This window comes from Rutidosis leptorrhynchoides, chromosome 9, assembly GCF_046630445.1.
Source record: "Rutidosis leptorrhynchoides isolate AG116_Rl617_1_P2 chromosome 9, CSIRO_AGI_Rlap_v1, whole genome shotgun sequence".
Taxonomy (NCBI): Eukaryota; Viridiplantae; Streptophyta; class Magnoliopsida; order Asterales; family Asteraceae; genus Rutidosis; species Rutidosis leptorrhynchoides.
This window is the reverse complement of record NC_092341.1, coordinates 160440215-160512303: the sequence shown is the minus strand read 5'-3', so window position 1 is coordinate 160512303 and position 72089 is coordinate 160440215. Positions and strand designations below refer to the sequence as shown.

At 31.9% G+C, this 72089-nt stretch overlaps 2 protein-coding genes across 2 annotated transcripts; both read left to right on the top strand.

Moving 5' to 3' along the window:
- The first annotated feature begins 34928 nt into the window (after positions 1 to 34928).
- On the top strand, positions 34929 to 57868 carry LOC139868438 (uncharacterized). Its single transcript, XM_071856770.1, has 2 exons — positions 34929 to 34989; positions 57315 to 57868. Exons 1-2 carry the CDS (start codon positions 34929 to 34931, stop codon positions 57866 to 57868), a joined length of 615 nt encoding a protein of 204 aa, XP_071712871.1.
- Positions 57869 to 58005: 137 nt separating this feature from the next.
- On the top strand, positions 58006 to 59397 carry LOC139868437 (uncharacterized). The gene is made up of 2 exons (XM_071856769.1): positions 58006 to 58514; positions 58896 to 59397. The coding sequence occupies exons 1-2, from the start codon at positions 58006 to 58008 to the stop codon at positions 59395 to 59397; spliced, it is 1011 nt and encodes a 336-aa protein (XP_071712870.1).
- Positions 59398 to 72089: the final 12692 nt, after the last annotated feature.

Here is a 72089-nt window from a genome sequence, read left to right as displayed (position 1 = left end):
GTGAAATGGGTTGTTGGTTGTTTATGGTCTAGAGAAAAACATAAAAATTGATGAGAGTGATGTGGTGGTCGAACATTGTGATTGTAGGGTGACTAACGTGATGGGTTTGTTCATAACATGAACCAAAAGTAAAGGTCAAAGGTGGTGGTTATAAGATGGTGAAGGAAGTGATAGAAAAACAGAAACTTTGTAGGAGGTTTATGATGATGCAGTGGCGGTTTATGATGGAGTGGAGGCTGTAACAGCAGGTGATTAGGTTTGGTGTTCGAAGAAAATAGAAACGAGTATGAGCAGCAGTAGCTATAACCGATTATGATAGTGGTTTGTGGTTCTAACTTGTATATTTTGTTCAATATTAATGTATAAAGTGGTCGTGGATGAATGATGACTTGATCAAAAGCAACACATAAAAATTAAATATTTTGTTATATAGTGAATGTAGGTTAAAAGGATGGTCAGTAAATGGAAATGGAACAGAAATAGATGTGATTGTTTTGTTTTCATATAATACACACATATACTTATATTAGAATCTACAAGTGTAAGTGGGAATGGAAAAGACACGCACAGTAAAAACAAGTTTCAATTAGGCACAGTTATATTAATCAATCTGAAATGGACATGAAACAGAAATGAAATAGTTAGCAACCGGAGGTTTGGTTTATTACCAAATCACGGAGTGTTATATCGTTGTTCATTGCTAAACAGTCAACATCTAAAGTCTTCCAACAAATCCCAAATTTTTAGATTAAATTCATTTAATTATTTAACTCAATAACTGTTTGAAATCTGATCAAAAAGGTTCGTCAATTATTTACATAATTAATTTTAATAACAACAACATATAATATTTCAAGTTATTTTTCCAATTACCATTTACATCACACATATCTATTTACAATTAATTGTTCGTGAATCGTCGGAACTAGTCGATGGTCAAATGTATACATGAACACAGTTCAAAGTTTTTGAGACTTCAACATTACAGACTTTGCTTATCGTGTCGATTTCATATAAAGATTATGAAACACCCCGTCCTAATCCATCCGGACGAAGTCCATATTGATTATAAACGATTCATAATAGTTGATTACATCGCGAGGTACTTGACCTCTAAATGATACATTTTACAAACATTGCATTCGTTTTTAAAAGACAAACTTTCATTACATCGAAAGTTGACAGGTATGCATACCATTTCATAATATCCAACTATAAATGACCTAATCCGTCATTTACTTAATAATCTCTAATTAGCTTCAACGACTCGAATGCAACGTCTTTTGAAATATGTCAAGAATGACTCAATTAATATCCTTAAGATGAGCTAATGCACAGCGGAAGATTTCTTTCAACCTGAGAATAAACATGCTTTCAAGTGTCAACCAAAAGGTTGGTGAGTTCATTAGTTTATAGTAATCATTTCATTTTCTTCATTTTAATAGACCACAAGATTTTAAATATTATAAAACGTGCATAAGTCCCATTCCAACTGCACAAAAAAAATATCTTTCATATGAAGAACACCTGGTGAGGATTCAAAATATAATAGTAACCATCTGTGCCGGTCTTTCACCCCACGGCTGAATACATGTGCCTTCAAAATATAGAACCTCTGTGCCGGTCTTTACACCCCACGGCTGAACACATGTTTATAAAATATAGGACATCCGGTGCCAAAATGTCGTAACTAATAAACCATCCACCCGACTCGGGAGCTCATACGCTCTAACGAAACCGGGGCTAATGCGTGTCATAATAATCAACCCCAATCCCAGATAATTCTATCTTAGAATGCAGTTAAGGTACTTGTGTCTATTGCATCAAACATTTATAAAAGCATTTCATGTATTCGCAGTTCTAAATATATTTCAAAAGCATTTAATACAGTTGTAAAAACAGCGCATGTATTCTCAGTCCCAAAAATGTAAAGAGTAAAAGGGAGCAAATGAACTCACCTAATGTATTTTGTAGTAAAAATACATATGACTATATTGAACAACTGAACAATGCAGGGTTGACCTCGAATTCACGAACCTATTATTCAATCATGTATATTAATGCATGTAATGGTAATAGAACAAATATATATTTTATTAGTGTTTTTATTTATTATTTTATATAATGTGTTTTATTACTAACTTAATTTGATATATTTATCTTTATATAGATAATTAATATTTATTACAAAAGTATTATTATGACTAGGTTTTATGTCATAATTATATTTTATATAGAAAATCTTCATTTAATATATTAATAGTAATAATCATATTGATAAAAAATAATACTAATTATGATAAAATTTATGATAATTCTAATAATAATAATAATAATGATAATTTTAATATTAATGATAAAGATGGTACTATTAATAAAAATTGTTTGTAATGATAATACTAATATAGTTTAATGATAATACTAAATATTATGATATAATTTTTATTAATAATAGTAAATAATCTAACAATAATAATTATAATAATAATAATAATAATAATAATAATAATAATAATAATAATAATAATAATAATAATAATAATAATAATAATAATAATAATAATAATAATAATAATAATAATAATAATAATAAAACTACCTTTAAAGCTTTCCTAAAAATAAAATGCCTTGAGCAAGGCTATAACCCATGACCTCCTGTTTAACAGGAAACCACTAACCAACTGCTATGCTTATCTTTTACTTATGTAACACGGATTTAAATTCTTATAACTAGTATATGTTGTCTTCCATTTACTCTCAGCCCAACAGGGTATATTACGGCCCATATACAGAATTTCGGCCCAATCAAAACACTGAATCGTAGCAGCCCAATACACTTTTAATTAATCTGGTATGATTGGTTTTTGGTGATGTATTTTTTCCTGGAACAACAGCAACGTATCATCATCCTTTTACTTAGACATCATTATCGATATTAATATCATAACCATCATCATCATCAATTTGTCCACTTGCAACTTAGTTGGCCGTTTGACCCTACTTGCGTCACCATAGCCAAATAAAAAAATTTCAAGTAGGCAATTGTAGCAACAAGATATCATTCTATCCATTTGCATTATCTTATACCAACTTCAATCATAATTTGGCAAGTGGGTCATGATCCTAGTTATAATAATCTAATCCCTGTCATCCTCAATTCATTAAACCCAAACGATTCGTATCAGTTTCAAAGTACCCGTTAACATCATGATCATTCTTATGTAGATATCCATATCTATAATCTTAGATTAATTATATTAATATACTTTAACTTTTAACAAACCAAGTTGAGTGGATGCTTATGTGTTTCAACCCACTAATCAATTAAAGTTCACGGCCCACTATCAATATATTCTATCAGCCAAAACTAAATTAACGTCTAAACTTTGATTTAGAATCCGTGTCTCCATCATGACATCATCACCTTCATCATCGATGTTTATCATAATCATCATCTTTAGCATTTACATCAAATAAAAGAATACTAATTTCTATGTTATATTGCAAAACGTGAATACCTTTTCCCTACCACTTGGAATTGTCAACTATCCCACCAAAAGAGACCATGAAATACGGAGCAAAATATCAAGATGTCCCCCATATTTATATCTCCCCTTTTATCGCTATCATGCACTTCTTTATACCTCAACATTCCATATCACCACCTTTTTGAACAACATCAAAATGATAAAAGGGGTTTGATTGTGTACCAATTGCAGAAAGGAAAAACCGAAGGTAACAGGTGGTTTTGAAACAGAAACTAGCGAGCTATCTAGATGTAGTAGTGATGGATCGGTTGTGGTGGTTCCTTTAGTTATTTGAATGAAACTAAAAACAAAAACAAATGAGTTGCAGGTGTAGCAGCCTTTAAAAGGTAAATTTTGGTTGATCAAGATTAGAAAGAAACAGAAGAAGTAAGCGAACGGCTGGTAAGGTGATCGTGTGGTTTGGTTATGAAGTTGGGCAGCTTTAGATCAAAATGGTGGTTGATGAAGAACGTAACCGAATTAGTAAACTTGATCGAGTAATAGAAAAGTGGTGATTCAAGGTGTCGGGTTTATGGGATGATTGAAGGTGGTGATGATTGTTTGAATAAGAAAGGTGTTCATGGTGGTGGTGTTTTCGTATGATGGAATATGATGGTGATAGTTTGATCTCTGGAGAAGAAGAACAAAAGAAGAAGTGAGAGTGTTGGAGAAGAAAGAAATAGAAAGGAAGATGATTATCCAAATCATTGAGCAATTCGTTTAATATCTAATCAATTTGGTCTACAGGTTCAATATCAGGAACAGAAGGATAATAAAAGAATTAAAAGACGTACTATCTCCTTAACTGAATTTGTTATCTTGTGATTATCTTGGAATCAAATTGTACTGGATTCACTCAGAAGAATAGTTTACCTTTAGTGTTGAAAACGATATGCAACAGAATACAGATTTACTGTATTTGTGTACGGAGTAAATATATATTTGTATACACATTTATATATATGTAAATCTATTATTTTGTATATGTATATGTATTTACATGTATCTGTGTTTATATAACTTTTTATATATTTATATATATCAATTTCTTAAATTTTGATATTTACAAATTATAATTATATTAAGGTTATTAATAAAACTAATAATAATATCATTAATAATATTATTAATAAAGAGCCTATTGATAATAGATGACAACTAATAATATTATTATTAACAATATGATAATTTTAATAAATTTAATTACTAATAATGATAATAATAAAATGATAATAAAAATCTTATAAATTTTATTAATGAAACTAGTACTATTCATAATAGTATAATAATTTATACATATCAAATTATATATATATATATATATATATATATATATATATATATATATATATATATATATATATATATATATATATATTATATTAAAAATAATATTAATATTACAATTATCGATATTAACAATAATAAAAGTAATGATAGTAGTATTATTGTAACAATTATATTCAACCGTACAATTAAATTTGTTATGATACCATTTATTATTTATGTAATATTTTATGATGACATTTACTGAATAGTTAATAGTTATATGTTTTATAAATATTACCATATAATAATTGTTAATAGGATTCATATATAAATTCATATATATATATATATATATATATATATATATATATATATATATATATATATATATATATATATATATATATATATATATATATATATATATATATATATATATATATATATATATATATATATATATATATAGTTATAGTTACATATTTATTTACACATAATTGTTCGTAAATCGTCAGATGCGGTCGAGGTCAAATGATTATATGAACACAGTTCAAAATGTTTGAGATTTAATTTAACAGACTTTGCTTATCTTGTCGGGATCATATAAAGATTAAAGTTTAAATTTGATCGGAAATTTCCGGGTCATCACAGTACCTACCCGTTAAAAGAAATTTCGTCCCGAAATTTGATCGAGGTCGTCATGGCTAACTGTAAAAATGTTTTCATGACGAATATGAGTTGGTGAATAAAGTTTTATCATCATGGAGTATTATAGATAAAACAATTTGATTACGCGAAGAGTACAATTGAAGCTATCGTGAGAGAGTGAAATGAGTAAGTGTATCTTCGTTTTAACCGATGACGTAGTTACAATTGATTTCCGGAATTTAAGGGATTTAAAGAAAATCTTCGTAATAAAATTTGGTGTTTCGGCGATTTAGGAAATCAGGATCTTCTTTGGTTAAATGCGATAATCTGTCTCGATTTCTCTGTCAGCTATTTCACTATAAATCCACCCCCTTCATTTCCTTATTTCCATATCTCACATCTTCTATTCTTTCTCCTCAATTGAGTATTCGTTAATATGCTCCATCCCATTTTGATCCTTGATATACTTCTAATCTTTATATCTGTCATTCTTCTCTTTCATCTACCGCCGGAGGAAGTTACTTTCTTTTACCATTACCTTGGGGTTATAGTGTTTTTCATTCTCCCGTGTCTTTATATCACTATACGCATTGATATACACGGTTTGTAGTTTTGGGGTTGTTATCGGGCTTTATATTTTCCATTATATTTCGAAGCTTCTTGCTTTCGTTTTCTCTTCTTGTCCGCGAGTCAAGCGAATAATGGTGGAGAATTCATAGGTATAAAGTTTTGGATGCACATGACTAATGTTCTAAGATAGAAATTGTAATAGCACGATCTTGATTGGTTAAATTACCAGAATTCAAGGGAAAAGATTGAATTATCAGGAAGATACATTCTTGATATGTTTAGAGATTGGGTAGAATGTAAGAGTCGTGTAAATGGCACATGATGACGGTATGTTCTGTGAATCATCACGTTCCATTAGAAACTCAGCATAAATTACTGTAATATAATCACGTTGATCAAGTGTCATTATATTATACTAACTCATGCTTCAGTTCCCAACACTACTTCAAAAACATTCATATTCAAATTTTTCAGAATTTAGAAACTAACACAGTTTCTTTTATGTTGCAGATATTACGGCAAGATAAATGATTTCAGATAAGAATAGCTATGAAAATATCTTCAGAAATATCGAAGATATTTATGATGATATTTTGGAATTTCTAAGTTTGAAGGTTGATGAAGAAAAATTTTCCACAAGATTTTAACATGACCTCGGAGCAAGATATTCTCTAAAGATTTCATCGGATCCAGAATTACCTGGATTCTTTGAATATAGGGTTTGGTCCTTGTATTTGTCCTTGGTCTCCTTCACGGTTAGCTCAATCTGTTTGCCAATACCAAATTTTCTATCGAGCGTTCCCAACACTCCATTCTTTATCATCAAACTCTTGGCCATTTAGGCCATCTACAATTTTACTATTTCCTCTGCATCTAATGCAGCCATATTTGAATCGTCGATTATCAATCCGAGGTGGTTTCAGGAGAATGGTGTTTTTAGATGATTAAACGCTGATGGTAATATGGTAACAATAAAGGAGCACGCAGTTATAACAAGATTATAATAAGGTTGTTTCGAATGAAAAGTCGAAGTTGACTTGCTGGAGCTGTGACAAAATTGGCTAATTTGGAGAGGGATTGTAAAGTTATTTTCGGTAATAATGACGTCAAAGGAATTAGCACAGCTACATGTTAAACGTTTACTCAGTTTTCGAGAGTTTTCAAGTGCATAACTATATGCATAAATCTTTCCTTCCGTTGATGAAGTGCGGTTGCTTCATCTTCTCGATTGAGGTATTTTCAAGAATCATGAAAGGTTTGAACGCAGATTGTAATGGTCAAGATACAAATGAGGTTTAAGATGAAATCAAGTGGCAACTTGAAGAATTGTTTAGTTTCATATGTTATAATCAATATTTTAATTCATTTTAATTGTCTACTGTTGGTAGTCCTTAGTTGATTAGTCCACAGTTAGCTAGGAACAGTTAGCTAGGATTTTGTTAGCGTGGATTCTTAACAGAATTTCTCATAGTTAATTTGTTTGTTTCTAGCAAATTTTATTTTGTACAATGTTTTCTTCATTATACCACTTGTTGGATTCTGATAGGTCAAAATCCAAATATGAAATTTGAATGGAAATGGTTATTCTGTAGTGAACGGATTCATATATCTGTGGATGTAAGTAGGATAAGAAATGACTGTTGAATCAGATTTGAAGAATGTACAGTGTAAATTATTAATGTGAAATCTAAATATTCCTCGGGTATTACCTACCCATTAAAATATTTTCACCATTAACAGTTTGTACGAAAGAATTTTTAATTACAATCTTTATGAAAATATACTTACATATATATTTTCTTCAGATGTAATCATGGATTTAATGAGTCAATATAATATTAGACTCATTTGATTTTTGATTTGAGCTAGAATAAGTAATCTCTAAAACTATTAGGATCCACATATTCTTTGCAGCATATTAATGAAGTTATGGTTCAATACTTCATTGTTAATCACTGTTGGTACTCCTTGGTATCCATGGTGCGTATAATGTTGATGTTCGTGGGACAGATTGTGAAATTTAGGCTTTGGATGCGGATGTTGTTGTTGGTGGTACTGTTGATGCCGGTAATGTTGCTGAAACTGGTACATTTTGCACCATATTTTTCCAAGCTACAACTCGGGTGCGAAGCTCGTTGACTTCTTCTATTATTCCGGGATGATTGTCTGTCGGAAAGAGCGGATGAATAAGGTTTAGAATTATAGATAGAATATAATCATGCCGAGATATTCGGGTAATGAGAGTGAAAATGGTGTTTCGGATTGGTTCGCCGGTGAGTGCTTCAGGTTCATCACAAAGAGGGAAATTCGGTGGGTGGAAAGGATCTCCTTCTTCTTGTCTCCATTGATTTTGTCGACTACGAACCCATCAGATGAATTGGGGATGGCTGATTGATTGGTTCATTCTGGTGATGCTGCTTTCGGAGCTGGAGTGGGACTTCATATCGGAATCCGAGGGACTTGAACTAGTTGTGAGTTCCATTGCGTACGATTGAATAAAGGATTTTTCGATATGAAATGATTTTTGGATATCGGATGATATTCTAATTACATCGGATATCTATATATATAGAACAAAAGATTTCGTAGATTACGGAGGAATTTACGAAATATATCAGGCAAAGTTTATAGTGACAGATACACTAAGATATGAATTAGCAGATACGCTAAGATACGAATTTTGTCTATACACTATTCATGCGATCAATGCAGTAAGATGTGTCTAGAGTAAGAATGATAAGCAGATGATTTCCGACTAGAAATGATAAGTAAAACTTTTGACATGCAGACCAGGTTCAAGTCCAGACTTACTAATATAACCTAACAACTACTAGGTCGAAGTCCAGACTTCACTAATGCATCCTAACAACTACCGGTTAGACACACTAATGTTGACCTGGTTCGTTAAGACCACCGCTCTGATACCAACTGAAACGCCCCGTCCTAATCCATCCAGACGAAGTCCATTTTGATTATAAATGATTCATAATAGTTGATTACATCGCGAGGTACTTGACCTCTAAATGATACATTTTACAAACATTGCATTCATTTTTAAAAGACAAACTTTCATTACATCGAAAGTTGACAGGTATGCATACCATTTCATAATATCCAACTATAAATGACCTAATCCGTCATTTACTTAATAATCTTTAATTAGCTTCAACGACTCGAATGCAACGTCTTTTGAAATATGTCAAGAATGACTCCAATTAATATCCTTAAGATGAGCTAATGCACAGCGGAAGATTTCTTTCAACCTGAGAATAAACATGCTTTCAAGTGTCAACCAAAAGGTTGGTGAGTTTATTAGTTTATAGTAATCATTTCATTTTCTTCGTTTTAATAGACCACAAGATTTTAAATATTATAAAACGTGCAGAAGTCCCATTCCAACTGCACAAAAAAATATCTTTCATATGAAGAACACCTGGTGAGGATTCAAAATATAATAGTAACCATCTGTGCCGGTCTTTCACCCCACGGCTGAATACATGTGCCTTCAAAATATAGAACCTCTGTGCCGGTCTTTACACCCCACGGCTGAACACATGTTTATAAAATATAGGACAACCGGTGCCAAAATGTCGTAACTAATAAACCATCTACCCGACTCGGGAGCTCATATGCTCTAACGAAACCGGGGCTAATGCGTGTCATAATAATCAACCACAATCCCAGATAATTCTATCATAGAATGCAGTTAAGGTACTTGTGTCTATTGCGTTAAACATTTATAAAAGCATTTCATGTATTCGTAGTTCTAAATATATTTCAAAAGAATTTAATAAAGCAGTTGTAAAAACAGCGCATGTATTCTCAGTCCTAAAAATGTAAAGAGTAAAAGGGAGCAAATGAACTCACCTAATGTATTTTGTAGTAAAAATACATATGACTATATTGAACAACTGAACAATGCAGGGTTGACCTCGGTTTCATGAACCTATTATTCAATCATGTATATTAATACATGTAATGGTAATCGAACAAATATATATTTTATTAGTGTTTTTATTTATTATTTTATATAATGTGTTTTATTACTAACTTAATTAGATATATTTATCTTTATATAGATAATTAATATTTATTACAAAAGTATTTTTATGACTAGGTTTTATGTCATAATTATATTTTATATAGAAAATCTTCATTTAATATATTAATAGTAATAATCATATTGATAAAAAAAATAATACTAATTATGATAAAATTTATGATAATTCTAATAATAATAATAATAATAATGATAATTTTAATATTAATGATAAAGATGGTACTATTAATAAAAATTGTTTGTAATGATAATACTAATATAGTTTAATGATAATACTAAATATTATGATATAATTTTTATTAATAATAATAAATAATCTAACAATAATAATAATAATAATAATAATAATAATAATAATAATAATAATAATAATAATAATAATAATAATAATAATAATAATAATAATAATAATAATAATAATAATAATAATAATAATAATAATAATAATAATAATAATAATAATAATAATAAAACTACCTTTAAAGCTTTCCTAAAAATAAAATGCCTTGAGCAAGGCTCGAACCCATGACCTCCTGTTTAACAGGAAACCACTAACCAACTGCTCTGCTTATCTTTTACTTATGTAACACGGATTTAAATTCTTATAACTAGTATATGTTGTTTTCCATTTACTCTCAGCCCAACAGGGTATATTACGGCCCATATACAGAATTTCGGCCCAATCAAAACACTGAATCATAGCAGCCCAATACACTTTTAATTAATCTGGTATGATTGGTTTTTGGTGATGTATTTTCGCCTGGAACAACAGCAACGTATCATCATCCTTTTACTTAGACATCATTATCGATATTAATATCATAACCATCATCATCATCAATTTGTCCACTTGCAACTTAGTTGGCCGTTTGACCCTACTTGTGAAATGTCCCGTTCTTATTGATTAAAAACGTTCCATATTAATTGATTTCGTTGCGAGGTTTTGACCTCTATATGAGACGTTTTTCAAAGACTGCATTCATTTTTAAAACAAACCATAACCTTTATTTCATAAATAAAGGTTTAAAAAGCTTTACGTAGATTATCAAATAATGATAATCTAAAATATCCTGTTTACACACGACCATTACATAATGGTTTACAATACAAATATGTTACATCGAAATCAGTTTCTTGAATGCAGTTTTTACACAATATCATACAAACATGGACTCCAAATCTTGTCCTTATTTTAGTATGCAACAGCGGAAGCTCTTAATATTCACCTGAGAATAAACATGCTTTAAACGTCAACAAAAATGTTGGTGAGTTATAGGTTTAACCTATATATATCAAATTGTAACAATAGACCACAAGATTTCATATTTCAATACACATCCCATACATAGAGATAAAAATCATTCATATGGTGAACACCTGGTAACCGACAATAACAAGATGCATATATAAGAATATCCCCATCATTCCGGGACACCCTTCGGATATGATATAAATTTCGAAGTACTAAAGCATCCGGTACTTTGGATGGGGTTTGTTAGGCCCAATAGATCTATCTTTAGGATTCGCGTCAATTAGGGTGTCTGTTCCCTAATTCTTAGATTACCAGACTTAATAAAAAGGGGCATATTCGATTTCGATAATTCAACCATAGAATGTAGTTTCACGTACTTGTGTCTATTTTGTAAATCATTTATAAAACCTGCATGTATTCTCATCCCAAAAATATTAGATTTTAAAAGTGGGACTATAACTCACTTTCACAGATTTTTACTTCGTCGGGAAGTAAGACTTGGCCACTGTTGATTCACGAACCTATAACAATATATACATATATATTAAAGTATGTTCAAAATATATTTACAACACTTTTAATATATTTTGATGTTTTAAGTTTATTAAGTCAGCTGTCCTCGTTAGTAACCTACAACTAGTTGTCCACAGTTAGATGTACAGAAATAAATCGATAAATATTATCTTGAATCAATCCACGACCCAGTGTATACGTATCTCAGTATTGATCACAACTCAAACTATATATATTTTGGAATCAACCTCAACCCTGTATAGCTAACTCCAACATTCACATATAGAGTGTCTATGGTTGTTCCGAAATATATATAGATGTGTCGACATGATAGGTCGAAACATTGTATACGTGTCTATGGTATCTCAAGATTACATAATATACAATACAAGTTGATTAAGTTATAGTTGGAATAGATTTGTTACCAATTTTCACGTAGCTAAAATGAGAAAAATTATCCAATCTTGTTTTACCCATAACTTCTTCATTTTAAATCCGTTTTGAGTGAATCAAATTGCTATGGTTTCATATTGAACTCTATTTTATGAATCTAAACAGAAAAAGTATAGGTTTATAGTCGGGAAAATAAGTTACAAGTCTTTTTTGTAAAGGTAGTCATTTCAGTCGAAAGAACGACGTCTAGATGACCATTTTAGAAAACATACTTCCACTTTGAGTTTAACCATAATTTTTGGATATAGTTTCATGTTCATAATAAAAATCATTTTCTCAGAATAACAACTTTTAAATCAAAGTTTATCATAGTTTTTAATTAACTAACCCAAAACAGCCCGCGGTGTTACTACGACGGCGTAAATCCGGTTTTACGGTGTTTTTCGTGTTTCCAGGTTTTAAATCATTAAGTTAGCATATCATATAGATATAGAACATGTGTTTAGTTGATTTTAAAAGTCAAGTTAGAAGGATTAACTTTTGTTTGCGAACAAGTTTAGAATTAACTAAACTATGTTCTAGTGATTACAAGTTTAAACCTTCGAATAAGATAGCTTTATATGTATGAATCGAATGATGTTATGAACATCATTACTACCTTAATTTCCTTGGATAAACCTACTGGAAAAGAGAAAAATGGATCTAGCTTCAATGGATCCTTGGATGGCTCGAAGTTCTTGAAGCATAATCATGACACGAAAACAAGTTCAAGTAAGATCATCACTTGAAATAAGATTGTTATAGTTATAGAAATTGAACCAAAGTTTGAATATGATTATTACCTTGTATTAGAATGATAACCTACTGTAAGAAACAAAGATTTCTTGAGGTTGGATGATCACCTTACAAGATTGGAAGTGAGCTAGCAAACTTGAAAGTATTCTTGATTTTATGAAACTAGAACTTTTGGAATTTATGAAGAACACTTAGAACTTGAAGATAGAACTTGAGAGAGATCAATTAGATGAAGAAAATTGAAGAATGAAAGTGTTTGTAGGTGTTTTTGGTCGTTGGTGTATGGATTAGATATAAAGGATATGTAATTTTGTTTTCATGTAAATAAGTCATGAATGATTACTCATATTTTTGTAATTTTATGAGATATTTCATGCTAGTTGCCAAATGATGGTTCCCACATGTGTTAGGTGACTCACATGGGCTGCTAAGAGCTGATCATTGGAGTGTATATACCAATAGTACATACATCTAAAAGCTGTGTATTGTACGAGTACGAATACGGGTGCATACGAGTAGAATTGTTGATGAAACTGAACGAGGATGTAATTGTAAGCATTTTTGTTAAGTAGAAGTATTTTGATAAGTGTATTGAAGTCTTTCAAAAGTGTATAAATACATATTAAAACACTACATGTATATACATTTTAACTGAGTCGTTAAGTCATCGTTAGTCGTTACATGTAAGTGTTGTTTTGAAACCTTTAGGTTAACGATCTTGTTAAATGTTGTTAACCCAATGTTTATAATATCAAATGAGATTTTAAATTATTATATTATCATGATATTATCATGTATGAATATCTCTTAATATGATATATATACATTAAATGTCTTTACAACGATAATCGTTACATATATGTCTCGTTTAAAAATCATTAAGTTAGTAGTCTTGTTTTTACATATGTAGTTCATTGTTAATATACTTTATGATATGTTTTCTTATCATAGTATCATGTTAACTATATATATATATCCATATATATGTCATCATATAGTTTTTACAAGTTTTAACGTTCGTGAATCACCGATCAACTTGGGTGGTCAATTGTCTATATGAAACATATTTCAATTAATCAAGTCTTAACAAGTTTGATTGCTTAACATGTTGGAAACATTTAATCATGTAAATATCAATCTCAATTAATATATATAAACATGGAAAAGTTCGGGTCACTACAGTACCTACCCGTTAAATAAATTTCGTCCCGAAATTTTAAGCTGTTGAAGGTGTTGACGAATCTTCTGGAAATAGATGCGGGTATTTCTTCTTCATCTGATCTTCACGCTCCCAGGTGAACTCGGGTCCTCTACGAGCATTCCATCGAACCTTAACAATTGGTATCTTGTTTTGCTTAAGTCTTTTAACCTCACGATCCATTATTTCGACGGGTTCTTCGATAAATTGAAGTTTTTCGTTGATTTGGATTTCATCTAACGGAATAGTGAGATCTTCTTTAGCAAAACATTTCTTTAAATTTGAGACGTGGAAAGTGTTATGTACAGCCGCGAGTTGTTGAGGTAACTCTAGTCGGTAAGCTACTGGTCCGACACGATCAATAATCTTGAATGGTCCAATATACCTTGGATTTAATTTCCCTCGTTTACCAAATCGAACAACGCCTTTCCAAGGTGCAACTTTAAGCATGACCATCTCTCCAATTTCAAATTCTATATCTTTTCTTTTAATGTCAGCGTAGCTCTTTTGTCGACTTTGGGCGGTTTTCAACCGTTGTTGAATTTGGATGATCTTCTCGGTAGTTTCTTGTATAATCTCCGGACCCGTAATCTGTCTATCCCCCACTTCACTCCAACAAATCGGAGACCTGCACTTTCTACCATAAAGTGCTTCAAACGGCACCATCTCAATGCTTGAATGGTAGCTGTTGTTGTAGGAAAATTCTGCTAAAGGTAGATGTCGATCCCAACTGTTTTCGAAATCAATAACACATGCTCGTAGCATGTCTTCAAGCGTTTGTATCGTCCTTTCGCTCTGCCCATCAGTTTGTGGATGATAGGCAGTACTCATGTCTAGACGAGTTCCTAATGCTTGCTGTAATGTCTGCCAGAATCTTGAAATAAATCTGCCATCCCTATCAGAGATAATAGAGATTGGTATTCCATGTCTGGAGATGACTTCCTTCAAATACAGTCGTGCTAACTTCTCCATCTTGTCATCTTCTCTTATTGGCAAGAAGTGTGCTGATTTGGTGAGACGGTCAACTATTACCCAAATAGTATCAAAACCACTTGCAGTCCTTGGCAATTTAGTGATGAAATCCATGGTAATGTTTTCCCATTTCCATTCCGGGATTTCGGGTTGTTGAAGTAGACCTGATGGTTTCTGATGCTCAGCTTTGACCTTAGAACACGTCAAACATTCTCCTACGTATTTAGCAACATCGGCTTTCATACCCGGCCACCAAAAATGTTTCTTGAGATCCTTGTACATCTTCCCCGTTCCAGGATGTATTGAGTATCTGGTTTTATGAGCTTCTCTAAGTACCATTTCTCTCATATCTCCAAATTTTGGTACCCAAATCCTTTCAGCCCTATACCGGGTTCCGTCTTCCCGAATATTAAGATGCTTCTCCGATCCTTTGGGTATTTCATCCTTTAAATTTCCCTCTTTTAAAACTCCTTGTTGCGCCTCCTTTATTTGAGTAGTAATGTTATTATGAATCATTATATTCATAGATTTTACTCGAATGGGTTCTCTGTCCTTCCTGCTCAAGGCATCAGCTACCACATTTGCCTTCCCCGGGTGGTAACGAATCTCAAAGTCGTAATCATTCAATAATTCAATCCACCTACGCTGCCTCATATTCAGTTGTTTCTGATTAAATATGTGTTGAAGACTTTTGTGGTCGGTATATATAATACTTTTGACCCCATATAAGTAGTGCCTCCAAGTCTTTAATGCAAAAACAACCGCGCCTAATTCCAAATCATGCGTCGTATAATTTTGTTCGTGAATCTTCAATTGTCTAGACGCATAAGCAATCACCTTCGTTCGTTGCATTAATACACAACCGAGACCTTGCTTTGATGCATCACAATAAATCACAAAATCATCATTCCCTTCAGGCAATGACAATATAGGTGCCGTAGTTAGCTTTTTCTTCAATAACTGAAACGCTTTCTCTTGTTCATCATTCCATTCAAATTTCTTCCCTTTATGCGTTAATGCAGTCAAGGGTTTTGCTATTCTGGAAAAGTCTTGGATGAACCTTCTGTAGTAACCAGCTAGTCCTAAAAACTGGCGTATGTGTTTCGGAGTTTTCGGGGTTTCCCACTTTTCAACAGTTTCTATCTTTGCCGGATCCACCTTAATACCTTCTTTGTTCACTATGTGACCGAGGAATTGAACTTCTTCCAACCAAAATGCACACTTTGAAAACTTAGCGTACAATTCTTCCTTCCTCAATACTTCTAACACCTTTCTCAAATGTTCACCGTGTTCTTGGTCATTCTTTGAGTAAACAAGGATGTCATCAATGAAAACAATGACAAACTTGTCAAGGTATGGTCCACACACTCGGTTCATAAGGTCCATGAACACAGCTGGTGCATTAGTTAAACCAAACGGCATGACCATAAACTCGTAATGACCGTAACATGTTCTGAAAGCAGTCTTTGGAATATCATCTTCTTTCACCCGCATTTGATGATACCCGGAACGTAAGTCAATCTTTGAATAAACAGACGAGCCTTGTAGTTGATCAAATAAGTCATCGATTCTCGGTAGTGGGTAGCGGTTCTTGATGGTAAGTTTGTTCAACTCTCGGTAGTCGATACACAACCTGAATGTACCATCTTTCTTCTTGACAAACAAAACAGGAGCTCCCCACGGTGATGTGCTTGGTTGAATGAAACCACGCTCTAAAAGTTCTTGTAATTGGCTTTGTAGTTCTTTCATCTCGCTGGGTGCGAGTCTGTAAGGAGCACGAGCTATTGGTGCAGCTCCTGGTACAAGATCTATTTGAAATTCAACGGATCGATGTGGGGGTAATCCCGGTAATTCTTTCGGAAATACATCAGGAAATTCTTTTGCGACGGGAACATCATTGATGCTCTTTTCTTCAGTTTGTACTTTCTCGACGTGTGCTAGAACAGCATAGCAACCTTTTCTTATTAGTTTTTGTGCCTTCAAATTACTAATAAGATGTAGCTTCGTGTTGCCCTTTTCTCCGTACACCATTAAGGGTTTTCCTTTTTCTCGTATAATGCGAATTGCATTTTTGTAACAAACGATCTCCGCTTTCACTTCTTTCAACCAGTCCATACCGATTATCACATCAAAACTCCCTAACTCTACTGGTATCAAATCAATCTTAAATGTTTCGCTAACCAGTTTAATTTCTCGATTCCGACATATATTATCTGCTGAAATTAATTTACCATTTGCTAATTCAAGTAAAAATTTACTATCCAAAGGCGTCAATGGACAACTTAATTTAGCACAAAAATCTCTACTCATATAGCTTCTATCCGCACCCGAATCAAATAAAACGTAAGCAGATTTATTGTCAATAAGAAACGTACCCGTAACAAGCTCCGGGTCTTCCTGTGCCTCTGCCGCATTAATATTGAAAACTCTTCCACGGCCTTGTCCATTCGTGTTCTCCTGGTTCGGGCAATTTCTAATAATGTGGCCTGGTTTTCCACATTTATAACAAACTACATTGGCATAACTTGCTCCGACACTACTTGCTCCGCCATTACTCGTTCCGACACCATTTGTTCCTTTCGTTCTATTAACCCCTGGTCCGTAGACCTCACACTTCGCCGCGCTATGACCATTTCTTTTACACTTGTTGCAAAATTTGGTGCAGAACCCCGAGTGATTCTTTTCACACCTTTGGCATAGATGCTTCTGATTGTTGTTGTTGTTGCGGTTATTATTATTGTTGGGATGATTGTTGTAGTTGCTGTTGTTGTTGTTGTTGGGCCGTTTGTTGTAGTTGCGATTGATGTTGCGATTGTTGGGATAATTGTTGCGATTATTGTTGTAATTGTTGTTGTTGTTGTATTGGTGATTCTTATCACCGTTTTCCTCCCACTTTCTTTTGACTTGCTTCACATTGGCCTCTTCAGCAGTCTGTTCTTTAATTCTTTCTTCAATTTGGTTCACGAGTTTGTGAGCCATTCTACATGCCTGTTGTATGGAGGCGGGCTCGTGTGAACTTATATCTTCTTGGATTCTTTCCGGTAATCCTTTCACAAACGCGTCGATCTTCTCTTCCTCATCTTCGAATGCTCCCGGACACAATAGGCACAATTCTGTGAATCGTCTTTCGTACGTGGTAATATCAAATCCTTGGGTTCGTAACCCTCTAAGTTCTGTCTTGAGCTTATTGACCTCGGTTCTGGGACGGTACTTCTCGTTCATCAAGTGCTTGAATGCTGACCACGGTAGTGCGTACCCATCGTCTTGTCCCACTTGCTCTAGATAGGTATTCCACCATGTTAACGCAGAACCTGTGAAGGTATGCGTAGCATACTTTACTTTGTCCTCTTCATTACACTTACTTATGGCAAACACCGATTCGACCTTCTCGGTCCACCGTTTCAATCCGATCGGTCCTTCGGTTCCATCAAATTCCAAAGGTTTGCAGGCAGTGAATTCTTTGTAGGTGCATCCTACACGATTTCCTGTACTGCTAGATCCAAGGTTATTGTTGGTATGTAGCGCAGCCTGTACTGCGGCTATGTTTGAAGCTAGAAAAGTACGGAATTCCTCTTCATTCATATTCACGGTGTGTCGAGTAGTCGGTGCCATTTCCTTCAAAATAGTTAAATGGAACAAGTTAATCATACAGAATATTAAGAGTAGTTAATAGTATTTCGTAGCATAATATGAACTCATTTATAAAAGCTTTTTCTTCATATTAGCGTTTTATAAGTTTAAATTCGGGTAGTACCTACCCGTTAAGTTCATACTTAGTAGCTAATATACAATTCAACTACTACAATTCTATATGAAAAACTGATTATAATAATATTTCGCGTTCAAACTTTTATACAATATTTTACAAACTTACAATACCGCTTATTTTACATAAAGCATGAAATATAGCACACAATAACTTTGATACAAGATAGTTGTGAAGACAATTCTAGCTAGTACACAAGTCGTTCAGCAAAGGCAATAAAGACACGTAATTCATACGTCCAGAAACAAGTCATGCATTCTGGTTTTACTAGGACTACTTCCCATCCTTGGTCTTGTGCAACATAACCGTTATGGCCGTTGATAAGACAGCGTGTTGTAACGTCATCAAAGGGACGAGGGTTACGTAATGTCCAACAGTCCCGTAATAATCTAAAAACCTCATTTCTTACCCCAATTACCGACTCCGTCACTTGTGGAAACGTTTTGTTTAATAGTTGTAGCCCGATGTTCTTGTTCTCACTTTGGTGAGAAGCGAACATTACTAATCCGTAAGCATAACATGCTTCTTTATGTTGCATGTTAGCCGCTTTTTCTAAATCACGAAGTCCAATATTCGGATATATTGAGTCAAAATAATTTCTTAACCCGTTGCGTAAAATAGCATTTGGGTTCCCCGCAATATATGCGTCAAAGTAAACACATCGTAACTTATGGGTTTCCCAATGTGATATCCCCCATCTTTCAAACGAAAGTCTCTTATAAACCAAGACATTCTTGGAACGTTCTTCGAATGTCTTACAAACTGATCTCGCCTTAAATAGTTGTGCCGAAGAATTCTGGCCGACTCTAGACAAGATTTCATCAATCATGTCTCCGGGTAGGTCTCTTAAAATATTGGGTTGTCTATCCATTTTGTGTTTTTAAACTGTAAAATAGACAAGAGTTAGATTCATAAAAAAATACTTATTAATACAAGCAATTTTTACATATATCATAAAGCATAAGAACACTATATTACATATATTACACCACACGAATACAACTATCTTATTCCGACTCGCTCGTTTCTTCTTCTTCGGTTTTGGTTCGTTTTGCCAAGTTTCTAGGGATATATGATGTTCCCCTAATACGAGCCATCGTTGTCCACATTGGTTTAGAAAAACCTGGTGGTTTAGAGGTTCCCGGGTCATTGTTACAACTTAAGGACTTCGGGCGTTGACGATACATATAAAGTTCATCGGGGTTGGAATTAGATTTCTCTATTTTTATGCCCTTTCCCTTATTATTTTCTTTTGCCTTTTTAAATTCAGTTGGGGTAATTTCTATAACATCATCGGAATTCTCGTCGGAATCCGATTCATCGGAGAATTGGTAATCCTCCCAATATTTTGCTTCCTTGGCGGAAACACCATTGACCATAATTAACCTTGGTCGGTTGGTTGAGGATTTTCTTTTACTTAACCGTTTTATTATTTCCCCCACCGGTTCTATTTCTTCATCCGGTTCCGATTCTTCTTCCGGTTCCGATTCTTCTTCCGGTTCCGACTCTTCTTCCGGTTCCTCTTCGGGAACTTGTGAATCAGTCCACGAATCATACCAATTTACATTTGACTCTTCATTATTATTAGGTGAGTCAATGGGACTTGTTCTAGAGGTAGACATCTATCACATAATATCAAACGCGTTAAGAGATTAATATATCACATAATATTCACATGTTAAAAATATATAGTTTCCAACAAAATTTGTTAAGCAATCATTTTTCAAGTAAACACGGTCGAAGTCCAGACTCACTAATGCATCCTAACAAACTCGATAAGACACACTAATGAAAAATTCTGGTTCTCTAAGACCAACGCTCGGATACCAACTGAAATGTCCCGTTCTTATTGATTAAAAACGTTCCATATTAATTGATTTCGTTGCGAGGTTTTGACCTCTATATGAGACGTTTTTCAAAGACTGCATTCATTTTTAAAACAAACCATAACCTTTATTTCATAAATAAAGGTTTAAAAAGCTTTACGTAGATTATCAAATAATGATAATCTAAAATATCCTGTTTACACACGACCATTACATAATGGTTTACAATACAAATATGTTACATCGAAATCAGTTTCTTGAATGCAGTTTTTACACAATATCATACAAACATGGACTCCAAATCTTGTCCTTATTTTAGTATGCAACAGCGGAAGCTCTTAATATTCACCTGAGAATAAACATGCTTTAAACGTCAACAAAAATGTTGGTGAGTTATAGGTTTAACCTATATATATCAAATTGTAACAATAGACCACAAGATTTCATATTTCAATACACATCCCATACATAGAGATAAAAATCATTCATATGGTGAACACCTGGTAACCGACAATAACAAGATGCATATATAAGAATATCCCCATCATTCCGGGACACCCTTCGGATATGATATAAATTTCGAAGTACTAAAGCATCCGGTACTTTGGATGGGGTTTGTTAGGCCCAATAGATCTATCTTTAGGATTCGCGTCAATTAGGGTGTCTGTTCCCTAATTCTTAGATTACCAGACTTAATAAAAAGGGGCATATTCGATTTCGATAATTCAACCATAGAATGTAGTTTCACGTACTTGTGTCTATTTTGTAAATCATTTATAAAACCTGCATGTATGCTCATCCCAAAAATATTAGATTTTAAAAGTGGGACTATAACTCACTTTCACAGATTTTTACTTCGTCGGGAAGTAAGACTTGGCCACTGTTGATTCACGAACCTATAACAATATATACATATATATTAAAGTATGTTCAAAATATATTTACAACACTTTTAATATATTTTGATGTTTTAAGTTTATTAAGTCAGCTGTCCTCGTTAGTAACCTACAACTAGTTGTCCACAGTTAGATGTACAGAAATAAATCGATAAATATTATCTTGAATCAATCCACGACCCAGTGTATACGTATCTCAGTATTGATCACAACTCAAACTATATATATTTTGGAATAAACCTCAACCCTGTATAGCTAACTCCAACATTCACATATAGAGTGTCTATGGTTGTTCCGAAATATATATAGATGTGTCGACATGATAGGTCGAAACATTGTATACGTGTCTATGGTATCTCAAGATTACATAATATACAATACAAGTTGATTAAGTTATAGTTGGAATAGATTTGTTACCAATTTTCACGTAGCTAAAATGAGAAAAATTATCCAATCTTGTTTTACCCATAACTTCTTCATTTTAAATCCGTTTTGAGTGAATCAAATTGCTATGGTTTCATATTGAACTCTATTTTATGAATCTAAACAGAAAAAGTATAGGTTTATAGTCGGAAAAATAAGTTACAAGTCGTTTTTGTAAAGGTAGTCATTTCAGTCGAAAGAACGACGTCTAGATGACCATTTTAGAAAACATACTTCCACTTTGAGTTTAACCATAATTTTTGGATATAGTTTCATGTTCATAATAAAAATCATTTTCTCAGAATAACAACTTTTAAATCAAAGTTTATCATAGTTTTTAATTAACTAACCCAAAACAGCCCGCGGTGTTACTACGACGGCGTAAATCCGGTTTTACGGTGTTTTTCGTGTTTCCAGGTTTTAAATCATTAAGTTAGCATATCATATAGATATAGAACATGTGTTTAGTTGATTTTAAAAGTCAAGTTAGAAGGATTAACTTTTGTTTGCGAACAAGTTTAGAATCAACTAAACTATGTTCTAGTGATTACAAGTTTAAACCTTCGAATAAGATAGCTTTATATGTATGAATCGAATGATGTTATGAACATCATTACTACCTTAATTTCCTTGGATAAACCTACTGGAAAAGAGAAAAATGGATCTAGCTTCAATGGATCCTTGGATGGCTCGAAGTTCTTGAAGCATAATCATGACACGAAAACAAGTTCAAGTAAGATCATCACTTGAAATAAGATTGTTATAGTTATAGAAATTGAACCAAAGTTTGAATATGATTATTACCTTGTATTAGAATGATAACCTACTGTAAGAAACAAAGATTTCTTGAGGTTGGATGATCACCTTACAAGATTGGAAGTGAGCTAGCAAACTTGAAAGTATTCTTGATTTTATGAAACTAGAACTTTTGGAATTTATGAAGAACACTTAGAACTTGAAGATAGAACTTGAGAGAGATCAATTAGATGAAGAAAATTGAAGAATGAAAGTGTTTGTAGGTGTTTTTGGTCGTTGGTGTATGGATTAGATATAAAGGATATGTAATTTTGTTTTCATGTAAATAAGTCATGAATGATTACTCATATTTTTGTAATTTTATGAGATATTTCATGCTAGTTGCCAAATGATGGTTCCCACATGTGTTAGGTGACTCACATGGGCTGCTAAGAGCTGATCATTGGAGTGTATATACCAATAGTACATACATCTAAAAGCTGTGTATTGTACGAGTACGAATACGGGTGCATACGAGTAGAATTGTTGATGAAACTGAACGAGGATGTAATTGTAAGCATTTTTGTTAAGTAGAAGTATTTTGATAAGTGTATTGAAGTCTTTCAAAAGTGTATAAATACATATTAAAACACTACATGTATATACATTTTAACTGAGTCGTTAAGTCATCGTTAGTCGTTACATGTAAGTGTTGTTTTGAAACCTTTAGGTTAACGATCTTGTTAAATGTTGTTAACCCAATGTTTATAATATCAAATGAGATTTTAAATTATTATATTATCATGATATTATCATGTATGAATATCTCTTAATATGATATATATACATTAAATGTCTTTACAACGATAATCGTTACATATATGTCTCGTTTAAAAATCATTAAGTTAGTAGTCTTGTTTTTACATATGTAGTTCATTGTTAATATACTTTATGATATGTTTTCTTATCATAGTATCATGTTAACTATATATATATATCCATATATATGTCATCATATAGTTTTTACAAGTTTTAACGTTCGTGAATCACCGATCAACTTGGGTGGTCAATTGTCTATATGAAACATATTTCAATTAATCAAGTCTTAACAAGTTTGATTGCTTAACATGTTGGAAACATTTAATCATGTAAATATCAATCTCAATTAATATATATAAACATGGAAAAGTTCGGGTCACTACAACTTGCGTCACCATAGCCAAATAAAAAAAATTCAAGTAGGCAATTGTAGCAACAAGATATCATTCTATCCATTTGCATTATCTTATACCAACTTCAATCATAATTTGGCAAGTGGGTCATGATCCTAGTTATAATAATCTAATCCCTGTCATCCTCAATTCATTAAACCCAAACGATTCGTATCAGTTTCAAAGTAACCGTTAACATCATGATCATTCTTATGTAGATATCCATATCTATAATCTTAGATTAATTATATTAATATACTTTAACTTTTACCAAACCAAGTTGAGTGGATGCTTATGTGTTTCAACCCACTAATCAATTAAAGTTCACGGCCCACTATCAATATATTCTATCGGCCAAAATTAAATTAACGTCTAAACTTTGATTTAGTATCCGTGTCTCCATCGTGACCCCCTCATAGTCTTTATCATCATACCCATCACCATCATCCTCCCATCACGACATCATCACCTTCATCATCTATGTTTATCATAATCATCATCTTTAGCATTTACATTAAATAAAAGAATACTAATTTCTATGTTATATTGCAAAACGTGAATACCTTTTCCCTACCACTTGGAATTGTCGACTATCCCACCAAAAGAGACCATGAAATACGGAGCAAAATATCAAGATGTCCCCCATATTTATATCTCCCCTTTTATCGCTATCATGCACTTCTTTATACCTCAACATTCCATATCACCACCTTTTTGAACAACATCAAAATGATAAAAGGGGTTTGATTGTGTACCAATTGTAGAAAGGAAAAACCGAAGATAACAGGTGGTTTTGAAACAGAAACTAGCGAGCTATCTAGATGTAGTAGTGATGGATTGGTTGTGGTGGTTCCTTTGGTTGTTTGAATGAAACCGAAAATAGAAACAAATGAGTTGCAGGTGTAGCAGCCTTTAAAAGGTAAATTTTGGTTGATCAAGATTAGAAAGAAATAGAAGAATAAGCAAACGGCTGGTAAGGTGATCGTGTGGTTTGGTTATGAAGTTGGGCAGCTTTAGATCGAAATGGTGGTTGATGAAGAATGTAACCGGATTAGTAAACTTGATCGAGTAATAGAAAAGTGGTGATTCAAGGTGTCGGGTTTATGGGATGATTGAGGGTGGTGATGATTGTTCGAATAAGAAAGGTGTTCATGGTGGTGGTGTTTTCGTATGATGGAATATGATGGTGATAGTTTGATCTCCGGAGAAGAAGAACAAAAGGGGAAGTGAGAGTGTTAGAGAAGAAAGAAATAGAAAGTAAGATGATTATCCAAATCATTGAGCAATTCGTTTAATATCTAATCAATTTGGTCGACAGGTTCAATATTAGGAACAGAAGGATAATAAAAGAATTAAAAGACGTACGATCTCCTTAACTGAATTTGCTATCTTGTGATTATCTTGGAATCAAATTGTACTGGATTCACTCAGAAGAATAGTTTACCTTTAGTGTTGAAAACGATATGCAACAGAATACAGATTTACTGTATTTGTGTACGGAGTAAATATATATTTGTATACACATTTATATATATGTAAATCTATTATTTTGTATATGTATATGTATTTACATGTATCTGTGTTTATATAACTTTTTATATATTTATATATATTAATTTCTTAAATTTTGATATTTACTAATTATAATTATATTAAGGTTATTAATAAAACTAATAATAATATCATTAATAATATTATTAATAAAGAGCCTATTGATAATAGATGACAACTAATAATATTATTATTAACAATATGATAATTTTAATAAATTTAATTACTAATAATGATAATAATAAAATGATAATAAAAATCTTATAAATTTTATTAATGAAACTAGTACTATTTATAATAGTATAATAATTTATACATATCAAATTTTATATATATATATATATATATATATATATATATATATATATATATATATATATATATATATATATATATATATATATTTATATTAAAAATAATATTAATATTACAATTATTGATATTAACAATAATAAAAGTAATGATAGTAGTATTATTGTAACAATTATATTCAACCGTACAATTAAATTTGTTATGATACCATTTATTATTTATGTAATATTTTATGATGACATTTACTGAATAGTTAATAGTTATATGTTTTATAAATATTACCATATAATAATTGTTAATAGGATTCATATATAAATTCATATTATATATATATATATATATATATATATAGTTACATATTTATTTACACATAATTGTTCGTGAATCGTCGAATGCGGTCGAGGTCAAATGATTATATGAACACAGTTCAAAATGTTTGAGATTTAATTTAACAGACTTTGCTTATCTTGTCGGGATCATATAAAGATTAAAGTTTAAATTTGATCGAAAATTTCCGGGTCATCACAGATTAAGTTTAAATTTGGTCGGAAATTCCCGGGTCGTCACATCGGGTTCGAGCCTCGTCCAAGGCAGTTTTTTTTAGGGAAAGCTCTTATGGTAGTTTTCAATTTTTTTAATTATTATTATTATTATTATTATTATTATTATTATTATTATTATTATTATTATTATTATTATTATTATTATTATTATTATTATTATTAGTAATATAATTATTACTATTATTATTATTACTAATATAAAGATTAATGATCATTTATTATTATTGTTATTATGATTATTATGATTATTATGATTATTGTTGTTATGATTATTATTGTTAGTATTAGTATCATATCTATAAGTAATATAATCATTATTATTATTATAAGTATTATTAGTATTATTATTAAGTAGGATAATTATTGATATTATCATTAATAATAAAATTATTATTGTTATGATTTTTAATATGTTAATAACATTGATATTATAAAGTTAATAATAAAAGTTAATATGGTAAAATTATAGAAAATAATTATGAATTATATAAATACATGTACAATTATGACTTTCACTAGGAAATTAAGTTATAGGAATTGTAGTTATAAGTTGTGAAATTAAAAACGAAGTTTATGATAAATCTGATTATTATTATTATTACCATTGTTATTATTATTATCATTACAATATTTAAGTAAGTATCATTTTATTATCATTATTATTAATATAATTATTAATATTATTATTATTATTATTTTCACCATTATAATTAAAATTAACAAAATTATCATTTTTTTCCTTAAAATTTAACATTATTATTAAAGTTGTTACTTTTATTAAAGTTATTATTATAAAAATTAACATTATTATTATTATTATTATTATTATTATTATTATTATTATTATTATTATTATTATTATTATTATTATTATTATTATTATTATTATTACTATCATTATTATTATTATCCTTAATCTAGTATATATACAATTATTAATAAATGATCTTTATATAAAAATATATTTAATACACATAACTTAACTATATTAATACTTTTATTTCTTTAAAACATATAAAATGAATACATTTAATTAAATAATGAAATATTTATAAGTCATTAATATAAAAATTATATCACTAATAATAATATATAAATTATTAAGGTAACATTTAAATCGCTAATAATATATAAAATTGTTCGATTACAATTATGTGTATTAATATATATATATATATATATATATATATATATATATATATATATATATATATATATATATATATATATATATATATATATATATATATATATATATATATATATATATATATATATATATATATATATAGGTTCGTGAATCCGAGGCCAACCTTGCATTTGTTGAATGTCGTCATATGTATTTTTACTACAAAATACAGTATTGTGAGTTTCATTTGCTCCCTTTTTAATGCTTTTGCAATATATATTTTTGGGACTGAGAATACATGCGTTGCTTTTACAAATGTTTTATGAAATAGACACAAGTAATCGAAACTAAATTCTATGGTTGGATTATCAAATCGAATATCACCCTTTTTAGTCTGGTAATCTAAGAATTAGGGAACAGAAACCCTAATTGACGCGAATCCTAGAGATAGATCTATTCGGCCTAACAAACCCCATCCGGGTTACGGATGCTTTAGTACTTCGATTTTATCATGTCCGATGAGAGTCCCGGAATGATGGGGATATTCTAGACGTGTTTTGTTAATGTCGATTACCAGGTGTTTACCAAATGAATGATTTTTAATTCGCGGGTTACGCATATTATTTTTATACTCGGGTTATGTGTACAATTAAATATATGGAAATCTTGTGGTCTATTAAAATGATGAAAATGAATTATTATGATAAACTAATAAACTCACCAACCTTTTGGTTAACACTTGAAAGCATGTTTATTCTCAGGTATTAAAGAAATCTTCCGCTGTGCATTCACTCATTTTAAAGATATTACTTGGAGTCATTCATGACATATTTCAAAACATGTTGCATTTAAGTCGTTGAGTTCAATAATGATTATTATTAAGTAAATGACAGATTAGCTCATTCATAGTTTGGATATTATGAAATGGTATGCATGTCTGTCAACTTTTGAAGAAATGAAAGTTTGTCTTTTAAAACGAATGCAATGTTTGTAAAATGTATCATATAGAGGTCAAATACCTCGCAATGTAACCATATGTTATTGTATTCGTCCTTATAGATTAGGACGGGTCGCTTCAGTATTTGATATCGGCCAAAAGGTCACGTTTTTACCCCCGATATTAGGCCCTAAATCTATAAAGTTCCAAAATTTATCGCAAAAATAATCTCTTTGTCTGTTGATTTTGTAGATTAAGTAATTACGAAGGCGATGCAAAAAGAATCAACTAAAATGGAGCTAAAACGAAGAATCTAGAGCGAAAACGGTGAGAGTCAAGTTACGATCCAGGAAACAGGCTTACCAGGGCATCAAACGGGTTGCCAAATGGCCTGCTATAGTGCAAAATGGCTTGCCACATAGGTCAAGTAAACGGGCAACAAAAATGGGTGATCTGATCAAACGGCCTGCCAGCCGTTTGCTGGCAAATTTCAAGTCTATTTAAAGGGCTCTTTTCATCCATTTCAACACACACTCAATTTGTAATTCACTTTATATTTCAAGGTTTTTAGTTATTTTTTAGTAGTAGCTAGTTTAGCTTTTATTTTCCGGAGGATATCCCGGCGAGTCCCTGCGATCTCGGGCAGATTTCTTCGGGATTTTCAGGTATTTATCCAAAACACTTGTCTTTTTTATTAGACATGTTTTGTTACCTTTTATGTTTAATAATGTGTTCTGATATTACCATTTTAGCTTAATTAATTTGTATGTTGCCATGATAGAAGTTTGGGTTAGCGTAGTTATGTTAAATCAGTACAGTTACCATTATTATGCTGAACTTGTGATTCTGATAGATTTATGATCAGGACTTGTCCACCTATATAAACTTAGTTACTTCATAGGATTAAGACCCCTGGTTATACTGTATCTGAAGATACTATGAACTCGGTATGGCTGGAGTTCTCGAGAGGCATCTAATGCGCTTTTAGGACACGAAACTTAAGAATTGAGACATGAATGACCTAGTACGCCTATTGACTATTCCAAGGAGACCTCTTAGGAGCTGTTAAGATCTGGCTAGTGCCTTGACTGTATGATCCAAGCCTATTGCATTTTCTTGTTTGATTATTGCCCTAGGATTAATTCATATCAACTCTTTAGGTATCTGCTAGGTTTCTATCTACTTTACTGTCAGTATATCAACTGTAATGCTGTATAATGTTTGGATTGATATGATCTCATTAGTATGATGAAATGATTGTTAGTTTTCATTTAAGGTTTTGTCAACTTAACCCGACAGACTCCTTCTGTTTGTGATCAGTGTTTAATCAACACGGCACATTGTTATTCAGTTAACTAAACTGATAACGAGGGTTAGGATTAGAACTAAACCCACCAATAAACCTAGTGCTTTACTGAGGATAACCTGTTAGGTATAGATTGTCACGACCCAGAAAATTTCGACTTATTTTTAAGTCAATTCTCAATATGAATTAATATTTTCGATACGATAAGCAAAGTCTGTTAAGCTATGTCTCAAAAATTTTGAACTGTTGTTATATATTCAATTATCCTTCGACCATATCCGACGATTCACGGACCATTACTTGTAAAAAGATATTTATATATTTAAATATATATATATAGATATAATAATTTCAAATATAAATTGAAATATTATATGATGTAATTGTTGGAATTAATATTGTAAAATAAAATACATCCCGTGAAAGAAATTAAAACAATAATCGACCGATGACTATACTATTGTTAGTGTGTTTGTTACACGTTTCTTTCAAATCTTTCAACTTGATTGATATATATATATATATATATATATATATATATATATATATATATATATATATATATATATATATATATATATATATATATATATATATATATGTTCTTGGAGTGCAAGAGTTAAACTATCACTACAACCCCACTTCTTTTGTTGGTACTCCCTTTTCCCATTTCCTGTTTTGCTTGTGATCAATATGACAAAACTTTCTATCTATCCTAATCTATATATATATATATATATATATATATATATATATATATATACACGGATGAATTTGCAATCAATCAACCATTTTCTCTATTTTTTTCTATCAACCCAAACATATAACTCATCACCATCCTTGGTCTGAGCCATCCACCACCTATATCATTGTAAACTATCACCACCACCAACTCAAACTCGCCACCACCAATGACCACCATATATTCTTCCTATCTAATATCTGTTCTACTGTCCGATGGACAAGACCACTGGCCACTAATGCAACCATGCTCGTCCAACACCACATCCCTGAAATGTCCCGTTCTTATTGATTAAAAACGTTCCATATTAATTGATTTCGTTGCGAGGTTTTGACCTCTATATGAGACGTTTTTCAAAGACTACATTCATTTTTAAAACAAACCATAACCTTTATTTCATAAATAAAGGTTTAAAAAGCTTTACGTAGATTATCAAATAATGATAATCTAAAATATCCTGTTTACACATGACCATTACATAATGGTTTACAATACAAATATGTTACATCGAAATCAGTTTCTTGAATGCAGTTTTTACACAATATCATACAAACATGGACTCAAAATCTTGTCCTTATTTTAGTATGCAACAGCGGAAGCTCTTAGTATTCACCTGAGAATAAACATGCTTTAAACGTCAACAAAAATGTTGGTGAGTTATAGGTTTAACCTATATATATCAAATCGTAACAATAGACCACGAGATTTCATATTTCAATACACATCCCATACATAGAGATAAAAATCATTCATATGGTGAACACCTGGTAACCGACATTAACAAGATGCATATATATAAGAATATCCCCATCATTCCGGGACACCCTTCGGATATGATATAAATTTCGAAGTACCAAAGCATCCGGTACTTTGGATGGGGTTTGTTAGGCCTAATAGATCTATCTTTAGGATTCGCGTCAATTAGGGTGTCTGTTTCCTAATTCTTAGATTACCAGACTTAATAAAAAGGGGCATATTCGATTTCGATAATTCAACCATAGAATGTAGTTTCACATACTTGTGTCTATTTTGTAAATCATTTATAAAACCTTCATGTATTCTCATCTCAAAAATATTAGATTTTAAAAGTGGGACTATAACTCACTTTCACAGATTTTTACTTCGTCGGGAAGTAAGACTTGGCCACTGGTTGATTCACGAACCTATAACAATATATACATATATATCAAAGAATGTTCAAAATATATTTACAACACTTTTAATATATTTTGATGTTTTAAGTTTATTAAGTCAGCTGTCCTCGTTAGTAACCTACAACTAGTTGTCCACAGTTAGATGTACAGAAATAAATCGATAAATATTATCTTGAATCAATCCACGACCCAGTGTATACGTATCTCAGTATTGATCACAGCTCAAACTATATATATTTTGGAATCAACCTCAACCCTGTATAGCTAACTCTAACATTCACATATAGAGTGTCTATGGTTGTTCCGAAATATATATAGATGTGTCGACATGATAGGTCGAAACATTGTATACGTGTATATGGTATCTCAAGATTACATAATATACAATACAAGTTGATTAAGTTATGGTTGGAATAGATTTGTTACCAATTTTCACGTAGCTAAAATGAGAAAAATTATCCAATCTTGTTTTACCCATAACTTCTTCATTTTAAATCTGTTTTGAGTGAATCAAATTGCTATGGTTTCATATTGAACTCTATTTTATGAATCCAAACAGAAAAAGTATAGGTTTATAGTCGGAAAAATAAGTTACAAGTCGTTTTTGTAAAGATAGTCATTTCAGTCGAAAGAACGACGTCTAGATGACCATTTTAGAAAACATACTTCCACTTTGAGTTTAACCATAATTTTTGGATATAGTTTCATGTTCATAATAAAAATTATTTTTAAAGAATAACAACTTTTAAATCAAAGTTTATCATAGTTTTTAATTAACTATCCCAAAACAGCCCGCGGTGTTACTACGATGGCGTAAATCCGGTTTTACGGTGTTTTTCGTGTTTCTAGGTTTTAAATCATTAAGTTAGCATATCATATAGATATAGAACATGTGTTTAGTTGATTTTAAAAGTCAAGTTAGAAGGATTAACTTTTATTTGCGAACAAGTTTAGAATTAACTAAACTATGTTCTAGTGATTACAAGTTTAAACCTTCGAATAAGATAGCTTTATATGTATGAATCGAATGATGTTATGAACATCATTACTACCTCAAGTTCCTTAGATAAACCTACTGGAAATGAGAAAAATAGATCTAGCTTCAAAGGATCCTTGGATGGCTTGAAAGTTCTTGAAGCAGAATCATGACACGAAAACAATTTCAAGTAAGATTTCCACTCGAAATAAGATTGTTATAGTTATAGAAATTGAATTAAAGTTTGAATATGATTATTACCTTGTATTAGAAAGATAACCTACTATAAGTAACAAAGGTTTCTTGATCTTGGATGATTACTTGGAATGGATTTAGAAAACTTGGAAGTAAACTTGCAATCTTGGAAGTATTCTTGATTTTATGAAACTAGAACATTTGGAATTTATGAAGAACACTTAGAACTTGAAGATAGAACTTGAGAGAGATCAATTAGATGAAGAAAATTGAAGAATTAAAGTATTTGTAGGTGTTTTTGGTCGTTGGTGTATGGATTAGATATAAAGGATATGTAATTTTGTTTTCATGTAAATAAGTCATGAATGATTACTCATATTTTTGTAATTTTATGAGATATTTCATGCTAGTTGCCAAATGATGGTTCCCACATGTGTTAGGTGACTCACATGGGCTGCTAAGAGCTGATCATTGGAGTGTTTATACCAATAGTACATACATTTAAAAGCTGTGTATTGTACGAGTACAAATACGGGTGCATACGAGTAGAATTGTTGATGAAACTGAACGAGGATGTAATTGTAAGCATTTTTGTTAAGTAGAAGTATTTTGATAAGTGTCTTGAAGTCTTTAAAAAGTGTATGAATGCATATTAAAACACTACATGTATATACATTTTAACTGAGTCGTTAAGTAATCGTTAGTCTTTACTTGTAAATGTTGTTTTGAAACCTTTAGGTTAACGATCTTGTTGAATGTTGTTAACCCATTGTTTATTATAACAAATGAGATGTTAAATTGTTATATTATCATGATATTATGATATATAATATATCTTAGTATGATATATATACAGTTAAATACCGTTACAACGATAATCGTTACATATATGTCTCGTTTCGAAATCATTAAGTTAGTAGTCTTATTTTTACATATGTATTTCATTGTTAATACACTTAGTAATATATTTACTTATCATTTAACATAATTAACCAAGTGTATCAATATCTTAATATGATTCATATGTACCTAGTAAGACGTTGTTATAATGATAATCGTTATATATATCGTTTTCGAGTTTCTTAAATTAATAGTCTCATTTTTATGTATATAACTCATTGTTAAAATACCTAATGAGATACATACTTATAATAAAATCATGTTAACTATATATATAACCATATATATGTCATCGTATAGTTTTTACAAGTTTTAACGTTCGTGAATAACCGGTCAACTTGGGTGGTCAATTGTCTATAGGAAACCTATTTCAATTAATCAAGTCTTAACAAGTTTGATTGCTTAACATGTTGGAAACACTTAATTATGTAAATAACAATTTCATTTAATATATATATAAACATGGAAAAGTTCGGGTCACTACAATCCCCATCACTTTAACCATCGTGAGACCACCTTAAAACCTACCATCAACCAAACTGCCACCATCAAACCATCGTTGTTAACCAACCATCACAACCTGCTGTTGCTATTTTATGTTTCTGTTTTAGTCGAACATACCTCAAAACCACCATCAACAGCCACCATCATGATAACCCACCACCTGCAAACTGCAAAACCAACCACTGCTACCATTGTTTTCTGTTTCAAACCGCTACAACATCGTGACGTTACTTTTGCAGGTTCCTGTGTTTTCTCTTTGTAATAATCAACCACAACACTGCCACTGCAACCTCCATAATCACTGCTACTGAACCTGTATGCTTTTGTCTCATGTACCACCACCATTAAAACATTTATTAATCCATTGCTACTCAAACGTTCCTGTTTCTATTCCATGTTCGTAGCTGCAGCTGCTAATATCGTTAATGTCTTTCTATTTCACGATCCCTAAACCCACCAATCAAACCACCATTAATTGTTACCTCAAACACCACTATCTATGCTGCTGTTTCACTCATACTGCTACTGTTTTATTAGAACGAAGAAGATGAAAAATGATGATGATATAATTACAACGAAGTATACGATGATGGTGTTGAATCATGATGTATGATGAAGATGATCCTGTGGTAACGTGTATGGAAGATGATAGATTTCATGATGAAGGTTGTGTTGAATGAGGTGAATTATGATAAATATTATTATCATTATTATAATTAGTAGAAAAATTATGACTTAGTTATTATAATAATAAAATTTTTAGTAAAATTATTATTATGGTTATTATAATAAATATTATTATCATTATTATAATTAGTAGAAAAATTATGACTTAGTTATTATTATAATTACTGTTATTATTACTAATATTATTATTATTATCATTATTAATATTATATTAATAATTAGTATTATTATCATTAACATTTTTAACATTATTATTAAAATTATCATTTTTATCACCATTAAAACTATCATTATTATAATTATTAGAATTATCATTATTATTATTATTATTATTATCATTCTCATTATTATTATGAATATTAATATTATTATTAATTTTATGAATATTACTATTATTATTAGTTTTATGAATATTAGGATTATTATTATTATTATCATTATTTTTAACATTAATATTATTATTATTTTAACATTAGTATTACTATTATCATTTTATTTTTACTAGTACCATTATTATTATAATAACTATATTATTATTGTTATCAATATTACTACTAGTATTATTATTATTATTACAATAGAAATTAGTTATAAAAAAATAATATTTAACAACACTATATTAATGTTTTTATAGTAAATATTAATTATTTATCTAAAGTATATGAAATAAATATATTAACTAGTGAAGCAAACAAATTATTAAGGTAACATTTAAATCGCTAATAATATATAAAATTGTTCGATTACAATTATGTGTATTAATATATATATATATATATATATATATATATATATATATATATATATATATATATATATATATATATATATATATATATATATATATATATATATATATATATATATATATATAGGTTCGTGAATCCGAGGCCAAACCCTGCAATTGTTCAGTATCGTCATTTGCATATTTTTACTACAAAATATCGTATCGTGAGTTTCATTTTCTCCCTTTTTAAATGCTTTTGCAATATATATTTTTGGGACTGAGAATACATGCGTTGCTTTTATAAATGTTTGACGAAATAGATACTCAAAACTACATTCTATGGTTGGATTATTAGACCGTATATCACCCATTTTAGCTTGGTATCCTAATAATTGGTGTTTATTATAATTGCCACCAATTGACGCGAATCATAAAGATAGATATATTGGGCCCAACATGCCCCATCCGGGTTACGAATGCTTCAGTACTTTGATTTATCATATCCGATGAGAGTCCCGGAATGATGGGGATATTCTATATGCATCTTGTTAATGTCCGTTACTAGGTGTTCACCATACGAATGATTTTTATGCAGATTGCAAAATGCATGTATGATGTTTATAAAAATGAAATCTAGTGGTCTATTAAAATTATTGAAATGACTGTTTATGATAAACCTATGAACTCACCAATCTCTTGGTTGACACTTTTAAGCATGTTTATTCTCAGTTATGAAAGAAATCTTCCGCTGTGCATTTGCTCATTTTAAAGATATTACTTGGAGTCGTTCATGGCATTTTTCAAAAGACGTTGCATTCAACTCGTTTGAGTTCAAAAAAGATGTTTATTAAGTCAATGACAGATTAGTCATTCACATTATGGGAAACATATAGCATTTGTATTGAAAGGTTATATTTTGAAACGAGTTTGTCTTTTAAAAGAATGCCATATTCGTAAAACGTATCATATAGAGGTCAGTACCTCGCAATGGGACCAAATGTTGATGACTTCGTCCAGGTGGATTTGGATGGGTTGTTATATGTGGTATCCGAGCGGTGGTCTTAGCGAACAGGGTCTTGCATTAGTGTGTCTAACTGATAGTGGTTAGGATGCGTTAGTAGGTCTGGACTTCGACCTTACTTTGCATGTCAAAAGTTTTTGCTTATCATTTCTTGCCAGAAATTACTTGCTTATCAATTTTAAGTCTTGACACGTGTTTTTTCATTTATTGCATACACGGTGTATAGATGAAACATATCTTATCATATCTATTATAGTGGATCTTATTTGGCGCTTTTCGAAATTCCCTCCTTAAATTACGGAATCTTTTTGCTACATATATGTATTCGAGAAGACGGAGATATCATCCAGTATTCAGCCCTCAATTCATATCAAGAATCATTTTATAACTTTCTGTGATCGCGTAAGATGGCCTCTTCAAATAGACCAGGTTCCTCCAGCTCTGAAGACAACGTGACGGGAGCGCACCGACCGATCAACTACCGTGATTTCTTTAGAAAATGGGGATGTGTTCGTGAAATACTTACCCTATGGAGAAATGAAGAAGGTACTCCATACCAGGGGCCGAACTTACCGCCTAACGTCAGAGTACTCGATCTGCTCACCGGCGAACCAGTTCGCAACACTGTTATACCCTTTTTGCGAGAATTTTTCATCTTGAGGCTACCATTAATGGAACTAGAGAAGATATCCGACCTCTACCTCACACTGATAACCATCCAGGGTTAGTAGAAAAAGTTAAAGAACTCCGAGCTCGAGTGTTAGCTTTAGAGAGCACGGTACACAATTTACAAGCACCAGCATCATCACCAGCCTCAGCACCAATAGCACTAGTACCATCAAAAACACAAGCCTCAACACTATAATCTGTACCTCGAACATGATCTTTAGTCTCATATCATTCTACATCATTTATCTTCGTTCTACATGGCGATTAAGTAATCTCTAAAGTTTTAGAGATTATGTGTTCCAGTTCTAACCGCAAATCAAATGAGATTAATATCATATTGACTCAATAAATCCATGATTACATCTAAAGAAAATATATACGTAAGTATATTTTCATAAAGATTGTAATTAAAAATTCTCTTGTACAAACTATTAATGGTGCGAATATTTTAACGGGTAGGTAATACCCGAAAAATATTTAGATTTCACATTAATAATTAAATTGTACATCCTTCAATTTCGATTCAACAGTCAGTTACTATCCTACTTACAAATACAGATATACGTATCCGTTCATCCACGAATAACCATTTTCATTTCAATTCAATTTCATATTCGAATTTTGACCAATCATAATCCAAGTCAAGATTTAACATGTGGCATAATGAAGAAATTATTGACAGAATAAAAATTGATTAGAAACAAACTAATTAACTATATAAAATTTTGTTAAGAATTCACGCAAACAATATCCTAGCTAACTGTTCCTATATCCATTATGACTATTTCCTCATTATATTTTATTTATTGTCATTTTAATTATCGCAATTAATTATCGCAATTTAAATACTCACAATTTTATTTATCATCATTTAAATACTGTTATTTATTTTACGCACTTTAAATATCGTCATTTAATTACTGTCATAATATACTAGCCTTCGTTAATCCCGAGACAATATAATATAATCTTGATTAATTGAGATAATAGTTATGCAATATGTATACAATACGTCGATTAATTCTAAGATTATATATTGAACTATATACGTACTACTAACTATGGACTACTAACATTGGAAAATTAAAAGGTATTAAATATTAATTATAACATATTAGACTAAACATTTCTTCAAGTTTGCCACTTGATTTCATCTTAAACAATCATATATATCTTGACGTTTACAACCTGCGTTCAAACTCTTCGAAATTTTTGAAAAACACTTCGGATTGATAACCAATGATTCAGATCTGGTAACAGTGAATGCTGATGAAGCAGCAAAAGTTATGGATGGTCTTAATGGCTAAAAGTTTGATGATAAAGAATGGTGTGCTAAAAAATCTCAGATTTTGAACAGAATTGAGCAAACTATGAAGGAGACTGTTGACAAATCACAAAGACTAACCCTGTACTTAAAGAATCCAGATGATTTTGTATTTAACAAAATATTTAGCGAATACCTTGCTTCTGACGCATGTTAAATTCTTACGGAAGAATTTTCTTCATCAACCTTCAATCTTAGAAATTCCAAAATATCATCATAAATATCTTCGATATTTCTGAGGATATTTTCATAAATATCTTTGTCCGAAATTATCTATCACCTCGTGTTATCTATGTTACATCATAAAAGGAACTGTTTTAGTTTCTATCCTTCTGTAAAATTTGAGTTTAAATTATGAATGATTTCTGGAGAAGTGTTGGAAATGGAAAGCATGAGTTAATATAATATAATGACGCCTAGCCAACGTGGTTATAATACAGTAAGTCATGCTGAATTTCTAATGGAATATGATGATTCACAGACTTTACCCTCAATATGTGCCACGTTACATAACTCTTTCAATAGATTTAACCTCTAAATATATCAAGAACATATTTTCTTGATATTTCTATCTTTTCCGTGATTTTTGGTAATTTAACAAATCAGATCGTGCTATTACAATTTCTTTCTTAGAACATTAGTCATGTTCATTCGAAATTCCAAGATTTAATCTACAAATCCGAGACGTCTTAATCGCTTTACTTAAAGTCGGGAAGATAAACAAAAGAATGGAGCTCCGACAAATAAGGGAAAATATAAAGCCCGACAACAACACAGAAATTACAAACCGTGCATATCAATGCGTATAGAAATATAAAGACACGGAAGAATTAAAAACATTATAACCCCAAGGTAATAGTAGAAGTAAACAGATTCCTCTGGTGGTAGATGAAAAAGAAGAAGAAAGGATACGATAACCAGGAAAATATCAAGAATCAAAACTGGATTTAACATTTTCAAAATCTTTTGGAAGTATGAATTGAGGAAGAAAGTATAGGAGTGGTGAAAATAATGAAACTGGAGAAGTAAATTTATAGTAAAATATCAGGAATAGCAATCGAGGCAGATGACCGCATTTAATCAAAGAGGACCCTAATTTCCTTAATTACCGAAGAATCAAATCTTATATAGATTGCAAAGATTTTCTTTAAATTCTTTAAATTCCGAAAATCAATCGTGACTACGTCAAAAGTTAAGACGAACTTTTAATATCCTCATTTTCCTATTTTACGATAGCTTCTCTCATACGCTTTGAGTAATCGGATTGTTTCATTCATATTACTTAATGGTAATAAAACTCTATTTTCAACTCATATTCGTCATGAAAATATTCTTATTATCAACCATGATGATCTCTGACAAATTTCGATACGAAATTTATTTAACGAGTAGGTACTGTCACGACCTGGAAAATTTCGACTTATTTTTAAGTCAATTCTCAATATGAATTAATATTTTTGGCACGATAAGCAAAGTCTGTTAAGCTAAGTCTAAAAAATTTTGAACAGTTGTTATATATTCAATTATCCTTCGACCATTTCCGACGATTCACGAACAATTACTTGTAAAAAGATATTTATATATTTAAATATATATATGTATATATATAATAATTTTAAATATAAGTTGAAATATTATATTATGTAATTAATATTGTAAAATAAAATATATATAATAATTATTATTTAATATATATATATATATATATATATATATATATATATATATATATATATATATATATATATATATATATATATATATATATATATATGATGTATATTGTATATTTATATTTTATGTAAAAATTTGAGACTTTTATCCGCCTCTGATTTTCTTGAGTTAGATTTTGGGTTATAAACCCCAGTGCTCATGAAATTGGGGGTTTTGTTGTATTTGGAAGTATTTATCATGGTTTGTGTGGTAAATAACTAGGTTGTAAGTTTGTTAGTGATTTTGATGTTCTTAAGAACAAGTTTGCTAGTCAAATTGGGTGTTGACTTTGATTTGGTGTCAAAATAAGTTTTGATTCAAGTTTTGGTGAATCAAGTTTGTAAATACTTAATTTAGGTAGTAATTGGTGTTTTAGAAATAAAATCACTAGCCGTTAGTGATTTTGGACGTTTTTGGGACTTATGTCAAAATGGGTATGGTGTTTGGGTTAAATTTGGTAATGACACTAGTTTTGGTCAAATGAATTTTTAAACACTTGTGTTAAGTATTAAATGGCATTTTTGGAAGTAACCGCTCACGAGAAGTGATTTTGAGTCAAAGTGGTGTTTTTAATATAAGTTAAATGTGGTCAAGTGCAATATGGGTCAATATTGCACATGGTGTAATTTTGGTGTAAATGGCATTTGAAATGATCACTACCTAGGTAGTAATCTAGTGTCGAGACCTAGGTTGGTCTAGTTAGTGTAAATTACAAATTGGGTTAACTTGTACTTATTAGTGTGAGTTTGAATTACCACCCAAAGTAGTAATTGGGTTGATTCCATTAGGAGATAAATGGGTGGGTCAAACGAGCAAGGTAAGATCTCTCGACTAAGAGATGTGAGTGTTAGATTCTCGTTTAGAGAATTGTTATTTATGTGTATATTGTGCGTATGTGTGATATAGATGGTTACTTGCTCGGACTTGATGATGGAGATCATGTTATACATAACTTGTGCGGGCATTCCAAGGTAAGTGGAATAATTATATGTGTATGTATATGATGTATTTACTTGTTTAGCGTGAGATGTGAAGTGTCGACGTGTTAAGACACCACTCCGGGAAGTATAATGTGTGAAGTGTTGACGTGTGAAGACACCACCCGGGGGGTTAGTGATACGACGTGTTAAGTACACTAACGGGACCTATGGTCTTTCGTGAGCACCATTCCCTTGTATGATTGGTTAACATTGGTAATGTGTTATAGTTTTAGCATATTAAATTGTGAGCTATATGCTATCGGCGATGCTAGCTTATTGTGAATTGCGGATATTTAGTTTATGCATTGTGATTGCATGGTTGTTGAATTGCTAGCTCGTATGCGGTATTGTGTAAGTGTTTGCAAGTAAGTAGATTATATATGTATATGTATAATTATTGCATTCACTAAGCTTCATGCTTACCCCTCTCGTTGTTTACCTTTTTATAGGTATCGTTGATGTGGAGTTACCTAGTTGCTAGACTAGGGTTGTTAGACGTTGCTTAAGCTTGGAGGATTAGTGATAATGCTAAAAACGAACATATATTTCATAGCATTATCCCTCAAGAAAGACAAGCTTTTAGTTGCAATTGTTCTATTTACAAGTGATATTCGTTTGTATAATAAAAAGTGAAGACAAAAGAAAGATTCGACGAATTGAAGACGCAAACGACCAAAAAGCTTAAAAGTACAAAGTACAATCAAAGTGGTTCAAATTATTGATGAAAAACGTCTCAAAAATAGAAGAGTACAAGCCGCAAAACGCAAAATACAAGATATTAAATTGTACGAAAGGACGTTCAAAAATCCAGAACCGGGAACAGATTCAACTCTCAACGCTCGACGCAACGGACTAAAAATTACAAGTCAACTATGCACATGAAATAATATAATATATAATTAATTCTTAAAATTATATATATATATATATATATATATATATATATATATATATATATATATATTATATTATATTATTATATAAAACCGTCGGCAAGAAGAAAATAACCAAAGTTGAGCTGTCCCAGGGGGACATACGATCGCATGGCCTGGCAGTTATAAACCCATGCGATCGCATGGTGAACAGAATCAAGTGACATCCTATAAATTTCGCAGTTTTTGATCAAATGTACACATCTTTTTCTTTCTCCATCTCAAACGTATATATATATATATATATATATATATATATATATATATATATTAATTTTAAACCCATCCGTGTAACGCTACGCTATTATTAATCTTTGTAAGTTATGTTAAACCTTTTTAAATTAATGTTTCGTAGCTAAGTTATTGTTATGCTTATTTAAGCCGAAGTAATCGTGATGTTGGGCTAAAATATTAAAGACGGGGTAATTGGGCTTTGTACCATAATTGGGGTTTGGACAAAAGAACGACACTTGTGGAAATTAGACTATGGGCTATTAATGGGCTTTATATTTGTTTAATTAAATGATAGTTTGTTAATTTAATATAAAGATTTACAATTGGACATACCTATAAATAACCACATACACTTGATCGGACACGATGGGCGGGATATTTATAAGTACTAATAATCGTTCATTTAACCGAATACGGGAATGGATTAATAGTTAATGGACTTATTAAAACAGGGGTGAATTATATACAAGGACACTTGGTGTAATTATAGTTTAAGTCCCCAATTAGTTGGAATATTTGACTTCGGATATAAGGAAAATTTGACGAGGACACTCGCACTTTATATTTATGACTGATGGACTGTTATGGACAAAAACCAGATGGACATATGAATAATCCAAGATAAAGGACAATTAACCCATGGGAATAAACTAAAATACACGTCAAACATCATGATTACGAAAGTTTAAATAAGCATAATTCCTTTATTTCAAATTTAATTGCACTTTTAATTATCGCACTTTAATTTATTGTCATTTTAATTATCGTACTTTTTAATTATCGCAATTTTATTTATTGTCATTTATTTATCTCAATTTAATTTATCGCACTTAAATTATTTTCATTTACTATACGCTTTAAATTAAGTTATTTTTATTTTTAATATTTTACATTAGGTTGTAACTGCGACCAAAGTTTTAAAATCGACAAACCGGTCATTAAATGGTAAAAACCCCCTTTTTATAATAATAATACTACTTATATATATTTATATTTTTACAAATATAGTTTTTAAAAATATAGCGTTAAACTTGGCTAAGATCCCTGTGGAACGAACCAGACTTACTAAAAACTACACTACTGTACGATTAGATACACTGCCTATAAGTATTGTAGCAAAGTTTAGGTATATCCACTCTATAAATAAATAAATAACTTGTGTAAAATTGTATCGTATTTAATAGTATTTCCTAGTAAAAATACTACTATTTTGTATACACCTCGCATAACATCAAGTATTTTTGGTGCCGCTGCAGGAGAACTGCTTAACCGCAGGAAGCGAAACGCTATATATATATAAAAAAAAAAAAATTATTAAGTTCTTTGTATAAAAATATACGTTTTAAATATTAAAAAAATACAAAATTATAAAAAGAAAAATATCTATATATTTATTTTTAAGAATTTATTTAAAATATATAAAGTTAAAAAGTATTTTTATTTCTATTTTAGTTTTTAAATATAAGTATTTTATTATTTTATATAAATATTTATTTATATTAAAAATAGAAAAACAGAAGAAAAAAAATATTTAAAGTAATCGGGCCGAGGACTGTAGCAGCCCAACACCTGGCCCGAAACCCTACTCCATGCGACCGCATGAATTTATAACGAGAATACCATGCGATCGCATGACTTGATTTGACAGGCCTGGTAACCTCAGCCGACAGATTAGGGTTAATATTATTTAATAATTATTATTAATTATTTAGTTAATTAGTGTTTAGTTATTTTAATTAATTAGTTTTAGTTTTATTATTTTTGTATTTTTAGTTTTAATTAGTTTTATTAAAAACTTAATACTTTTATAAATAAATTATATAAAAATAATATTTTTTTAAAAATTGTATTTTTTATAACTTTAAGTTTATTTTTATATTTTGTATCTTTTTATTTGTTTTAGCGTAATATTTGTATTTTTCATTCGTATTTAGTTTTAATTCATAGTTTTTGCCATAGTTATTTTTATTTCTAGATTTTTAGGCTTTGCCGTAAAATCCCTTAAGTGCTTTTTCTTTAGATTAAAATTTAGACCCCTTAGAATTTTACGACGTCACTTATCGCCTTAATATTTTATAAGTTTTAGTACCTTTTTAAGTTATTACCGTTTTGGAGATAGTATTTCTTTTAAGCTTTAATACTTTTAGACGCAACTTTTAATTCTTAGTTTTTAGACTTTTAAGTTTCGACGCGCTACATTTTTTTTTCTTTTTATTATTTTTCGACGCTTATTTTCTTATTTTTATTTTTCGACGTTTTTCGACGCGCTCTTTTTCTTTCTTATTTCTCGACGCTCTAGATTTTTAGGACATAGAATTTTCTTTTTCTTCTCTAAAATTTCTTTAAACTTCAACGAAAAATTATTTTAAGCGGTTAAATTGATAGACATCCAAAATTTTCTGGTTCGTAGTAATAGTTGGATTTGTTAGTGGCGAGTTGTGGGCTTCCGATTTAAAGGGTCCTGGCTACCTGCTGCATCTATTGGCTATTCGAAACGTGGGCAAAAATCAGAAAAGTCTATGAATTTGATAACTTATATAATTTTTATCTTTTATAACTAATAAGATATTCAGTGAATGCACCGAGCAAAACGTTCACCACCTTTTATACGTTCACCACCTGTAACTCGATCAAGACATCTAGCAAATATTGTCGCCGTTGATTATTCTTTAGAATCGTCATCCAGTCGACCAAGTACTCCAATTCAAATTTCTGATAATCCATTTTTTGAACCCGACCTCACAATTGAGAATCTGGAGGATATTCAGGGACAATTCAGAGATCCTGAACAACTAATCTTTCCTCAAGTGATTGTCGAGGAACCACAAATCATTCAAACAGAGATTGTCGAGGAACAAATCATTAAATCAGAATCCTCTAGTGATTCAGATTCAACAAATTCAATCATGAAAAATCTGGAACCTCTAAGTATGGAAGACCGAATGCGAGCTAAACGCACTGGCCAAGGTCACGCAATTACTCAACCATACATTAATGCGCCAGATTATAAAATCAAAGGACAAATCTTACACATGGTAACTAATCAATGCCAATTTAGTGGTGCGCCGAAGGAAGATCCAAACGAACATCTTCGTAACTTTAATAGGATCTGTACTCTATTTAAAATAAGAGAAGTGGAGGATGAACAGATCTATCTCATGTTATTTCTCTGGACTTTAAAGGGAGAAGCCAAAGATTGGTTAGAATCGTTACCTGAAGGGGCGATTGATACATGGGACGTTTTAGTTGAAAAATTTCTTAAACAATTCTTTCCGGCCTCTAAAGCCGTAAGACTTCAAGGAGAAATTGTTACGTTCACACAAAAGCCAAATGAAACTCTATATGAAGCGTGGACAAGATTTGGAAAGTTATTGAGAGGATGTCCGCAACATGGTTTAGACACTTATCAAATAGTACAAATATTATACCAAGGATGCGACATCACTACACAAAAAGACATCGATATAGCAGCTGGTGGTTCCATTATGAAGAAAACTGCAATTGACGCTTACAAAATTATTGATAACACTGCTTCCTACTCACATGAGTGGCATCAAGAAAAAGATATCGTTAGATCATCTAAAGCAGCTAGAGCCGATTCTAGCCATGAATTTGATTTCATTTCTGCAAAGATAGATGCTGTCGAGAGACGAATGGAAAAGATGACTAAGGATATTCACTCAATACAAATTAGTTGTGAGCAGTGTGGAGGACCACATTTGACAAAAGATTGTCTCAGTATTGAACAAACAATGGAACAAACAGAGAATGTTTCATACATGAACCAAAGGCCTGGAAATAATTATCAAAATAATTATCAACCGCCAAGACCAATCTACAATCAAAACTAGAATTATAATCGATATGTTCCATACAACAACCAACAAGGTCCTAGCAATCAACAAGTATCCAATAATACTTACAATCAGCAAAGATCTAATTTTCAAAACAAACCACCACAAACCGATGATAAAAAGCCAAATTTAGAAGATATGATGTCGAAGCTAGTTGAATCTCAAACGCAGTTTTTCACATCTCAGAAACAAACCAATGAACAAAATGCTCAAGCATTTAGAAATCAACAAGCTTCTATTCAAAATTTGGAACAAGAAGTAAGTAACCTAGCAAGGTTGATAGGTGAAAGAAAACCGGGAAGTCTACCTAGCGATATAAATGCTAACCCCCGGAATGAAATAGCTAAAGCCATTACCACAAGAAGTGGTATTACACTTAAACCACCTGAAATACCTGTAATTTCTGATGACTCTATTCCTACTCTACAAGAACCACAACCTGAGCAAGATAAGGAAACAGAACCGGTAGTTGAAAAGGTTAATGAAGATAACACAGTTAAGGTAAAACCTTATGTTAAACCATACCAACCACCACTTCCTTACCCGAGTAAAATGAGAAAAGAGAGACTTGAAGCCGAGCAATCCAAATTCTTGGATATGTTTAAACAAATAAATGTAAATCTTCCTTTCATTGATGTGATTTCTGGAATGCCTAGATATGCTAAATTCTTAAAAGATCTAATCACAAATAGAAAGAAAATGGAAGAACTCTCGGCTGTTACTATGAATGCTAATTGTTCTGCAGTACTGTTGAATAAGATACCAGAAAAATTATCAGATCCATGAAGTTTCACAATTCCATGTTTTCTGGGTAGTCTTAGTTCAATAGAAGCATTGGCAGACTTAGGTGCTAGTATAAATTTAATGCCATATTCACTATACGCTAAACTAGACCTTGGAGAATTGAAACCAACACGAATAAGCATACAACTAGCCAATCGATCAGTAAAATATCCTAGAGGGATAATGGAAAACATGCTAGTTAAAGTTGGTACTTTAGTATTTCCAGTAGATTTTGTTATTCTGGACATGGAAGAAGATTCTTAAGTTCCTCTCATATTAGGAAGACCATTCTTAAACACAGCTAAAGCAATAATAGACGTGTTCGGTAAGAAACTGATCCTAAGTATAGAGGACGAGAGTGTTACATTTTCTGTTGATAGAGCCATGCAACAACCACAATCTGCAGATGATACATGTTATTATATTCAAACTATAGATTCACATGCAGAATTGTTAGAAGAATTTTCAGAATTACAAGGAACAGGAGAATGTTCTTTAGGAGAAGGAACTGAACCAATTGATGAAACTGAAATGTTAGCTACACTTATGGCTAATGGATATGAACCAACATCAGAAGAAATTCAAATGCTAAAAGAAGAAGACAGATATCGATATAAATCATCAACAGAAGAACCACCGACATTAGAGTTAAAGCCACTTCAACAACCATTTGGAATACGCTTATTTACATGGTGAATCTGAATTACCTGTAATAATATCGTCTTCTCTTACTGAAAATGAAAAATCTCAACTTATTTCTGTGCTAAAAGCTCATAAACCAGCTATTGCACGAAAGATTCATGACATTAAAGGCATAAGTCCTTCTTATTGCACACATAAAATCCTTATGGAAGAAGGTCATAAAACGTATGTGCAACGCCAACGAAGACTAAATCCTAATATGCAAGATGTTGTTAAGAAAGAAATAATTAAACTGCTAGATGCAGGTTTAATTTATCCAATCTCTGATAGTCCATGGGTAAGCCCAGTTCAATGCGTACCTAAGAAGGGTGGCATGATTGTCATCACAAATGAGAAAAATGAGCTTATTCCTACTAGGACTGTAACAGGATGGCGTGTTTGTATTGATTATATAAAATTAAATGACGCCACCAGAAAAGATCATTTTCCCTTACCTTTCATTGATCAAATGTTGAAAATATTAGCCGGGAACAGTTACTATTGTTTTCTTGATGGTTTTTCCGGATATTTTCAAATTCGAATAGCACCCGAGGACCAAGAGAAAACCACATTCACGTGCCCTTATGGTACTTTTGCTTACAAACGCATGCCATTTGGACTTTGCAACGCCCCTGCAACCTTTTAAAGGTGCATGATGGCGATTTTTTACGACATGATAGAAGAATGCATGAAAGTTTTCATGGATGACTTTTCAGTCTTCGGTGATACATTTGAATCATGTCTAGTCAATCTTGAACGAATGCTTATTAGATACGAACAATCAAATCTAGTTTTAAAACATCTTTTTGCAAGATTTGGAACACCGAAAGCTTTAATAAGTGATCGGGGTACTCATTTTTATAATAATCAACTTGAGAAAGTTCTCAAAAGATATGGAGTAACTCATAAAATCTCAACCGCTTATTATCCACAAACAAGTGGACAAGTTGAAAATACCAACCGAGCATTAAAACGTATTCTAGAGAAAACCGTAGGATCAAATCCGAAGGAATGGTCCATGAAATTAGAGGATGCACTATGGGCTTTTAGAACAGCCTACAAAACTCCAATTGGAACCACACCTTTTAGACTCGTTTATGGAAAAGCATGTCATCTTCCAGTAAAAATTGAGCATAAAGCATTTTGGGCTTTGAAGACATGTAATCTTGATTTACATGAAGCTGGACGTCTACGGTTAAGTCAACTAAATGAATTAGAAGAATTAAGACATGAAGCATACGAAAATTCGTTAATCTATAAGGAAAGAACGAAGAAATTGCATGATAAAAGAATCAGAAGTTCAAAAGAATTTAAAGAATGAGACAGAGTTCTTCTTTTTAATTCACGATTCAAGCTATTTCCTGGAAAATTGAAATCAAGATGGTCTGGACCATTCATAGTCAAAAGAGTTTTCCCGTACGGAACAATAGAATTAATAAATTCAAATGGAGTTGAATTTAAAATTATTGGTCACTGAGTTAAACATTACATAGATAATCCAATGGAAGTTGAAGATGAAGTTAATCACAATTTCGACACCACAGCTAACTAAGTGTGGGAAGGTTCGAATCTTTTTAGGGTAATATATATTTCTGTTAGAGTTAGATATTCTGTTTTCGTGTAGTTTCCGAGAATGAAATCCAAATGCTCTTTCCCTAGCAGACCCTAAAGAACTAGTCTTCTCCCCCCATTCTGAATTTTTATTTTTTTTAGGTTTACGAGATGAAGAATTCCTTTGATCTGAACCATGGTCTAATGCTACACGCTTTGATTACTAAACGTAATAATGACACACTCCCGAATGACGTAGTGTCAGTAATAAGAAGCAGATGTGATGAAGTAAGGAAAGAACTAAGAAAAGATCATCATAAGATACATGTTGGTAAAGGAAAATCAAAATCCGCAACAAAAAGAAGAGCACGACACCTTGAAAGATGTTACAAATGCAGAAAATGGTCACACGAAGGTAAATGTTCAAATAATCAAACATATTCAAATACCGAATTTGTTACTCTATGCAGAGAAGGACCGTTCATATGTTTAGAAGAAAAGATACTGAAGTTTCGAGGTTATGCTTACGTAGCTATGGAGAACCAAATCACACGACTCTCCTATGAGTCGGCTAAAGCAGGTCTCTGAGAATTCTATCTCACAGGTAAGTATGTACAGTTTTTATTTTTATTTTTATTGCTTTAAACCTTTTGATAATAAACGCTGAATCATTCGCTATAAAGTATTAAATTGGTATTCAATAAAATTAGGTATGCGTAACCGAAATTATTGATATCATACAAAAATTTACTACATCATTGCGAAATTTACCGTTTATTCTTAAGGTATAAATATCTTTAATCAATCAATCCAAAATATTTTAGAAATTCTTCAGGAGTAAAACTAGGTAATATAGCCGAAATTACTTTATCGAAAAGAGGGGCGTATATTTTTGATAAAATTTGATTGATTAAAGTGGGATAAAAGACCAAAAAGATTTTTAATTTTAATTTTTACCATGTTTTTAAATTTAATATATACATATTAAATTAATATTGTAAACTTTTTAAAATCAATATATTTATGTTTGTAAATATTTGAAAAAATTAATATTTTTAATATAAGTTGGTATGTATAAAAACAAAAATATAATATAAATTTGGTGTGAATTTTTAATTTTAATTATATGAATTTTTAATTTTATGCATTTTAAATTTAAGTTTGTTGTGAAAAAAAATTTACTTTATTTCACTAAGTTAAAAATATGATTTTTAAAATTCGTCGTGAGTTGAAAACTAGGTCGTTGAACTGAAATTGCTATACCCGAGGGCGGGACGAGAACTTTTATTATCATTATTTTTAATCTTATTGAATTAAAGTATGCCAAAAATATTTAAAAAACTAAAAAATCTTTACTTTTAAAACCGCGCTTAAAACGTGACAAATTTTAAAATTTTGTTAAGAGACGGACTAGGACAACGATCCGAAATGCCCTCATCCTAAAAAGAAACAAAATTTTAATTTTTAATTAATTATATGTTTTATTAGTAAAAGTTTTTATAAAAAAAATAAAAAAAAAATACCAGGACCCCGTGTGATTGCATGAGGTTTGGCCTGTATATCCATGCGATCGCATGGTGACCGAAAACAGGTTAGGAATAAAAGTCCCAGCGAGTCTGCTTCTGTCCACACAACACGCACACACAAAACACGAACACTCTCCAAAATCCTCTCAATTTTCATCAATTTTTCACCAAAATCAACCAAATTTCTTGCTATAATCCGCTCTAATCATGAATTTGATAAGAAGTTTATCAAGAAGGGTAACAATTACACCCCTAAACCTCCTTAAATTTGATTTTTAGTGTTCTTGAGCTATAATTTACCTAATTTGATTTTGTTAATTTCTAGTGTAATTAGAGTTAAATTGTTAGTATATTATGCATGTATAACCTAGATTGATGCTATTTAACATGATTTGAAGCCAAAAACTTTAAAATTTTTAGGAATCTAGGGTTTGTGTTCTTGAGCAATTTGGGGCTTTTTGATATAAACAGGTTATGGCCGATCTTTGTCATTAATTATTGCTAAATTAAGTAGTGTAACATATTTAGGTAGCTAAATGATCCAAACTTTGATCCTAAACATGATTTTTGAGAATTAAAGTGGACTTTTTAGGTATAAAATTCATGAACTTGATTAAATTGATGTAAATGCCATTTGAAACTTGTTTAATTGCTAGTAATGGTTGTTTTAACATGTTATTTGAGTTAAATGATTATGAACTTTGTAAACATTTTCATATATGCTTATTTGAAAAAGTGTAGAATTGTAAAAATTGTGAAAATGTGTATAAGTTTAATTTTGATTGAACATGTTATTGTAATTGTTTCAAGTTGTTATTTTGCTAACACTAATGCATATTTGGATGCACAAATTTTGTGTTTAATGTATTTTGCAGAGAAATACCGATACTGATGGTGCATCATCATCATCTACACAACCTGCTCCAGAACCTGAACCAGAAATGCAATATGAGCCCCAATATGAACCACAATATGAACTTGAGCAACAACATGAACAACAACAACCACCTGATCAACACATACCTTATTATGATCCGCAACAAGAATATGTTGATGCCTACGTAGTATTTCCAATGCATCCAATAGTACAACACCCAACGATTCATGAAGAATAGTTGCATCCCAATTTGAGATTTGATCAAAGCTGGAAAGATTATCCAACATATCAAAGTAACAAATCCAAACTGGTACCGAAAAATGTAGAAGTGCCAAGGGTAATTGATTGGGAGCCTTTGGAAGGGGTCCAACTAGCTAACCGTGTTAGACTGCTACTGATCCAAAGGTATGGCAGCTCTTTTTTTCCCGATTGGGAACGTTTATTCACCATTCGTATGTAGTGACCCGAACTTTTCCATGTTTATATATATTAAATGAAATTGATATTTACATAATTAAGTGTTTCCAACATGTTGAGCAATCAAACTTGTTAAGACTTGATTAATTGAAATAGGTTTCATATAGACAATTGACCACCCAAGTTGACCGGTGATTCACGAACGTTAAAATTTGTAAAAACTATATGATGACATATATATGATTATATATATAATTAACATGATATTATGATAAGTAAGTATCTCATTAGGTATTTTAACAATGAGTTATATACATAAAATTGTGTTTATTGAATTAAGAAACTCGAAACGATATATATAACGATTATCGTTATAACAACGTCTTATTAATTACATATGAATCATATTAAGATATTGTTACACTATGTTTAATCATGATAAATAATAAGTAAACATGTCATTATGTATATTAACAATGAACTACATATGTAAAACAAGACTACTAACTTAAGAATTTCGAAACGAGACATATATGTAACGATTATCGTTGTAACAACATTTAATTGTATATATATCATACTAAGATATATTAATATATCATAATATCATGATAATGTAATAATTTAACATCTCTTTAGATATAATAAACAATGGGTTAACAACATTTAACAAGATCGTTAACCTAAAGGTTTCAAAACAACATTTACATGTAACGACTAACGATGACTTAACGACTCAGTTAAAATGCATATACATGTAGTGTTTTAATATGTATTCATACACTTTTGAAAGACTTTAAGACACTTATCAAAATACTTCTACTTAACAAAAATGCTTACAATTACATCCTCGTTCAGTTTCTTCAACAATTCTACTCGTATGCACCCGTATTCGTACTCGTACAATACACAGCTTCTAAATGTATGTACTATTGGTATATACACTCTAATGATCAGCTCTTAGCAGCCCATGTGAGTCACCTAATACATGTGGGAACCATCATTTCGCAACTAGCATGAAATATCTCATAAAATTACAAAAATATTAGTAATCATTCATGACTTATTTACATAAAAACAAAATTACATATCCTTTATATCTAATCCATATACCAACGACCAAAAACACCTACAAACACTTTCATTCTTTAATTTTCTTCATCTAATTGATCTCTCTCAAGTTCCATCTTCAAGTTCTAAGTGTTCTTCATAAATTCTATAAGTTCTAGTTTCATAAAATCAAGAATACTTCCAAGTTTACTAGCTCACTTCCAATCTTGTAAAGTAATCATCTAACCCCAAGAAATCCTTGTTGTTTATAGTAAGATATCATTCTAAACCAAGATAATACTCATATACAAACTTTGATTCAATTCCTATAACTATAACTATCTTAATTCGAGTGATAATCTTACTTGAACTTGTTTTCGTGTCATGATTCTACTTCAAGAACTTTCAATCCATCCAAGATCCTTTGAAGCTAGATCATTTCTTGTCACTTCCAGTAGGTTTACCTACTAAACTTGAGGTAGTAATGATGTTCATAACATCATTTTATTCATACATATAAAACTATCTTATTCGATGATTTGAACATGTAATCACTAGAACATAGTTTAGTTAATTCTAAACTTGTTCGCAAACAAAAGTTAATCCTTCTAACTTGACTTTTAAAATCAACTAAACACGTGTTCTATATCTATATGATATGCTAACTTAATGATTTAAAACCGGAAAACACGAAAAACACCGTAAAACCGGATATACGCCGTCGTAGTAACACCGCGGGCTGTTTTGGGTTAGTTAATTAAAAACTATGATAAACTTTGATTTAAAAGTTATTCTTGTGGGAAAATAATTTTTCTTATGAACATGAAACTATATCCAAAAATCATGGTTAAACTCAAAGTGGAAGTATGTTTTCCAAAATGGTCATCTAGACGTCGTTCTTTCGACTGAAATGACTACCTTTACAAAAATGACTTGTAACTTATTTTTATGACTATAAACCTATACTTTTTATGTTTAGATTCATAAAATAGAGTTCAATATGAAACCATAGTAATTTGATTTACTCAAATCGGATTTAAAATGAAGAAGTTATGGGTAAAACAAGATTGGATATTTTTTGATTGTTGTAGCTACGGGAAATATTGTTACAATTCTATACAAATCATATCCTAGCTAACTTATATTGTATTATACATGTATTCTAATGTAATCTTAGGATACCATAGACACGTATGCAAATGTTTTGACATATCATATCGACCCATGTATATATATTATTTGGAACAACCATAGACACTCTATATGCAGTAATGTTGGAGTTAGCTATACAGGGTTGAGGTTAATTCCAAAAATATATATACTTTGAGTTATGATCTAGCCTGAGACGTATATACACTGGGTCGTGGATTGATTCAAGATAATATATATATCGATTTATTTTTGTACATCTAACTGTGGCCAACTAGTTGTAGGTTACTAACGAGGAGAGCTGACTTAATAAATTTAAAACAGTAAAAGGTATTAAAAATGTTGTAAATATATTTTGAACATACTTTGATATATATGTACATATTTGTTATAGGTTTATGAATCGACCAGTGGCCAAGTCTTACTTTTCGACGAAGTAAAAATCTGTGAAAGTGAGTTATAGTCCCACTTTTAAAATCTAATATTTTGGGATGAGAATACATGTAGTTTTATAAATGTTTTACGAAATAGACACAAGTAATTGAAACTACATTATATGGGTGAATGATCGAAGCCGAATATGCCCCTTTTGCTTGGTAACCTAAGAATTAGTAAACCGATCTACTAATTGACGCGAATCCTAAAGATAGATCTATTGGGCCTAACGAACCCCATCTAAAGTACCGGATGCTTTAGTACTTCAAATTCGTTTGTATCATGTCTGAAGGATTTCCCGGAATGATAGGGGATATTCTTATATGCATCTTGTTATTGTCAGTTACTAGGTGTAGAGACCCGTCCTAATCCATCTGGACGAAGTCACCAACATCTGGTTCCATTGCGATGATCGACTCCAAATAATGTCTTTAAAATGATCAAATGCACAGCGGAATGTTTCTTTCATACCCGAGAATAAACATGCTTTCAAGTGTCAACCAAAAGGTTGGTGAGTTCATTAGTTTAACATAAATAACCATTATCATCATTTTAATAGACCACAAGATTTCCATATTCAGTTCTCATAAATATACGTCCCATGCATAGAGACAAAAATATCATTCATATGGATTGAACACCTGGTAACCGACATTCACAATATGCATATAAGAATATCCCCATCATTCCGGGATCCTCCTTCAAAAATGATATAAATTTCGAAGTACTAAAGCATCCGGTACTTTGGATGGGGCTTGTTGGGCCCGATAGATCTATCTTTAGAGTTCGCGTCAATTAGGATGTCTGTTCCCTAATTCTTAGATTACCAGACTTAATAAAAAGGGGCATATTCGATTTCGATAATTCAACCATAGAATGTAGTTTCACGTACTTGTGTCTATTTTGTAAATCATTTATAAAAGTTGCGCATGTATTCTCAGCCCAAAAATATAAAGGGTAAAAAGGCAAATGAAACTCACGCATATAAATATTGTAAAAACAGTTAATAAAGCATTTGCATGTATTCTCAGTCCAAAAATGTAATGAGTAAAAAGGGAGCAAATGAAACTCACGCATATAAATATTGTAAAACAGTTAATAAAGCATTTGCATGTATTCTCAGCCCAAAACATAAAGAGTAAAAAGGGCAAATGAAACTCACGCATATAAATATTGTAAAAACAGTTAATAAAGCATTTGCATGTATTCTCAGCCCAAAAATGTAATGAGTAAAAAGGGAGCAAATGAAACTCACCTAATGTATTTTGTAGTAAAAATACATAGAACGACATTGGACAAGTATAGGGTTGGTCTCGGATTCACGAACCTATATCATTTGTATATTTATTAATACACATAATAGAAATTGAACAAATTTATTTATTATATCTTAATTTATATTTTATATATTTAATTTGTATATATATTCAAAATATCTAATTTGTTATATGTAAATATTTATATAAGAAATGTTAATATGTTTTATATGTAGTTATATGGAATATCAATATAGTTTTAATATATGTAATAATTTTATTTTTTTTTATGTACAAAATATTTATTTGTTAAAAATGATAGTTTTTATATTAATGATTTACTAAAGATAATAATAATAACATTATTAATAATGATAATATTAATAATAATAATGATATTGTTAACAATGATACCTATATTAATAATAACAATAATAATCCTAATAACTATAACAATGATGCTAATACTGATATTAATGAAAATAAAAATGTTAATCCCAACATTAATGTTAGTGATAATAATAATACTACTTTTATCAATCTTATTAATACTAATGAATATAATTTTACTAGTAATTATAATAACACTTATATTACTTTTAATAATAACAATGTTCTTATAAATTTTAGACTGTCAATAATATTCCTAATATCAATAACCTTGATCATAATAATAATAATACTTGTTCTAATACTTATTTTGATATTGATAGAAATTAAGATAATAGTAGTGATACAAGTACAAGTAATAATAATAATAATAATAATAATAATAATTATAATAATTATAATTATAATAATAATAATAATAATAATAATAATAATAATAATAATAATAATAATAATAATAATAATAATAATAATAATAATAATAATAATAATAATAATAATAATAATAATAATAATAATAATAATAATAATAATAGATACAATAAGAAACTACCTCACTACAAGGATAAGCTTCAAAAATATATAAAGTGCACTAGCCCAGGCTCGATCCCACAACCTCCCGCTCACTCGCAAACACTTCTAAACCATCTGAACTAATATATTTTTCTGATTTAATCTGGATTGAAATTTATATAACCCTTCCATTGGCCTGTCCTCCCGCTCATGCTGGTTTAGGAGATGAAGAAAAAAGCCGCTTTTGGGAATCGTTAGACGAAGTTGTGAGGAGTTGCCCCGCTGACCATCGTTTGCTTTTTGGGGGAGACCTTAATGGACATATAGGAACGTTTTCGGACGGATATATGGGTGTCCATGGGGGCTTTGGGTACGGAGTTCGAAATGAAGAAGGACGCTCTATTCTCGAATTCGCTGTTGCCCACGATTTGGTTGTTGCAAACTCTTTCTTTAGGAAGACGGAAGCACAACTTGCAACTTTCCATAGTGGGGGACATAGTACCCAGATTGACTATTTGCTGCTTCGCAAAGGGGACCTTAGGGCTTGCAGAGACTGTAGAGCCCTGACTACCTGGACCTGTTCCACCCAACACCGATTATTGGTTATGGACTTGGTTGTGCAGAGGTGGGTTACTAGGAGAGTGAGACGCGTCCAACCTAGGATCCTTTGGAAGAAGCTGAATGAAGTGAATGCCGAAAATTTTAAAGCGTCAGTTTTGGAAAGAGTAGAGGCAGGAATGGATACGGTTACTCAAGTGAACGCAGATCAGATGTAGAATAGTTTGGCAACAACTATTAGAGATGTTGCCAAGGAAACATTAGGTGTGGCAGTAGGGACATCGAGAGGACATAAGTCTAGTAGATAATGATGGTGGATTAGTGATGAGGTTCAAACCAAAGTTGCGCTTAAGCAATGAGGTTTAGGGAGCTCATTAGATGCTGGGACGGGACACGTGATGATAGAACTAGGGCAGAGGAGAGGTATAAAGAAGCCAATAGAGAATCTAAGAAGGCCGTTGCCCGTGCAAAAGATAAAGCGTATGAAGATTTGTATAGAAAACTAGACTCTAAAGAAGGAGCAAATGATATTTACAGGATTGCAAAAGCGAGGGAGCGTAGGAGGAAGGATATAGATATCACCAAGTTTATCAAGGATGAAGCCGGTCAAACCATAGTGAAGGAAGAAGAAATTAGGAAAAGATGGGAAGGGTATTTCTCATCTCTTTTCGTGGGTGAAGGACTCGGGCGCCAAGAGGATCCACAGGACTTGGGAATAGGACAATTCCGGAACAACAACTTCTGTAGGAGAATCAGTCAGGGAGAAGTAAGATCGGCACTACGAAAAATGGGTAGAAACAAAGCTGTAGGACCGGACCAGATTCCAATAGAGGCGTGGCGGTGCCTTGGCGACGATGGTGTCAGGTGGTTGACGTGTCTTTTCAATAAGATTCTTAGAAGTTATAAAATGCCTACGGAATGGAGACTCAGTGAGATTATCCCCATCTACAAAAATAAAAGGGATGCCCAAATCTGCGGTAATTATAGAGGCATAAAATTACTTAGTCATACTATGAAGCTTTGGGAGAGAGTGATTGAGACTAGACTTCGACGCGAAACTACGGTTTCAGAAAACCAATTTGGTTTCATGCCAGGGCGCTCTTCGATGGAGGCAATTCATATTTTAAGAAGCGTTATGGAGAAGTATAGGTAGAAACAAAAGGGTCTAGAGATGGTCTTCTTAGACTTAGAAAAGTCCTATGATAGCGTACCGCGAAAGCTGATTTGGAAGACCCTTAATGTTAGGGGTATCCCAAGTAAGTATATTAGAGCTATTATAGATATGTACGATGGGGCGAAGTCCTGTGTTAGGACGCCTGTGGGAAACACAGAGTATTTCTCGATAGAAGTAGGCTTGCATCAGGGATCAGCCCTTAGTCCTTTCCTTTTCGCTTTGATCTTCGGCGAGCTGTCTCAAGGAATACAAGAGAACATCCCTTGGTGTCTGATTTTTGCCGATGATATCGTGCTTGTATCGGAACAAATGGATGAACTTAATAGAAGACTAGAACGATGGAGGGAGGCCTTAGAACAAAATGGTCTACGGATCAGTAGACAAAAGACGGAATATCTAAGGTGCGAATTCAGTAGGACTGAGGATGAACTAAATGTTGGAGGGAATATCAGCATTGGGGACCAGATCTTGCAACCACAAGAGTCGTTTAGATATCTAGGTTCGGTCCTCCACAAATCAGGGAGGATAGACGAGGACGTAACTCATCGTATTAAGGTAGGTTGGATGAAGTGAAGAGCAGCGAAAGGGGTCTTGTGCGACAAGAAGATACCGTTTAAATTGAAAGGGAAATTCTTCAAGGTGGCAATTAGACCTGCCATGTTGTACGGATCAAAATGTTGGCCAATGACGAAGGCCCAAGAGAGAAGGATGGAAGTGGCAGAAATGAGGATGCTTAGGTGGACGTGCGGTAAAACCATGTTAGATATGATCCCAAATGGGGTGTTTAGGGAAGACCTTGGGGTCGGTAGCATCATCGATAAGCTAAGAGAAGAACGACTTCGATGGTTTGGGCATGTGATGAGGCGACCAAGTATTGCACCGGTTAGGAGCGTCGAGGCACTCACGGTCGTTGGCGTTAGGAGAAGGGGTAGACCTACTCGTATGTGGATGGATAGACTAAGGCTCGACATGAGGGAGCTTTCGTTGACCGAGGACATGACTTCTGATAGGGGTGCGTGGAGGGCTAGAATTAGAATAGTCGAGTAGGGTTACTTTTCTTTTATTATTATTATTATTATTTTTTTTACTAGTTTTATTATTAGGATTATTATTATTATTATTAGTATTAATATTAATATTATTATTTTTATTATTACTATTATTATTATTATTTTTACTATTACTATTTGTATTATTATTATCACTACTACTCTGTACTATTCCTATACTTTTACTAATATTACTATTATTATTATTTTTAGTATTATTATTATTATTATGTTTATTATTATTATTATTACTATTAGTATTATTATCATTTGTACTACTACTATACTCTTAGCAATACTATTACTATACTTTTACTAAAACTATTATTATTATTATTATTACTATTATTATTAGTATTATTATTATTATTTGTATTATTAATTTTTATTATAATTATTACTATTATTATTATGTTTATTACTATTACTATTAACTATTATTTTACTACTACTTGTACTTGTATTATTATTATAATTATTACTATTATTACGAGTATCATTATCATTACCTTTTTTTATTATTTACATCTACTAGTACTAGTAGACGAGTAGGTTTTTGTTTTTTGGTGTTTGTATGCACGTTTGTTTGTTGATATGTATGCATGGTTTGTACGTTTGTTTTTGGGAGGTATGTATGTAAGTTTTGTAGTGTAGGTTTTTTTTATCTATGTTTGTAGGTTTTCATGTTTTTTGAAGAATTGTAGGTTTTGATTATGTATTTTTGCTAGGCTGTTTTTTTTTTTTTTTTTTTTTGCAGGTTTGTATGTTTGTTTTTGCTTGTTTTGTTGGTGTTTGTATGTACGTAGGTACGAGTTCTTGCAGGTATGTAGGTATGTTTATGTACGGTTGTATGCTGGTTTGTATATAGGTTTATGTTTTATTGGGGGTGTGTGTGTGTGTATGGGAGTGTGTATAGATGGGTGCGTGTGTGTAGGGTGGGTGTGTGGGTGTGTGTGTGTCTCGTATCGTTCGGTGCATCCTGGGGTCATTATGGCTGAGGACGACCTTCTTTGCTCATGAGCTTGAGTGGTTTTCTTTTAGTTGTGTGGCTTCGGGGATGTCTACTGTAAAGGTGCATGAGTGGTGCTTTGGTTTGTTACGGGTGGTTGGCTCTTTGCTTGTGCAACAACTTCCACCCGGCATACCTTTCGTGTTCTGTTTACAAGGTCCCTTGGCTTTATTTATTGAGGCAACACCAAACGTCGATTAAGTGGCGTCTTGACTGCCGCTTAGAGCCTAAATTGATTTTCAGGCAGGCTTTTAAACCCATGAAAATTTGATTCTACCATTTTCATGGCGTCTCAATTTTTATATATTTATTTATTTATTATTTTATTTTACTTTTTTTTTTAAAGGCCGGAGGTCCACTCGGAAGCAATCTCTTTATCCGCCGAATAAAGAGAGGGATGACTTTCTCTACTTTTCTGGGTGGAGAAATGACTTGTTTTTATTCTCGGATAAAGGAAGGATTGTCTACATCTCACCTCCCCCATACACCACTCAAGTGGTATTGGGTACTGTTGTTGTTGTTGTTGTTGTTGTTGTTGTAGTATCCTGCAGTAGCCTAGATTCGAACTTAGGACCCCTTGGTTAACAAATACAACCTTCAGCCATTTGCTCTGCTACTTGTTTTCTGTTTCCATTCCTAAATGAAATCCTTTAAACCCCTATCTGTCACCTTCTTTTTCATCTCCTTTAATTTCATCTTCAATAATTCTTATATCATTATCTAACCATGACCATCATCATTAACAACAATCCTTCATCATTCATATTTACAATCATCATCGTGATGATCATCATCATTTAATCATCATTCTCACCACTTCATCCCTAATACTTTGATCATTGTAGGTCGTGGGTTTCAACAAAATTATCACTATAAGGTTACAGCAGTAGCAGGAGCATTACTTGTTTATGTCTGCAACAGAAACAGGAACCGAACATAGTTCATTTATTATTGGGCTTGTGAACTCGTTCATGGGTTTGTGTCGGCCCAAGTGGTAACTAATGGCCCATTACTAGTTGGGTTAGAGGTATGGTTCGGCATGTATAGAACCAAAGGCTTACGGATGGTTTCAAAGAGTTAATTAAGCTACGCGTACAATAATAGGAATAGGGTTCTTGGTACGTAAAGATTGATTGAATTTGTCCACCATTATCGCCTGTCCAATAAGGAGTGGTAATTATCAATCACCATATAAACGCATTCTTTTCTTTTAAATATAAACAAAGAAAAAGTGGGTTATCAAATGCTTAAATTGTCGACCATAAAAGAATGTATACCATGCCAAAATCGCTTTTGAGCTGTATCTTTATTTGTGGACTGCATTATTATATATAAAGTGGTTATGTGTTAGACTTTCGAACAGGTAATGGGAACAAGGTGGCGTTTGAAATCGAACCAATTTAATCGCAGCAGCAGTAGCATTTAAATGATATTTTGTTTTGATGATTCAAGAAAGGAAATGATGATGGTGATTATTTCACGGTGAAGATGGTGATCGATTAAAATTTCAAGAGGGTGGTGGTGTAGGTTTGATAGTTGATGTTTGTTCATGGAACGAGAAAACGAAAGATAATAGAGAAAGAAGGAGTTTTGATAAAGATGATGATATTCGTTCAGAAAACAAGAAAAGGGTTCATGTTCTTTTATGTAAATATATGTATATGATTATAATTTTTTTTTTTAAGATGAGGTTAAGGTGTTTGAATTTAGGATGGCAGTTTATAGGTAATGGTGGTGATCAATGGTGCTCACAGAAACATGAGGGAAAGATACATAAAAATAGAATTGGGTGTTTATCTTCTGTTTTAAATTTTGTTCCTTCTTTTCTGTTTGAATTGCAGTACAATGCAATGTATAAACTATGATATCATGTGAATCGAATAATTGATGCCATGTAATCAGTTGTTGTTTAGTGTTAATGGTCGACAACAAGTACAAATTAGAGACAGGAGAAAAGATAAATAAAATAAAACAGATTGCAGGATATAATTGCATCTGTTTGTATCTGATTAATGGGATTCGGTTTTTGTAATCTGGTCATTAACATAACATGAAATCAAATATAATTTGATAGTAACCTGTAACTGAATGGTACGATTTATATGTATTTATATATAATTTATCATAATTGATAAATATAATAATATTAAATAATAATAATAATAATAATAATAATAATAATAATAATAATAATAATAATAATAATAATAATAATAATAATAATAATAATAATAATAATAAATACAGAAGTGATAATAATAATATCTTAGTGATAAAAAAATAAGAATAATAATAATAATAATAATAATTATTATTATTAATAATGATACTTTAAATAATAGAGATTTTTGAAAATAATGATAGTAATAATAATATTGTTATAACATTTTAAATGTATTAAATTTCATATCTATATATTATGTATAGTAATATTAATAATACTAATATTAATGTTAAAATTAATATTTATAATGAAAGTAATAATATGACAACTATATTTTAAATTTGTAATTTAATGTATTAATAATACATCTAATTATGTAATATCTAATAATATATGTAATATACACATAAAATTTATATCTCTTGTGTATATATATATTTAAAAATTTATTTACACGCAGTTGTTCGTGAATCGTCGGGAATCGTCAAGGGATAACTGAATTCATGTAAACAGTTCAAATATTTTGAGACTCAACATTACAGACTTTACTTATCGTGTCGAAATCATATAAAGATCAAGTTTAAGTCTGGTCGGAAATTTTCGGGTCGTCACACCAGGTGTTCACCATATGAATGATTTTTATCTCTATATATGGGATGTATATTGAAATATGAAATCTTGTGGTCTATTATTATGATTTGATAATATATAGGTTAAACCTATAACTCACCAATATTTTTGTTGACGTTTTAAGCATGTTTATTCTTAGGTGATTATTAAGAGCTTCCGCTGTTACATACTAAAATAAGGACAAGATTTGGAGTCCATGCTTGTATGATATTATGTAAAAACGGCATTCAAGAAACTTATTTTTGATGTAATATATTCTTATTGTAAACCATTATGTAATGGTCGTGTGTAAACGGTATATTTTAGATTATCATTATTTGATAATCTACATAATGCTTTTTAAACCTTTATCGATAAAATAAAGGTTATGGTTGTTTTAAAAATGAATGCAGTCTTTGAAAAACGTCTCATATAGAGGTCAAAACCTCGCAACGAAATCAATTAATATGGAACGTTTATAATCAATATGAACGGGACATTTCAGTTGGTATCCGAACGTTGGTCTTAGAGAAACAGAAAATTGCATTAGCGTGTCTTACCGAGTTTGTTAGGATGCATTAGTGAGTCTGGACTTCGACCATGTTTTTCTTCAAAAACGATTGCTTAACATTTTTTTAGTTGGAAACTATATATTATTAACATGTAAATATTATGTGATATATTAATCTCTTAACGTGTTTGATATTGTGTGATAGATGTCTACCTCTAGTACAAATCCCATTGATTCACCTAATAATAATGAAGAGTCGAATATATTTTGGAAAGATTCACAAATTCCCGAAGAGGAACCGAAAGAGGAGGAACCGGAAGAGGAGGAACCGGAAGAAGAGGAACCAAAAGAGGAGGAATCGAAAGAGGAGGAACCAGAAGAAGAAGAGGTTCCGGAGGAAGAAATATTGATATCTATAGTAAATCGATTAAATAAAAGAAAATCCTCAACCAACGGACCAAAGTTAATAATGGTCAATGGTGTTTCCGCCAAGGAAGCAAAATATTGGGAAGACTGCCAATTTTCCGATGAATCGGATCCCGATGAGGATTCCGATGATGTTATAGAAATTACCTCGACCCAATTTAATAAAGCGAAAGAAAATAATAAGGGAAAAGGTATAAAAATAGAAAAACCCGATTCCAACCCCGATGAACTTTATATGTATCGGCAACATCCGTATTTCCTAAAATGTAACAATGAACCGGGAACCTCTAAACCACCAGGTTTTTCTAAACCATTATGGAAAATGATGGCTCGTATTAGAGGAACACCATATATTAATAGAAAATTAGGAAAACGAACCAAGTCCGAAGAAGAAGAAACCAGTGATTCAGATTAGAAGGTTGTAATCATGTTGTGTATTATATGTATTGTAGTGTGCTTGTACTTTTATGTTCTATGTAAAAATTGCTTGTATTGTTTGTTATTACGAATCTAATCCTTGTCTATTTTACAGTATAAAAACAAAATGGACGTTAAGGGAAGACAACCGAATATTTTAGAAGACCTACCAGAGGATATGATTGAGGAAATATTATCTAGAGTCAGTCAGAATTCATCAGCACATTTAGTTATGGTGAAATTAACTTGTCAAACATTTGAAAGACTTTCCAGAAATGCCTTAGTTTATAAAAGGCTTTCCTTTGATAGGTGGGGTATATCACATTGGGGAGACCGTAAGTTACGCCGTATTTTCTTTAAAGCATTAAATGCGGGGAACCAAAATGCAATTTTACGCTACGGGTTAAGAACCTATTTTGACTCAACATATCCCAACATAGGATTTCGTGAATTAGAAAGAGCTTCTAACATGCAACATAAAGAAGCATGTTATGCTTACGGGTTAGTGATGTTCGCTTCTTACCAAAGTGAGAAAAAGAACATCGGATTGCAACTTTTAAATAAAACCTTCCCACAAGTGACGGATTCAGTAGTTGGGGTGAGAAACAAGGTTTTTAGATTATTACGGGGCTATTGGACATTACGAAACCCTCATCCTTTTGACGACAATACAATATGCTGCCTAGCCAATGGTCATAACGGTTATTTTCCACAAGACCAAGGATGGGAAGTCGTCTTAGTAAAACCAGAATGCATGACTTGTTTCTGGACTTATGAATTACGTGTCTTTATTTCCTTTGCTGAACAACTTGCGTATTAACTAGATTTATCTTCAAAACTGTCATGTATCATGGTGTACTATATTTCATGTTATATGTAATATAGCGAAGTTGTAAGTTTGAAGAATATTTGTATGTGATATATTTTTATAATCAGTTTTTCATATGGAATTGTAGTAGTTGAATTGTATATTAGCTACTAAGTATGAACTTAACGGGTAGGTAGTACCCGAATTTATAATTATAAAACGCTAATATGAAGAAAAAGCTTTTATAAATGAGTTCATATTATGCTACGAAATACTATTGACTACTCTTAATATTCTGTATGATTAACGCGATTCAGTTGGCTATTTTGAAGGAAATGGCACCGACTACTCGACACACCATGAATATGAGCGAAGAGGAATTTCGTACCTTTCGTGCGGCAAACATAGCCGCAGTACAGGCTACGCTACATACCAACAATAACTCTGAATCTAGCAATGCAGCTAATGGCGCAAGAAATCGTGTAGGATGCTCCTACAAAGAATTTACTGCCTGCAAACCTTTAGAATTTGATGGAACCGAAGGACCAATTGGATTGAAACGGTGGACCGAGAAAGTCGAATCGGTGTTTGCCATAAGTAAGTGTACTGAAGAGGACAAAGTTAAGTACGCTACGCATACCTTCACAGGTACTGCATTAACATGGTGGAACAACTATCTTGAACAGGTAGGACAAAATGCTGCTTACGCACTACCGTGGTCGGCATTCAAGCAATTGATGAACGAGCAGTACCGTCCTAGAAACGAAGTCAATAAACTCAAGGCAGAACTTAGAGAGTTACTAACACAAGGGTTCGACGTTACCACATATGAACGACGATTCACAGAGTTGTGCCTATTATGTCCCGGAGCATTCGAAGATGAAGAAGAGAAGAGCGACGCGTTTGTAAAAGGGTTACCAGTAAGGATTCAAGAAGATGTGAGTTCACACGAGCCCGCTTCTATACAGAAGGCAAGTCAAATGGTTCATAAACTCATAAATCAGATTGAGGGAAGAATTAAAGAGCAGGCGGCCGAAGAAGCCAACACGAAACAACTCAAGAGGAAGTGGGAGGAAAACGGTGACAAGAGTCACCAGTACAATAATAACAACAACAATTACAACCACAATCGCAACAACAATAGCAACAATAACCGTAATCCTAACAATAACTACAACAAACATCCCAACAACAACAACAACAACTACAACAACCGTTTCAACAACAATAACAATCCCAACAACAACCTCAATAACAAAAACGGCAACAAAAACAAAAAATAGCCATGTCATAGGTGTGAAGAAAATCATCAGTGGTTTTGCACGACATTTTGCAATAGGTGTAAAAGAAATGGTCATAGCGCGACAAAGTGTGAGGTCTACGGACCAAAGTTTAACAGAGCTAAAGGAACAAATAATGTCGAAACAAGTGATGCCGAAACGAATAGTGTCGGAGCAAGTAATACCAACGTTGTTTGTTATAAATGTGGAAAACCGGGCCACATTATTAGAAAATGCCCGAATCTGGGGAATACTAATGGGCAGGGCCGTGGAAGAGTTTTCAATATTAATGCGGCAGAAGCACATTAAGACCCGGAGCTTGTTACGGGTACGTTTCTTATTGATGATAAATCTGCTTATGTTTTATTTGATTCGGATGCGGATAGAAGCTATATGAGTAGAGAATTTTGTGCTAAATTAAGTTGCTCATTGACGCCTTTAGATAGTAAATTGTTTTACTCGAATTAGCAAACGGTAAATTAATTTCAGCAGATAATATATGTCGGGAGAGAGAAATTAAACTGGGGATGAAACGTTTAAAATTGATTTAATACCAGTCGAGTTAGGAAGTTTTGATGTAATAATTGGCATGGAATGGTTGAAAAAGGTGAGAGCAGAGGTCGTTTGTTACAAAAATGCGATTCACATTATGCGTGAAAAAGGAAAACCTTTAATGGTGTACGGAGAAAAGAACAACGCGAAATTAAATCTTATTAGTACTTTGAAGGCGCAAAAATTAAGAAGAAAAGGTTGTTATGTCATTCTAGCACACATCGAGGAAGTTAAACCTGAAGAAAAGAACATCAGTGATGTTCCCGTCGCAAAATAATTTCCCGATGTATTTCCGAAAGAATTACCGGGATTACCCCCATATCGATCCGTTGAATTTCAAATAGACCTTGTACCAGGAGCTGCACCAATAGCACGTGCTCCATACAGACTCGCACCTAGCGAAATGAAAGAATTACAAAGTCAGTTACAAGAACTTTTGGAGAGTGGTTTCATTCGACTAAGTACATCACCAAGGGGAGCTCCTGTTTTGTTTGTCAATAAGAAAGATGGTACATATAGGTTGTGTATCGACTACCGAGAGTTGAACAAACTTACCATCAAGAACCGTTACCCACTACCAATAATCGACGACTTATTTGATCAACTACAAGGCTCGTCTGTTTATTCGAAGATCAATTTACGTTCTGGATATCATCAAATGCGGGTGAAGGAGGATGATATTCCAAAGACTGCTTTTAGGACGTGTTACGGTCATTACGAGTTTATGGTTATGCCGTTTGGATTGACTAACGCACCAGCTGTGTTCATAGACCTCATGAACCGAGTGTGTGGGCCATATCTTGACAAGTTTGTCATTGTTTTTATCGATGACATACTTATTTACTCGAAGAATGATCGAGAGCACGAAGAACATTTTAGAAAAGTGCTAGAGTTGCTGAGAAAAGAAAAACTGTACGCTAAGTTTTCAAAGTGTGCATTTTGGTTGGAAGAAGTTTAATTCCTCGGTCACATAGTGAACAAAGAAGGTATTCAGGTGGATCCAGCAAAGATTGAAACCGTTGAAAAGTGGGAAACCCCGAAAACTCCGAAACACATACGTCAGTTTTTAGGACTAGCTGGTTACTACAGAAGGTTCATCCAAGACTTTTCCAGAATAGAAAAACCCTTGACTGCATTAACGCATAAAGAGAAGAAATTTGAATGGAAAGATGAACAAGAGAAAGCGTTTCAATTGTTAAAGAAAAAGTTAACTACGACACCTATATTGTCATTACCTGATGGGAATGATGATTTTGTGATATATTGTGACACCTCAAAGCAAGGTCTCGGTTGTGTATTAATGCAACGAACGAAAGTAATTGCTTATGCATCTAGCCAATTGAAGGTTCACGAACAGAATTATACTACGCATGATTTGGAATTAGGTGCGGTTGTTTTAGCATTAAAGACTTGGAGGCACTACTTATATGGGGTTAAAAGTATTATATATACCGACCACAAAAGTCTTCAACACATATTTAATTAGAAACAACTGAATATGAGGCAGTGTAGGTGGATTGAATTGTTGAATGTTTATGACTTTGAGATTCGTTACCACCCGGGGAAGGCAAATGTGGTAGCCGACGCCGTGAGCAGAAAGGACAGAGAACCCATTCGAGTAAAAGCTATGAATATAACGATTCACACTAACCTTACTACTCAAATAAAGGAGGCGCAACAAGGAGTTTTAAAAGAGGGAAATTTAAAGGATGAAATACCCAAAGGATCGGAGAAGCATCTTAATATTCGGGAAGACGGAAACCGGTATAGGGCTGAAAGAATTTGGGTACCAAAATTTGGAGATATGAGAGAAATGGTACTTATAGAAGCTCATAAAACCAGATACCCAATACATCCTGGAATGGGGAAGATGTACAAGGACCTCAAGAAACATTTTTGGTGGCCAGGTATGAAAGCCGATGTTGCTAAATACGTAGGGGAATGTTTGACGTGTTCTATGGTCAAAGCGGAGCATCAGAAACCATCAGGTCTACTTCAACAACCCGAAATCCCAGAATGGAAATGGGAAAACATTACCATGGATTTCATCACTAAATTGCCAAGGACTGTAAGTGGTTTTGATACTATTTGGGTAATAGTTGACCGTCTCACCAAATCAGCACACATCCTGCCAATAAGAGAAGATGACAAGATGGAGAAGTTAGCACGACTGTATTTGAAGGAAGTCGTCTCCAGACATGGAATACCAATCTCTATTATCTCTGATAGGGATGGCAGATTTATTTCAAGATTCTGGCAGACATTAAAGCAAGCATTAGGAACTCGTCTAGACATGAGTACTGCCTATCATCCACAAACTGATGGGCAGAGTGAAAGGACGATACAAACGCTTAAATACATGCTACGAGCATGTGTTATTGATTTCGGAAACAGTTGGGATCGACATCTACCGTTAGCAGAATTTTCCTACAACAACAGCTACCATTCAAGCATTGAGATGGCGCCGTTTGAAGCACTTTATGGTAGAAAGTGCAGGTGTCCAATTTGTTGGAGTGAAGTGGGGGATAGACAGATTACGGGTCCGGAGATAATACAAGAAACTACCAAGAAGATCATCCAAATTCAACAACGGTTGAAAACCGTCCAAAGTCGATAAAAGAGCTACGCCGACATTAAAAGAAAAGATATAGAATTTGAAATTGGAGAGATGGTCATTCTTAAGGTTGCACCTTGGAAAGGCGTTGTTCGATTTGGTAAATACGGGAAATTAAATCCAAGGTATATTGGACCATTCAAGATTATTGATCGTGTCAGACCAGTAGCTTACCGACTTGAGTTACCTCAACAACTCGCGGCTGTACACAACACTTTCCACTTCTCGAATTTGAAGAAATGTTTTGCTAAAGAAGATCTCACTATTCTGTTAGATGAAATCCAAATCAACGAAAAACTTCAATTCATCGAAGAACCCGTCGAAATAATAGATCGTGAGGTTAAAAGACTTAAATAAAACAAGATACCAATTGTTAAGGTTTGATGGAATGCTCGTAGAGGACCCGAGTTTACCTGGGAACGAGAAGATCAGATGAAGAATAAATACCCGCACTTATTTCCAGAAGATACGTCAACACCTCCAACTGCTTAAAATTTCGGGACGAAATTTATTTAACGGGTAGGTACTGTTGTAGTGACCCGAACTTTTCCATGTTTATATATATTAATTGAGATTGATATTTACATGATTAAATGTTTCCAACATGTTAAGCAATCAAACTTGTTAAGACTTGATTAATTGAAATATGTTTCATATAGACAATTGACCACCCAAGTTGACCGGCGATTCACGAACGTTAAAACTTGTAAAAACGACATGACGATATATATATGGATATACATATGGTTAACATGAGATTATGATAAGTAATTATCTCCATAAGTATATTAACAATGAGTTATATACATATAAACAAGACTACTAACTTAAGGATTTCGAAACGAGACATATATGTAACGATTATCGTTGTAACGACATTTAAATGTATATATATCATATTAAGATATATTAATATATCATAATATCATGATAATATAATAATTTAACATCTCATTAGATATAATAAACAATGGGTTAACAACATTAATTGAGATCGTTAACTTAAAGGTTTCAAAACAACACTTACATGTAACGACTAACGATGACTTAACGACTCAGTTAAAATGTATATACATGTAGTGTATTTAGATGTATTAAAATACTTTTGGAAGACTTCAAGACATATATCAAAACAATCATACTTAACGAAAATGGTTACAGTTACTTTCCCATTCTTTTCTTTCATCAAGAATTCTAGTCGTATTTTTACCCGTATTATACACAGCTTCAAAACGTACTTACTATGGGTATATACTAATAGGAACTAGCATGGGATTCCACTCTTGATTATGTCATGTATGACTAATCAATTTTAACTTCTACCATGACCTAGTCAACTAACTAGAACTCCTTTTAACCCCACTCACCACTCACCAATTACCACTCATCATTCACTCCATTTCACTTCCAATTCTCTTTCTAATTCTCTCTCAACACACCCACACTATTATGAACGTATTTTTCCAGTAGTTAATCATCATCTTCATCAAAAATCACTTCAAGAATCAAGCTATAATCATCATAGGAAGAACACTTCAAGAACACTTCAAAAATCCCTTCAAGTTTACTAATTTACTTCCAAGCTTTCTAATCCATTCCAAGTAATCATCTAAGATCAAGAAACCTTTGTTATATATAGTAGGTTATCTTTCTTATTCAAGGTAATATTCATATTCAAACTTTGATTCAATTTCTATAACTATAAACTATCTTAATTCGAGTAAAAATCTTACTTGAACTTGTTTTTGTGTCATGATCCTACTTCAAGAACTTTCAAGCCATCCAAGATCCTTTGAAGCTAGATCATTTCTTATCACTTCCAGTAG

Excerpts from the sequence above, each read along its gene's own strand:
- LOC139868437 (XM_071856769.1), top strand. The coding sequence starts at position 58,006 with ATGAGGTTTAGGGAGCTCATTAGATGCTGGGACGGGACACGTGATGAT. Across the intron at positions 58,515-58,895 it reads CTTGGCGACGATGGTGTCAG|GGGTATCCCAAGTAAGTATA; the intron begins GTGGTTGACGTG and ends CCTTAATGTTAG.
- LOC139868438 (XM_071856770.1), top strand. The coding sequence starts at position 34,929 with ATGTATGATGAAGATGATCCTGTGGTAACGTGTATGGAAGATGATAGA. Across the intron at positions 34,990-57,314 it reads TGATAGATTTCATGATGAAG|GAGATGAAGAAAAAAGCCGC; the intron begins GTTGTGTTGAAT and ends ATGCTGGTTTAG.